Source organism: Notolepis coatsorum, assembly GCF_963971535.1.
Source record: "Notolepis coatsorum genome assembly, chromosome: 14".
Classification (NCBI taxonomy): domain Eukaryota; kingdom Metazoa; phylum Chordata; class Actinopteri; order Aulopiformes; family Paralepididae; genus Notolepis; species Notolepis coatsorum.
In genome coordinates, this window is record NC_140178.1 from 105,769,488 (window position 1) to 105,841,576 (window position 72,089).

Sequence of the window (72,089 nt, forward strand, 5' to 3'; positions counted from 1 at the left end):
TACCCTCCCTCCCCCACCATGCCCACACCTGTACCCCCCCCCCTCCCCCACCATGCCCATACCTGTACCCCTCCCTCCCCCACCATGCACACCTGTACCCCCCCCCCCCCCCCCCCTCCCCCATGCTGCATAATTTCTCTTATAAGCCAGAATGTCAACGGGAGCTAAAAACAATAGTATAGCAGTGTGGGAATCAACTAATAATTTTTTTTTCAAACGTAATTATAAGATATACGGTAAGATATTCCTTTATTGATCTCTTTAGGGGAAATTCTGGCATCATAGCAGTATGGGGGGAGGGGGAGGTACAGGTATGGGCAGGGTAATAGAAGAAAGACAGTGTAAACAATATAATTAACTCTGAATATAATAATGAGGAAAAAGAAACAGGATACACAACAAGGTGCATGAGATGAGGTTCTGTACACTAACTGGATGATATATACGGCATGTGTTGTAGTCCCTGCAGGTTGGTCTTAGTGGTCAGACTGTGACATTCCTAATAGTTCTCAGGTTGTGCAGCTGTTAGTTCTCTATGTAGAACATGGTAAGTGGGGTTGTGTAAACATTTATAGTTAAAGACAGTAGAGCTAGAGTACCAGCGCTGGTGATTGAGGACCATAATAAGAGGGTCACCTTCCACTTTCATCCCGTGACTGTCCTGCAGTGCCCTCTACTGGTGTATGAAGCACACTACTTGGCAATGAAGCGGCAGATGTGTATGGCGACAATGATATTATTCAACATACTGAATACACACTGTAACTGAATAGGGAAGCAAGATTTAATTTTCTTTACGGTAAGCTTACGAGAACCGAACAGAAATTTGATAGGAGGAAACCATGCAATCTGTCAGACAAAAGATTGTTTAAATAAAGCTGATATAAACCTCATCAACTTGTTCCTCTATTATTATAGAAAACACCTAACAGGGAACTGGTGGTGGTAACTCTTGTGGTTATTGTTGTGCTACAGGGTGTCGTGTCACTGAGTATAAATGACCACATGGAAAAACGACTGCTTCTAAATATTATCTAGCGATACCTCTCTGACTAAACACCTAAATATACAGGTGCAGCTCAATAAATTAGAATAGCGTGGGAAAAGTCCTGCGTTGATGCAGTAATTTATGCAAAAGGAGCCCCAACTAAGAACTGAGTGAAAATTCTGAGATACTGAATTTGGGGTTTTCATGAGTTATGAGCCATAATTATCTAAATTAAAACAAATAAAGGCTTGAACTGTGTCTTTGTGTGTAATGAATCTATAATCGAGAGTTTCGCTTTTTAAATTTAATTACTGAAATAAATGAACTTTTCCACAATATTCTAATTTATTGAGCTGCACCTATATATATTTAATAGTTCTGTCTGTCTGACTAAACACCTATATATGTAGAGAGTTCTACCTGTCTGACTAAACACCTATATATGTAGAGAGTTCTACCTGTCTGACTAAACACCTAAATATTAGAGATATCCGATATTATTACATGGCGTTTTCACATTCGCCGAAATGCTTGCTTGTGATTGGTCAATAGCCCCCCGACAGCGGTCATTTTCAGACAATAATGACCGCTGGCTTATAGCTTATCCGCAACAGTAAGTTACTTCCGGGGTAGGCCTGATTGGCCCCGACAGGCACGTGACGCGCAACTTTCTCTGCCGGCAGAGCTTGCGGAATTACGTAACCGTCCAAATACGCCATGACTTTCATTTGGTGCTTCAGCTCACCTGGCAGAGCAGCGGTCCTGCGATCCTGCGGTCCGTTGTTGGTGAGTTCGAATCCCATCAAATCTTTTTTTTTTAACGTGATTTTTTTTTTAACGTGTATTCTTTCGCCTGTTAAGGTTAGGCATGGTTAAGGTCAGTGTTGCGTTGTTATTATGGACTGAGCCGGCACGCAGGATAATGACGGCCCCGCGCGCATGCGCATATGTTCCCTCGCGCACAATAATACACTTTGTTTGTATAGCCTTTCATACAGAAACTGCAGCTCAAAGTGCTTCACAACAGAATTAAGACAGGCATAAAATGAGCACATAAAGTGCAGACATATAAAATCAGTTTTTCACATTAGGATCTAACATCCCAACAGGCAACCTTGTTTATGGTTTGATTCAGTTTTAATATAAATAATAAAAATAAAGAGAAGATTAATTAATTATCTACTCAGTCCCAAAGTTTGTGATGTAGATATGGAATGTCCCGGGTTGCTGCTGTTTGCAGAGTGTGTTGTTGTCCGGGGGTGAGTGGTGGTGGGTGGGGGGTTGAATCAAAACAGTTGTCAATTCGGAATTGACGGCTGTTTTGATTTGGCCCTTCGTTCGCCGTCGTTCACCTTTGGACGGCGGTGCACTCTGTGGGCAGCGGCAACTTGGGATGTTCCATATTTACATCACAAAGAGTCCTGCGTGGTTGAAGACACCAGCCTATAGCGGCTATTGTTATGATAATGCGAGGTAGCGCCGGGGCCCGGGAGGCAGGTAAACACAACGAGCCGAGTCGAGCAGCGCGTTCTCGCGAGCGCGTGCATGTGCGTGCACGCGCTTCTGCTCAAATCTTTAATACTCAGTGAGGTAGCACACCGTGCTACCCCGTCCCATGAACAACGCATGCCTGGTTAAGGTTAAGGTTAAGGTTAGGCATTGTTTCGGAGTTGGTTAAGGTTAGAACGGTTAAGTTTAGGCGCTGTTAAGGAGCTGGTTAAGGTTAGAGTTTGTCTTAGAGAATGGCAATATTCTTTCTATGGTTAAGGTTAGGCATGGTTAAGGTTAAGGTTAAGGTTAGGCATTGTTTCGGAGTTGGTTAAGGTTAGAACGGTTAAGTTTAGGCGCTGTTAAGGAGCTGGTTAAGGTTAGAGTTTGTGTTAGAGAATGGCAATAGACAGCCTATTTCCGCGCGACAGCTCTCAGCAGCCTCGTTGCGCGTCCTGAGTTTGCCGCGTCACGTGCCTGTCGGGGCCAATCAGGCCTACCCCGGAAGTCACTTACTGTTGCGGAACAGTTACAGGCTGACCGCTGTGGGACAATAATGACCGCTGTGCGCAGCTGTTCGCAATCAAGCCCACTGACACACACTGTTTCAGTGCAATTAGACACTGCCGGTGTTCTGCTGCCGGCGATGACAGGGGGCGGAGCCAGAACGCAGCCAGAACCAGTGTTGCGTTGCGAGTCGATGTAAAATGAATGAGGTATATTGTTAGTAAGTTAGCCATGTAATAAGCGGGATAATGTATAGCTATACTCGATAACACATAAGGCAAAATAATTGACCTTCACTGACGTTTAAAACACCTGTGTCGGTCAATTATTTTGCGACAATGACCTCGTACATTATCCCTTACTTATCAGCCGATATTGGCATTAAAATGCCGGAAATTATCGGTTTAAAAAAAAAAATATATTAACATTTATTTAACCTTTATTTACACAGGCAAGCAAGTAAGAACACAATTTTTTAAATGTATTGTCAAAAGTATGCATAATGTTGTGTTAATTCCACGACAAGAGATATGTAATGTTAATTACTGGGGGACCCTGCATATATCGGTATCGGTTGATATCGGTATCGGAAATTAAGAGTTGGACAATATCGGTATATCGGATATCGGTAAAAAAGCCAATATCGAACATCCCTAACCTAAATATATATGTATAGAGTGCTACCTGTCTCACTAAACACCTAAATATATATGTATAGAGTTCTACCTGTCTCACTAAACACCTAAATATATATGTAGCCTAGAGTTCTACCTCAAGTTTCAAGTTTCTTTATTAGTTGTCATACAGAAGTACAGAATACTTTTATACAAAATGCTTCTTTCTGTTACGCTCCAGAGACTGTGCTAGACAAAAATAGATAAGTCTAAAATAAAATAAGTATAGCAAGTAAAAAATAGAAGTCACGTACGTGGACACAAGTGTTCAGTATGTACATATGTACAATGTTCAATGCAGAATAGAAGTAACTGAGTTACCATACAATATACTATACAATATACTGATATACAATATACTATATAGTGCAAAGCAGAAATGGGATGAGGTACAATTTAGGTACAATTTACAGTAAGGTGTAATGAGGTATGGGTTGTAGTGCAAATTCTTTACCAATAAATATAAAGTGTGTTTAGGTGTTCTAAAGTGTGTAAAGTGGGTGCTGCAGTGAGTTGTTTGTTTAAAGTGAGTGTGTGCGTGTGGATGTGTGTGCTGTGAGTGCATTTGATGGTTGTTACATAGTGTTATTGTTCGTTGAGCAGCCTGATGGCCTGGGGATAGAAGCTTCTTCTGAGTCTCTCTGTGCTTGCCATGAGACTTCGGTATCGCTTGCCTGACCGCAGCAGTTCAAAGAGGCAGTTGTTTTTGGTGGCTGTCTGACTAAACACCTAAATGTAGAGTTCTACCCGTCTGACTAAACACCCAAATATATATGTAGAGTTCTACCTGTCTCACTAAACACCTAAATGTAGAGTTCTACCCGTCTGACTAAACACCTAAATATATATGTAGAGTTCTACCTGTCTCACTAAACACCTAAATGTAGAGTTCTACCTGTCTGACTAAACACCTAAATATATATGTAGAGTTCTACCTGTCTCACTAAACACCTAAATGTAGAGTTCTACCTGTCTGACTAAACACCTAAATATATATGTAGAGTTCTACCTGTCTCACTAAACACCTAAATGTAGAGTTCTACCCGTCTGACTAAACACCCTCCACAGTGTTATTGTAATGTGAGTTATTCAATAATGGTCATATCCACCTTTTATTTATTTAATTAACCTTTATTTAACCAGGCAGGTTAACAATAGAACAATGAATGATATGGGGGAGAGAAAGAGAGAAGGGGGGGAAGAAAGAGGGGGGAGAGATAGAGAGTGAGTGACAGAGAGACACAGAGACAGATAGTGAGAGAGAGACAGAAAGAGAGATAGTGTGAGAGAGAAAGAGAGCTGGGTTTCCCCTTTCCAGCCACGGTCAGCAAACCGAGTGTATTGTTTCAAGCTGTGAGGAGGAAGTGACCTATGATCACCGTCGTCTCTGGTTCCTCTTTATGTCCAGTTTAAACTCACAGCTTGTTTCACACACACCACACTCATCCCTTCCAAGGCGTGGACGGAGCCCGGGAGGAGGACTCTTTCAAACGCTCAGGTGAAGTACCACTTTCACCAGGGTTGCAGGGAGCCTAGATAAGATTTAGGAGTCGAGGCGTACGGTCTGGCTAATCCTGCTGTACCTTTACAGGTGTCCAATCTCACACCGGATCAGAGTTCAGGGGGTTGAACAGTTGAATGATATCACAGCGGCTACCGGCCGTCGGAAGCGTTAACGTTTTAAGAAAGAGAATTATAAGAAAACATTCAAATAAACCTATACACCCGAAAGAGATGAATAGGCGATTGGTACAGTAAGTGGAAATACAGTAGTTCAACAACTGAATTTGGCATGGTGCTACCGTGCCACCCATGACATTAACATGAATGACGAACTTAAAGAGGTGTTTTCTTCCAGATCTGCTGCACGGTGTGATGTGTGTGTGCGTGCGTGTTCCTGTGCTGCTCTCTGCCTCTAGACTTGGTCACAGCTCCTCAGTGGTGTGTAGAGAGACAGTCTCTGCCTCTAGACTTGGTCACAGCTCCTCAGTGGTGTGTAGAGAGACAGTCTCTGCCTCTAGACTTGGTCACAGCTCCTCAGTGGTGTGTAGAGAGACAGTCTCTGCCTCTAGACTTGGTCACAGCTCCTCAGTGGTGTGTAGAGAGACAGTCTCTGCCTCTAGACTTGGTCACAGCTCCTCAGTGGTATAGAGACACCTGAGTAGTTTGGAACAAGTACAGGGTCTTGGACGGACGCATCAAGAGCTTTCATCCTGCTGACTGAATGAGCAGTGATTTTGACCATGTTTTTTTGTCTACCAAGATGTCTGTGATGGAATGCTAATGTACTGCATGGATATACTTCACTAAACAATATTTCCATATGGATATACTTCACTAAACAATATTTCCATTTTCAGGAACAGTATATTCATTTTATGACTAAAAGAAAAATGTTTAGTTTTTATTTTACTCCACAACCGTCTCCTAACAAGTAACTGCAGACCAGTTACTCTATAGAAGAAAGGTTTTGGATGGGGGAAAAAACCATTGCAAGTACATAAAACTGTAAGACCTTTTTTGTGACTTAACTTGTAATTGAACCTTTTTGTAATAAAGTTGATTGAAAAACGTAGAAGTATCGACTGACATTTTTTTCCCTACAACTCCAGTTCAACATCGACTGAAGAAAAGACATCAACATCACTGGAAGAGACAAAACAAAGGTTTTACTTTTATTGACAAAAACAAAACGCAACAGACCCCAACACAACATGTTGAAACAACAAGCCCTCCGTCACCAGCAAGGACAGGTCAGAAGGCCCGGATTCATAGTCGTCATAGCAACAGTATCAGATGACCTTGGCTTGTGCCAAGCGGAACCCGTGTCTTAGCGGCCTTCAACTAGCATCCCACGGGGAATCCGGTGACTACAGTGTACTGTAAGCCGTAATAAACGAGGGGGGGGGCATACAGGTGTACAGTTCTGCCGAAAAGGAACGCGAGACAATCTGAATAAATTAACACCGGCACAACGCGCTCCTCCAAAAATATTTTTGTGTATTGGCATAGAAGTCATCATTTCCCTGAGCATAAAGCTCAAACAGCATAGAAATACACTGTTCACTTGGCTTGAGCAGCACGCAAGCAACGCGTGAATTCATACACAGACAGCACGACGTGTAGTTATATTCAGTATGCACTCAGCACCAGGTCACCTCAAGTCATTTTAAAAGAAGCATATTATACTGTACTAGTAATAATCTGCTTTTGTTTCATCAGTCAATGGCCACAGAGAAGCAATACATTACAATCAAGAAGATTACAGGACAAGCCAAGTAATTTTCTCGGATGCAGATTTTCTTCTTTTTTTTTAACCAGCAAGACTCTCTTGTAATACCACATATTACTACATCCATCTAGAGAGCATCTTCATAACTTCACATACACTTTTGAAGATCATGGCAAATGGTGCAAATCATACAAAGATTTGGTGCATAAACAAACAAAAAACAACAGATAAGGGAGACGATAGACGGGTGCTGCTCACCAGGCTTTAAGTTGGGTTGGTAAATGATAGAAATGATAGAATATAAATGAAAAGTAGTCAGGTTCCAAACTGTAAAGTATGGTATTAATTGCTGGTGTTGGGAGACCTAATAATATAGTCATTATAAAGTCTCTTTCAATTCACACAAAAAAGTTCAGTTTTATAACGGATCAGTCATTGGAGACGGGAAGACTTTAACCCTTTCACTGCCACACTACCAAATGGTTAACCCTTTCACTGCGACAATACGGAAGGTTAACCATTTAGTATCACACTGTGTGATTGTAAAGGGTTAACCTTCTGTAGTGTGGTAGTGAAAGGGTTAAAGACTGCAATATGACGTACAGTATCTTTCACTTGTAGGTCAGGTTGCGTGTGTAAAAAGACAGGAATGTCCCCCGTTTGAAAGAATTCACTTGTGTTCTTTTTCCCGTTGCCTCTGGACAGTTCAGTCAGGATTCATCCATTCAATCTGTTTTCATCTGGAAAGATCATCGAGAGCATTGGGCAACACGATACAAAAACAATATAGAAACAAGAAAAGTCCACTGTTAATTAATGCTTGTATATCTAATCTTGTGTTGTCATGTTTGTTTATGTGTTTGTTTAAAAAATAATAAAAAAAATAAAATACAAAAAAAGAAACAGAAAAGTCTATCGATTAAACAATTTGTAATGAATTAAAATGACTTGAGGTGAAATGGTTTGCAGAGGTCGCACTGCAGGAGATCAGATCTGTATCTGATTTAGGGCCGCGTATGAAAGTGGCCCAAATCAGAATTTAAAAGATGCCACACCAGAAACAGAAAGAAATTATCAGCATCACGTAATAACGTGAAATGTTTATACAAGATGTTTTTCACATTATAACAATATATTTTCACATTACGACATACAAACTTATCACATTATAACAAGAAACGTTTCTTGTTATACCAATATACTATTTATCACCTTATAACGTGAAACGTTTTAACGTGATAACTTATTGTTTAACATAAAATGTTTCACGTTATAAGGTGATAAAATCGTCTGTGATTTACCATACCTTGCTACCTGTCTATCTTTTTTATGCCTGTATTTTTTACTGTTGTGAAGCACTTTGAACTGCAACCTCTGTATGAAAAGTGCTATACAAATAGTTATTATTATTACCTTATAACAAGAAAAGTTTCTTGTTATAATGTGATAAGTTTGTATGTCGTAATAACGTGAAAATATATTGTTATAACGTGAAAAACATCTTGTTATAACAATAAACGTTTTGTAAATAAATCTTTTTTTCTGTTTCTGGTGTGGCAGCAATACGCTTCCGTAGATTTGTGCTGTTCAGTTATAAAAAGAGAAAAATCAGATCCGACTGACGTGAAGATTTGGTACACTATGGCCTGCAGTGTGAACTTAGCCATAAACATCTCATGGTTTCACAAATCAGGAACGTTTGTAGCTTTAGGAGAGAGTGGTGCGTGTTCACAAAACATTGACTGAACCGTCCTGGAGCACAAGGAGAAATGGGTGACATGCCCCTTTAATGGAGTAACTAAATGCCTCAAATAATATATTATTACTCTGCATTACATGTTAGAAAATAACAACATTAGCTTGTTAAAATTAACCACTCATCACTCGCTTCACTTTTCCATTCTAGATAACTTTTTCACCGTCAATCCTGTGTCATAATTCCCACAATAAAAGGAAACAGTTTTACAGTGTGGTACGGTAAGGTAGACATGTTTGTACCAGGATGTGTTTTACAGTGTGGTACGGTAGACATGTTTGTACCAGGATGTGTTTTACAGTGTGGTAAGGTAGAAGTGTTTGTACCAGGATGTGTGTTTTACAGTGTGGTACGGTAGACATGTTTGTACCAGGATGTGTTTTACAGTGTGGTAAGGTAGAAGTGTTTGTACCAGGATGTGTGTTTTACAGTGTGGTAAGGTAGACATGTTTGTACCAGGATGTGTTTTACAGTGTGGTACGGTAGACATGTTTGTACCAGGATGTGTTTTACAGTGTGGTACGGTAGACATGTTTGTACCAGGATGTGTTTTACAGTGTGGTAAGGTAGAAGTGTTTGTACCAGGATGTGTTTTACAGTGTGGTAAGGTAGACATGTTTGTACCAGGATGTGTTTTACAGTGTGGTAAGGTAGACATGTTTGTACCAGGATGTGTTTTACAGTGTGGTAAGGTAGACATGTTTGTACCAGGATGTGTTTTACAGTGTGGTAAGGTAGAAGTGTTTGTACCAGGATGTGTTTTACAGTGTGGTAAGGTAGACATGTTTGTACCAGGATGTGTTTTACAGTGTGGTAAGGTAGACATGTTTGTACCAGGATATGTTTTACAGTGTGGTAAGGTAGACATGTTTGTACCAGGATATGTTTTACAGTGTGGTAAGGTAGACATGTTTGTACCAGGATGTGTTTTACAGTGTGGTAAGGTAGAAGTGTTTGTACCAGGATGTGTTTTACAGTGTGGTAAGGTAGAAGTGTTTGTACCAGGATGTGTGTTTTACAGTGTGGTACGGTAGACATGTTTGTACCAGGATGTGTTTTACAGTGTGGTAAGGTAGACATGTTTGTACCAGGATGTGTTTTACAGTGTGGTAAGGTAGACATGTTTGTACCAGGATGTGTTTTACAGTGTGGTAAGGTAGAAGTGTTTGTACCAGGATGTGTTTTACAGTGTGGTAAGGTAGAAGTGTTTGTACCAGGATGTGTGTTTTACAGTGTGGTAAGGTAGACATGTTTGTACCAGGATGTGTTTTACAGTGTGGTAAGGTAGACATGTTTGTACCAGGATGTGTTTTACAGTGTGGTAAGGTAGAAGTGTTTGTACCAGGATGTGTTTTACAGTGTGGTAAGGTAGAAGTGTTTGTACCAGGATGTGTGTTTTACAGTGTGGTAAGGTAGACATGTTTGTACCAGGATGTGTTTTACAGTGTGGTAAGGTAGAAGTGTTTGTACCAGGATGTGTGTGATCCTGAGGTGGACATCACGGAACACAGTGTGCGTACAGCACAGAGAGAACATCATTCATACATACAGGGTTCCCACAGACGTCGCAAAATGAAATTCAAGGACTTTCAAGTACTTTTCAAAGCACTATTTTTCATTTAAAAAGGGCATTTAAACGGATACAATTCACTTTTAAATGCGTTTTTTTGGGGAGGGGGGGGGGGGTCTGATTTAATATTTATGGCTTAAAACCTATTTCCGACAATTAGTTACACTTTCAATAAAAAAAACTATAATTCTTGATTCAGAAATGTTTTATCATGGAAGAACAAAACGTTCAATGCGAATGGTTGATTTGAGTTCCAATGACTTTTTAAGCACCTTGTTTTAAAAAAAAATTGGCTGTTTTCAAGGAATTCCAAATCAAGCAATTTAAGCACTTCAAGGACCTTGTGCGAACCCTGTTCATATCACCATAATCCATATACCAACATTTGATCGCTTATGCAAAATCACAAGATAAATAATCCAATTTCCGTTCCATCGCATCGAACTGCATGATGATGCAAAAAAGTGTGACATCAAACCAAAACTTGCTTTTTTTCAACATCACATCCCCTCAAATATTGAAGATCTCCTTTTTGACAGAAATGTGGGTTAATATGCAGCCGTTATAGTATGCATGTAGATGACAGATTTGTATCACGATATGATCCCATATACGATAAATGATCATTAACATCAACCCTAGGAGGACGGGAATACAGAGAAGTACGTTAGTTAAGTTACCGTAGTCGACTTTATTATCCCACACTGGGGGAAAGGACTTACAAAACATACAACTTACATTACATACATGAACTTAAAAAAAAACAGACCCCTCTCTCTCCCCTATGTGTCTGTCTCTCTCGCCGTTTGTCTCTCTCTCTCTCTCTCTCTCTCTCTCTAGTCGTCCACGGTGATGTTACGGAAGAGGTATGCCATGGACTCTCCGTTGTGGATGCGCCGGATGGCCTCGGCCAGGATCATGCTGACGTCCACCGTCTTGATCTTGGGACACTGCAGCTTCTGGACCTCGTGAGGGACAGTGTTGGTCACCACCACCTGGGGGCACGGGGGGGAGAGAGAGACGGGTTCAGGTGCCGAGTCCTTTAATCCTCCAGATGAAGAAGGGATAGGTGTGATTTTTGGAAGCCTAGCCCACGGTGCTATAGATAAAGAAGGTATTTACACACAAATTTGACTGCGTGTGTGTTGGGGACGCATCTCTCCTCTCTCTCTCTCCCTCGTCGAAGCATTTACACACAAACTTGACTGCGTGTGTGTCAGGGACGCATCTCTCCTCACTCTCTCTCTCTCTCTCTCTCTCCCTCTCTCTCGTATGTATCACGCTGTGTGGGTGACTGTCAAATCGCTTATGGGCGGAGCCCATCCTGAGGCTGAAAAATTATGCTTTTGAGTACTTCATTAGAAATATAAAACAATAATTTTTTTTGAAAAGAAACCTTACAGATGTCTTCCATAGACTCACAGGAATTGTGTAAAGTTGCCCAAGGAATAGCAATGCATGTCCCCTTTAAAAGTAGTTTTTTTTTCTTCAAATGTATCCAAGAGTAAAGACCCTAACCATGTCACAACAGCAGTCATAGTGTATATTTTCCGCAAAACGTTTGTTTACCAATAGGTTAAAGTGTTATTAGTGAGATTTTAGTTCATGGAATGTCTTAATAATTTTGCGAATATCCGCCATTTTGAATTAGCTGCGCGTCGCCAGTTGTAATCATATGAGGAGGTCATCCAGAGCTCTCAATGAGCGTTGACATTTCGAAAAACTACCTTTCCCAGCCGATTCCAGCTTCCTGCAAGCAAATGACTTCTGTATGAATTTTTTTCTTTTCTTATTTCTCTGGATTCTCTATCACAAAACCGAACGTTATTGGCATAGATTGGAGCACAGTTAGTTTACCTTCTGTGAACATTTAGCAACAATCCCTGTTGCAATCAGATCCAAAATGGCCATTATAAGAATGGAACTGTACATACAGTAGATTTCATTCACGGTTCTTCAGTGCACGCCTGGAGATACTAAATCCAAATTTAACTCTGCCATTTAAAAGAGGAGATTTGGCCCGATCCATAGATGTGCAAGTTGGCTATAATAAGGTAATTTATAGGCCTGGTATTCTATATTCTATAATAATATTTCAAATAGCATGTGTCCGGATGGCAGAATTCAGTACTGTATCTACAAAACATTATGTTTAATCATCTTCCCTTTATTCATTTGCTTAGATTTTAGATTTTGTACACGTGATCTCAAGAAGATGCTGAACAAGCTCAGTGGCAGTTTTTCATGTCTGGTTATTTTTAGCATGGTGTCATTCACCGTCAAAGATGCAAAGAAAAATCATAATTTATATTCTCCTTTGTTTCATCACAATTTACTCAAGCCTGGTAACAGACACAATATTTCTGACACTGGAAATACATTCCATGAGATCCATAGATGTCCCTAGATACCAAGAACATGCAAATGGACCTTGTAGAAGTGGAGCAATCTTCCATCTACTTAGGTATGTATTTTAGGCGGATTTTCAGAAAATAGGGCTAGGGCAGGTTAAAGATGTGATGAAATATGTTATGTTTCTGAATCAAACTAAATATTAAAGATGTGATGAAATAGGTTATGTTTCTGAATCAAACTAAATATTAAAGACCTGATGAAATATGTTATGTTTCTGAATCAAACCAAATATGAAAGATGTGATGAAATATGTTATGTTTCTGAATCAAACTAAATATTAAAGACCTGATGAAATATGTTATGTTTCTGAATCAAACTTTCTTTACAAGACGGAAAGAAATTCAGGAAGGAATTTAAACTATTGCCGTTTGGCTGTGAACTAGTCACTGGTACCTTACCTCGTCAATGGCAGACTCTTCTATGAGGCGTGGGGCGTCGCCAGACAGCAGGCCGTGGGTGGCCATGATATAGATCTTATAGGCTCCTCTCTCCTTCAAGATCTCCGCAGCAGCGACAAAGTCCTGCACGTCGTCGATGATGTCGTCCTGAGAGGAGAAACGGAGAAACTGTCCCATCAGGTGGTTTAAACGTAATAGCCCTGGAGCTCTAGAAGCGACTAGAACTGATTTCTGGTCAGTTGACACTACTGCCAAGTTACATCGCTCTATTGAACTCCTGTTGTAATAATAAAAAAAAAATACGTTGAGCCAATATTGTTTGGAACTTCCAGATGGTGAAGAGTGTTGTTTGTCTATATTTTGATAATGGCCAATGATAACAGTTGTGATTGGAGGATCAAGAAAAGAGGGAAGGTTTGAGATAGGTCAAGAGCAAACATAGCAACAAAACCGATAGGTAGTCAAAGCTGTTGCCATAGTTCTGGAGATGTCCAAAGCTACACACCTTTTGGCAAGCCATCTTTGACACCTTCTCAAAAATATTTGGAAAGATAGTAGAGCCATCTCCATATATTGCAATATTCGGAGTGGCCCCAACAGACATCCACTTTAGATGGTGGGAATCTAGAATGCTGGCCTTCTGTTCACTCCTTACCAGAAGACTAATACTGTTCAAATGGAAAAACCCAAGTTCACCTGTGTACGGCCACTGGATGAGGGAAGTCATGTATCATATTAAACTGGAGAAGATCAGGTATACTGTCAGAGGTTGTACCGAAAATGTCCACAATATTTGGGATCCTTTCCTGACTTTCTTTGAGGGTATGGAAGCGGATAATGTGACAGAGACGATTTGACTTGCCCTCCTCGTGTCTCGGCTTCTTATTATATTCTTCTATGTTCTTATTTTTCTCTTTCTCTATCTGCAGAATACAAGAGATGCATATATTCATTACTGTCTGGTGATTTAAAAGGAAAAACAATTATTAAGAAATGCTTCAAGATATTTAAGAATGATATTGTCTGGTATAGGGGTGGGGGGGGGGAGGGGAGGGAGGGAGGGCTTTATTTGACCTTTTCTTTGCTTTTGGCCCATGTGGGTTTGAATGTAAAAACTGAATCTTCAAATAAAAAAACCTTGATAAAAAAAATAATAAAAACCTGTTGCCATAGAGATAATTGTGACAAATAGTATACAATGGTATACAATGTTGAAATGGCATCGATATGTTTCTGAATCAATATTAACAACCTGTTGAAATAGTATTGATATTTCTGAATCAAACTAAATATTAAAGATGTAATGAAATATGTGATGTTTCTGAATCAAACTAAATATTAAAGATGTAATGAAATATGTGATGTTTTTGAATCAAACTAAATATTAAAGACCTGTTGAAATAGTATTGATATGTTTCTGAATCAAATAAAATATTAACAACCTGTTAAAATAGTATTGATGTTTCTGAATCAAACTAAATATTAAAGATGTAATGAAATATGTGATGTTTCTGAATCAAACTAAATATTAAAGATGTAATGAAATATGTTATGTTTCTGAATCAAACTAAATATTTACCTCTTAAATCATTGACCGCCGGGGATTAGCCGGGCCCCGCTCTATAGCACTGCCACGCTTTAAAAGATAGGAGTGGATCACCTTGTTTGTAGAGCTATAACTATATTCTATATTATAGCTATGGATACAATACTATGGCCCATTTGACATCACCTAGCTATCGTTCAATATGTGAAAAATAATAAATGTTTCCATCCATACGTTCCCGTGTTATACCGTGGTGAATATAAGTATGGTTTTAGAGCGGTCTAGGGTAATTCCCGAAATGCTGAGTTATAGCCGTATACATCAATTCCACTATAGACATTGCCATTTCTTGCCTGTAGACACTATTATTATCATAGGTATTATGTTCCATCATGAATTTGAATTTAATTTGATTGTCAGTAACGGCATTCGTATTTAAGCATTACATCACGCGCAGGAGTGGTTTGTGACCAATAAACCATGCCTAGGGGTGGTTGTTAGGCCCGAGGCGCAGCCGAGGGTCGTTAGACCCCCCTAGGCATGGTTTATTGGTCACAAATCACGACTGCAAGTGGTGTAAAGCTTTTATACAACTGCCAGATTCATCCAACCTTATTTCTATACAATAAACACACATTAATCGAAGATTTATTGAAAAAACCATCCGCCAGAAAAAGTAGTTCCCACAACTACAAAAAAGACAAGTTGCCTCCATGTGGAAGCAGCTTGAAGTGCATCCAACCAAACTAACACATCCAACTGTGTATTATTGGAATGATTGAGAGAAGTTGCCTCATGTGGAAGCAGCTTGAAGTGCATCCAACCAACTAACACATCCAACTGTGTATTATTGGAATGATTGATTGAAAATTTTATTACCAGATGCAGAATGGGTACAATACAGTACGGCTCAATACACACAATTGTTAAGGGAATGCAGACCTACTTTCCATAGAACTTCATTCTTAGATGCTTCTATATAAAGTAGGTAAAACAAATTAAAAGGTTTTCTTTGCCCTATAGGAAAAAAAACGTTTTCTTCGCCCTATTTTTTTATTTATTTCTTTTAGCCTAAACTTAACCAGTTGGAAACCAGGGATACAGTAATAAAATTAGCAATCAACCAATCAATCAATTCAATAGACCATGCTCACTTAAAACAGCGCTGCTTCTCTCTCAGTCTGACTCCCCCGCTGTTGCAGACAGGAGTGTGTGTGTGTGTGTGTGTGCGTGTGTGTGCGTGTGTGTGTGTGTGTGTGTGTGTGTGTGTGTGTGTGTGTGTGTGTGTGTGTGTGTGTGTGTGTGTGTGTGTGTGTGTGTTTGTGGGTACGCCAGCGTCGGACAGTGTGAGAGTGAACGCTGCAGTCAGTGGGAAGGAAGTAGAAATTTAAATCAATCAATTAATCTATCAATCAATCCGCGATTTTTCTTTTGTTCTAGATTGACTCAAGACCCATCAATTACATCATCCAACATTGTTTAAAGGACTAACACATTCCCCTTGACAGAATCGCTTCATATTTAGTCGTTATGGGCTTATGGCGCTATCAACATTCTGGCGCTATCAACATTCTCCCGGAGTGAGCCGGCGGAGTGATTATGTGATTCGGTTGTGGGCGGGTCCTGAGCCCAGGACCGTGGATTGTTGCCAATAAAGACGTGTAAATGGCCAATCAGAATCGAGAAATTTGCATGCCGTTGTATAATGAACACTAAAACCGCTTATCAGCCCGATCGCTATAAAAGCATTGCAGGATCAAGCTCAAATGTACGTCAAATCGTGTGATTGGGAGTATTCCAAAAATAATATTCCAATTGTTTGATCGCCATCTGGTATATCCAATGTCCATTTGGTCCACGGCATAATCCACCACAACATATGGATCGGGGATATTTGACGCACTTCAATGGAACCGGGAGAACCGTTTGCCTTGGCCGACAAGGAAACATTTTACCCGAGACATTTGGCTGTCCCACAGGCCAAGATACAAGGTTACAAAGGGTGCTCGATACCGCCGTCTAGCGTGATGCGGCCGGTATTGCACTTTGGCATTCTCAGGATGATTTCCCATGTTAACCCCGAGTCCGTGTGCCTGTAATGAATAGAAATATCGAATAAAAGAAATAACAATCAAATAACATACGGTTAACGGTTGGTTCAACGGTCGTCGGCCAAACACGTATATAATCGTTGTTGGTGGCCATTGAGTTAAGTATACGTCCCTGCCTGCGCGCAAGTCACGGCACTTTGCGAGCGTCTAGCGACTCGGGCTGCATTTTCTAAGATCTATTTGTTGCCGTTCGAATGCCACCTCACTTGACCAAATCCGTGCCTCGGTTCTCAAGTTACATGGCGATATGTCAGGCGAGCGTCTTTTTACGCGCGGTGCGTCAGATGATCACCCTGGACTCCAGACACTCCAGAACTGCCAATCATCCACTGATGGCAAAAATGATTGGTCAGCGTTGTAGCCAACGAGTGTAGGTTTCCAACGATAACCCGCGTGGGGGAGAAAATACAGGAAGTAGGTGAAAGTTGACGAGCGAAAACGAGAAGTGAATCACACTTCAGAATGAACAGCGGTGGATGAGGAAATGGATTTGAGAGCTTTTTTTTTGTCGCCGGTTTTACTCTGACGTCTCTCAAGAGACGAGACGTGTACTACATAAGACTTCAGGCTATGGAACCGCTGTGTTTTCCAGTTTATACCTCTATGCTGGAATATTGGAATATGGAATCTTGCAACTACTACAGAAAAATATGAGTACATAAGTTCAAGTTCAACTCAAGTTCAGACCTCTGTTACTCCATTTCATAAGCACTAAAAGTGATTTTCCTTTTTTGCATTAGTAACTTCAGAAAACTGTTATCTTTCAAAGGAGACCAGGCTCATGCATGTGCTATAAGTATAAACCTAAGCTTTGCAAAAGAAGTATGCAGTCCTCAAGTTCAAGTAAACACAAATTACACTTTTCTGGGTGCCTGTTAAGAGGTTAAAGACCTGTTGAAATAGTATTGATATGTTTCTGGATCAAATAAAATATTAACAACCTGTTGAAATAGTATTGATATGTTTCTGAATCAAACTAAATAAAATAGCATTGATATGTTTCTGAATCAAACAGGGTGCTCTGATGTTCAGAGGGACTTAATGTGAACATTAACCAAAGTAAAAAGGAACACCCCACCAAAAGAATAAAGCAGATTTATTACGCCTATAATCTCATACTCATACATCTCTCAAAACTACGAACTGTCTTTTTCCCAAAACTACAAACAGTATTTTTTTCCAAAACTACGAACTGTCTTTCGCCCCCCAAAACTACAAACTGTCTTTCGCCCCCCAAAACTACAAACTGTCTTTCGCCCCCCAAAACTACAAACTGTCTTTTTTCAAAACTACAAACCATCTTTTCCCCCAAAAAACTACGGACTGTCTTTTTCCCCCCAGAACTGCGAATTGTCTTCTTTTCCCAAAACTACGAACTGTCTTTTTTCCCCAAAACTACAAACTGTCTTTTGCTTTTTCCAAAACTATGAACTGTCTTTTTTCCCCCAAAACGATGAGTATTCTTTTAACAGAATTTAGTGCAAAACAATGTTAGCCTGATGTTTAACACCAATATTAAAGTGTATATGATGACGGAAGGCGGGTCTTAGAAAAATACTGCCAACATGAAAAGTGGGACAATTTACCATCTCAAGCTCCGCCCTCTTTTCTTGATCCTCCGATCACCGAGGGACGCAACAGTTGCGTTTGGAGGATCAAGAAAAGAGGGCGGGGTTTGGAATAGTCAAATTTAAAAAAAGTTAAATCGATAGGAGCGGTGACTTACGACAATGATGGCGATCCTTCCCCCCACGTCTCCTACTACAGTGATAGGAGGCTTCTCCTTGGCCATCATCACTGCAAAGGAATAGAGGACAGGTCACGGCAAATGCACACGTGAACTGATCAGAAGAAGGTGCAGAAGAAGATTGGGTAAGATGGGTGAAAAACAAGATCAGGTTTCCTTTTGTTTTTGTGCAAATCTGCAGCTCGAATTGTAAAACCAAAAGTTCACAAAAGATTCTCTAAACTGCCAATCAAATGGACGTGAGAGAAATCGTTTAGAGAAATTGGATCATTAGGCAAACTGTTTTTGTGAGTTTGATCGATTTTCCCCCCATTCTACCCCAACGATGTTAAAACATTCTACCCCAAGGATGTTGAAACATTCTACCCCAAGAATGTGAAGATTCTACCCCAAGAATGTGAAAATTCTACCCCAAGAATGTGAAAATTCTACCCCAAGAATGTGAAAATTCTACCCCAAGAATGTGAACATTCTACCCCAAGGATGTTGAAACATTCTACCCCAAGGATGTTGAAACATTCTACCCCAAGGATATTAAAGTGAGATGCTGAACTCCTTACAGCACATGCCATGCAAAATCAAGACAATGTTTTGCCCAACATACCCAATCAAAGGCCAGTGTATAATTGCTTTCACAAGACAATGTCTTGTGAAATGGCAGACATAATAGCAGTAGTATGCATTCGGTATGAACCATTATGCACCAGCCAATCTTGGGACACAAACCAAGAGAACAGTAGAGCCTGATGAGGGTTTATTTTTTTCAACACACACTTGCTAATGCTAATTGGTTGGTCTTTCAATTGAACATTAGTGATTTCAGTGACTACCTTTACATGAGCACAATACTCTTTTAGTTATTGCCCCTTAACCTCTTAACAGGCGGGCAGAAAAGTGGCAATTTTTTTTACTTGAACTTGAGGACTGCATATTTTTTTTGCAAAGCTTATCTTTATACTTTATGCTTATAGCACATGAATAAGCCGATTCCATAGCCTGAAGTCTTATGTAGTACAGGTCCCAATTTTATACAAATCCGTTCAGAAATGGGTCTTTGGGAGAGATCCGGGTAAACAGTGTGCCAAAAAAAGCTGTCCAGAATTCCATTTCCTCAAACACGGCCATTCATTCAAAGTCTGATTGACTTCTGGTTTTCGCTCGTCAACTTTCACCTAGATCCCTTATTCGCACCCACCCCACATGGGGTATCATTGGAAAGCTACACTCATTGACTACAACGCTGACCAATGATTTTCGCAATCACCGGATGATTGACAGTTGTGGAGCCTCGGGAGTCCGGGGTGGTCATCTGACGCTATCACGTAAAAAGTTGCACGCCTGACATATCGTCATGTAACTCGAGAACCGAGGCACGGATTTGGTCGAGTGAGGTGGCTTTCGAACGGCAACAAATAGAGCTTTAATTCTGTCATTTATATGTTCGGCGAAAAAGCCCTGAGCCTCTAAACGCTAGCAAAGTGCCGTGACTTTCGTCTGTTCCGCCGGTGGGCACGCCAGGTCGTATACGACCCAGTGCACGTTAAGAGGTTAATACAATTAAGCTGTTTCCATAGTGGAGGGGGGAAATATTATTGCATTAATATTCCCCTTTTCTCATGTGAAGTATCCCCTCTGGCCTACAAGGAATGTCAATAGTCTTCTGCCTGCATACACCAGTCATGGCACACTGGAGTGAGAGGGTTACAATCATCTGACTGTGAAACAGTAAGTGTAAATTGAACGGTGACTAATATCTGTTTTTCAAGTTTGACAAACATTGTTACTTAAATGTACCCGTCCTGTTGTACAGAACTTGTAAGTCGCTTTGGATGAAAGTGTCAGCTAAATTACTAAATGTAAATGATTGACCCATCTCAAGCTCCGCCCTCTTTTCTTGAGCCTTGAAGCGTCATTTGAATAAGGTCCTGCATTTTAAATCGCAATAATCTCAGTATAATTATAATTTAAGTATTAACACTTTCTCTGCCACGCTTATATCCATCAACGTTTGATCACTGCCACCACTCTAAGCCTATGGAGATGTTTACCTTCTTTGCAGGGCTATAACTTTTTAAATTGTATTGCTAAATTGACATTACTATGGCCCATTCAACATCGATTATCTATCGTTCAGGATGTAGGAAAGTTTTACTTTTTCATTCACACATTCATACATATGTTTTTATCGTTTTCTGCAGTAAATCCTAGAACGTGAAATAGGCATAAATGCTATACATTATCAAATGCCATTTGTTGCCGATACACGCTATATTAAAAATTTCAACTGTACATGGTCCTAAACGTTATGACTGATCATGTGCGGGTGAACTGAGGGGGGGGGGGGGGGGGGGTCGTTTAGAATTCCGTGATCGTCGTTAAATGATTTATGTAGTATGGGTGATATATAGATCAGAGCAGTTTGCATCGATAATAATAAACAAAAACGCAGAAACTCACGGCAGCCTACTCTTACCGTTGGGCGATGATACTGGAGCAAACAGATCCCAGTTATGTGATGGGGATCGAGGCGATCCATTTTTCCGGTTTGTATAATACTAATACACGGCCAAATCATGTGGATTATTGAGTTATGGCAACGATCCATATCCACGGTGTGTGTCTTGAGTCCCGCAACGATATATACGAGTGGCCGGACTGATTTGGGAGACGCACCGAGCTCCAACGGGCATATCCGGTTTGGCAACTCGCCGATCATCCACCAGGTGGCAGTATTGAAGCGTTGCAGAGTTGTGCTGAGTTACACAACATCAGCCAAGGCTCCGTGAGTGAAATATGAATACCATGGCGAAAATATGAAATATGATCAGCATAACGTCGTACGCCGTGATCTGGCAGAATTCGCATGAACTTGAAACCCGTTGTATGACGTTATTGGCGGAGAAAGTGTTAAGGTTGTGCATGTAAACGTAGTCACTGAAGAGGGGGTTTTAAACAATCAGCCAGGTGGGGGCGCTGATTGGGAGGGAGGCGGCTACAGAGCAGCAGAACAGAGGAGGAGCATGCCTTGCTGAATACCTTGATAAACACCAGGGTTTCTACATGTCACACGCCAACATTATGGGAAACGTGCTTACAGTCAGTGGTGGAAGAAGTACACAGTTCCTTTACTTAAGAAAAAGTTAAAATACCCAGATCAATTTGTACTCTGGTAAAAGTAAAGGTCCTCCATTCAAATTATAAAAAAAGTAGAGAAGTATTTGCTATCTACAGTAAAAGTATGCACTCTACATGATGTTTGTGTATTCTAGTGCTTGGGAGCATTCAATACTTGAACTATTGACCTCTAAAGTGGTATGTGGTCCAGTTATGCTGCTCTGATGATATCCTCTTGAAGTTGACATGCTTCAAATGTGAAAGTATATATTATTCTTCATACATTTTTGCCATGTTTTCTATGCAGAATCTTTTTTTAAGTAAGAAGTAACTAGTAACTGATGGGTTCAGATAATGTAGTGGAGTAAAAAGTACAATATTTCCTTTGAAATGTAGTGGAGTAAAAGTATAAAGTTCCCAAAAATGAAAATACTCACGTAAAGTACAAGTAGCTCGAAATTAAATTAATGCTTGTATATCTAATTTTATGTTGTTATGTTTATGTTTATGTGTATGTTTAAAAAATAATAAAAAAAATAAAATGTAAAAAAAGTAGCTCGAAATTGTACTTAAGTACAGTACTTTCCACCACTACTTACAGTCTTCTCCAGAGTCAAAATACTTAAGTTACTTTCCACCACTACTTACCGTCTTCTCCAGAGTCAGACAAGAAGATGGACACCAATCTCCTCTCTGTGCGTTCAGTAGAAAGCTATCCGGCTGCGAGCTAGCCTAGCTTAGCAGAAACAGCTAGGCTAGTGGTCCTTATCCGCTTGCATTAATTTGTGCTAAGCTAGGCTAGCCTGCAGCCGGATAGCTTTCTACTAAACGCACAAAGAGGAAACTGGTGGGGCGCCCGAGTGGCGCACCACATACAGCACTACGGTGCAACACGGCCGACCCGGGTTCGACTCCTGGACCCAGTGATCTTTGCCGAATGTCTTCCCCGGTCTATCTCCCATTCCTCCTCTCTCTCTCTCTCTCTACCGGACTGCCCGGTAGCAAAGAAAAATCAATAAAAACCTACAAAAACATAACTTGTCCGAAAGGACAAGTAACATTAAAAAGAGGAAACTGGTATCTATCTTCTTGTCTCTCTCTGGAGTAGACGGTAAGCGCATTTCCCATAATGTTGGTGTGTTACTTTAAACCGATAGTATATGACCTATATGGCCAACGACAGCCAAAGCAATGTTGTAGCTAGCGGCATACACACTTCTCATTGCTTGTTTTGATGTCACCATAAGACAGCCGGGATAATTAAAGTACATTACATTTTTTTCTTGAAATTCTCCCAATAAGCAAATAAATTCTCCCAACACCGTTTACCTGAGACAAAAGCTGACGAGCCTAAAAGATATCACTGGAGGATTTTCAACCATCGGTTTGCATTACCGGTACTTACCCAGAAACTCAAGCCCAGTGATATACTACAGTAGCCATTATGGTTATTGAAATAACTAACTTATCGTGTCAATAAGCAAAGCACAGCCTTATCGGTGAGCGAAATCAGCACAAGTGCATAATGCGAAGGAATACTGCTCTAAGACAAGCGTGACTTCTGTACTAGAAGGCTGTGAGCATTCAGTTTGTTTACCAACCAGTGAAGTATCAAGTATCGGCCTGCTCGAGCGTCTTTCCTCTACCTATCATTAGGTTTCAAGAAAACATGCTGAATTGTCATCATAACATGCGTTTATGTGGAGACCGAATGTTAATTGGGAGTTCTTGAGAACAGGAGCATGATGTGTTGATTGGCAAGATGAGTCCGGATCAGAAATAAAAAGATGCATCATGTTTTGACACATGATTTGTGGTTTCTCCAAAAAGCAACTAACAAGAGGGGTTTTCGACCATCTTGTAGCGCCATCTGGAGTCTTTGCAAGTACAGTAATACTTTTCTACGACTCTACTCAAGTACAAACGTTACCATGTTGATGGAATAATGGCAGAACGTTGATGTGTTCTGTGTATCTACTGTAGTTTGTTTTTAATAACACGGATGCAATAGTTTTGGGTTCCAACGAACCCAGTTTGGTATATTTCTCCTCTGCCGCCTCCAGACTGCACTTAAGATACATCAAAAACCCTCAATGACTACATGCATGCGTTTAGGAACCATTTGAAAAGGAATAATTTTGTGGTCAGAGGCAGATTATTAAGGTTATGTTCATACTTGGTAGCTCTATGCCCGGGAACGGCGCTTGTTGTTTGCCTGCTATTACCAACAAATAAACACCACGTTAACATAGACACAAATAAACACCACGTTAACATAGACACAAATAAACACCACGTTAACATCGACACAAATAGACTTCACATGACAAACACAGGACAACAAGACTTGGAAAATCCTCTTTATCCCCAATGAAGGGAATCTTCTTTTTTGTAATCTTTTTATTCTTCTCATGTTCACCAGGCTTAGATCACTATTATGGTTAATTACAATTTTTATTATAATGGTTTATTATAGTTTGAGAAATGTGAGTCTGCTGGATCCTTTGATTTGAACTAAAAGAACATTTTCCAAGTCAAAAAGGTAACAACGCAGGTAACAATGAAAATATAAGAACAAATAATACGGGGGGGGGGGGAGCAAACATTTTAGATTTTTTTTTTAAATAATTTATACTGTGGAGTCAATTAGCCAATGACACAAGTATCCGATCATGTTCCTTCAGAATCAATGCTCAAAAACAGCCTGGTCAGGGAATGGACTCTGGGTCCATGTGTTAAGATACACAAGTCACGTTAGTATTCCACTCAAAATATATATTTTTTTTACAGCTCAATATCTTTTAAAGATGCAGATCAAAGAGTTAAATCTATGTCTACTTTACTTTTCCGTCAGCCAGTAGTAGCAGCTTGTCAAGGCTAAGGTTACAGCGTTAGTAGAGGCCGCGTATCTGTGAGTTAACAAGGTGCAGCAGACACGCAAAATCACCAGATTCACCTGATCGGTTTGTTGTCGTTTCATTTGGCGTTTTAGAAGAGAAGACAAGACTCGTCAGCACCAGCAGGTTAAACATCAGGCCTACATGACGTGGACTTACACCACTCATCTTTCCAAGGGTTACAATTATTCAAATTATTTAATTAAAAAGGATTCTCGCTGAATGTCATCGTGTTAAACTACTATCGGTGGGCAACTATTTTAATAAATAGGCATACCTAATCCAAGGGGACAATATACAGGGTTCCCACAGACATTGCAAAATGAAATTCAAGGACTTTCAAGTACTTTTCCAAGGGGCATTTTAAAGGGGCATTTAAAAGGATCCAATTTACTTTTAAATGCGGTTTTTATTTTTATTGGAAAAAATCTGATAAAATATTTATGGCTTTCCGACAATTAGTTACAATTAAGATAAAAAAAAATGCAATTTCTTAATTCAGAACAATATGATCATGGATGAACAAAAACCTTCAATGCGAATGGTTGATTTGAATTCCAAGAACTTTTTAAGCACCTTGTTTAAAAAATGGGCTGAGGAATTCCAGGCCTCAGCTTTTTTTTGTCAAAAATCAAGCACTTTAAGCACTTCAAGGACCTTGTGCGAACCCTGAATATAGTATCAGCGTAAGTATAATTGACAGGAGGGTCGACTACTAAAAACGTAAGAACGCTACACAAGCTTACAGGGCAGCTCCAGGCCTGGGTGGCCCGAGGTGTTGCGCACGCAGGGCGGGGAGTGTCTTCCGTCGGCCATGTCGGACTCCGAACACTGGGCCTCCCCGTGCATCACGGCCAGGCCCAGGCGCAGCCGCTCGGCGTAGGACTGGGCTCTGCGGGGACAGACAGCGAGAACAACACAGTACAGAAATGTGGACGTCCCTCGTCCCGGCAACCTCAGTTTTTTTCCCAAGGGGGAATAATAGTGGTGATGTCTGTGTTTTTTTTGTTTTTGTGGAGAGGTTACCTCTTAGCTGCCGACGGGGACTTTGCCACAATGATGGCATTTCTGTAATCTGGGATCTGATGGGGGACACAGGGGGAGTTGATTTCAGTAGCTATAGAAATAGCATTTTTCATACAAGAATTGCAGCCCAAAGTGCTTCACCGCAGCAAAATAGAGACATAGGCATAACATTTACATAAAATGTACAGAATAAAAGTAATGCATAAAGTGCAGACGTAGAAAGAATAGACAGAATAAAGCAGTGCAATAAAAGAGCTTTCATTTACAATAATACACAGTGTGGGTGTAATAAGTCTGAGTGGCAGAGTGCATTAAAAGGCTAAGGTGAAGAGGTACGTCTTTAGCTCATGTCCAGAGGCAGGGTGTTCCATAGCTTTGTTGCATAATTAGTAGGGGTGTAACAATGCATCGATCCTAAGGTGACGATTCAACTGCATCGATTTGAAAATCAATTAGAATTATATTTTTATAAAAGATATGTATATATAAAACATTTATAGGTCGATTTCTTTATTGACCTATAGTCCATTCATGCCGAGTGAATCAGTTCCCCCAGCCACATTTGTGTATTCAACATTTTTGGGGGAATTAACTGATCGAAAATGTATCTAATCGTGGTCAAATGAAGAGATTTCATGATGCATTGAATCGTTGCCTGAAGAATCGTAATCGAATCGAAGTGGGGTCAAATATTTACACCCCTAATAATTAGCAACGGCTGCATCCACGGTTTTCTTTTGACTGTTGTACTGCAGTAGCATCAGATACTTCTGACTGTTGTAGTGTAGTAGTAGGTATCAGATACTCAATTGTTCGTTTGTGTGTCTGTCTATTATTATGTGTGTTAACAGTTTACACATGTGTTTCCCCAGAGCTATACGACTGTATTCATTACATACAGGACCCCAGTGTGGGGGAAATATGGAGCTTGTCTCCTCCCTCTGTCTCCCATCTTCTCAGAGAGGATGTGTCTTTATCCCCTCTCTTCCCCCAAATCTACAGTTTATGATGTCCCCCCCCCCTCCTGACTATAAAGGAGCCCCTCTCTCTGATTCGCTCTCTTACTTCCTGGTGTCCTAGCTAGTAGCCTGGAGGAGAGCCTTCCAGCCATACTCTCTATAACTATTTTGTATTGATACTATCCTCCGAGTTGATCAATCGTATTAACCGGATCCATTCGACAGAGTAATATTACATGTTCCCCACACCAGGAAGACTAGACTAGATGGGAATCCTAATAAAACAAACAGACAAACACAGCGTTCAGAAGCAGCTTCACCTCTTCCTGGATGTACTGCAGCAGGAAGGGGGAGGCCCGCAGGTTGTCCACTGGAAAACTGAAGAAGCCTTGGATCTCCTTCTGATGCAGGTCCATGGTGATGATGTGTGTTAAACCTTGGGAGTAGAAGAAGAAGATGATGATTACTTTATTGTCAATGTAAAAAAAAAATTATTTATCCTAGTTACACATACACAGTTTTCATATCCCTCCTAGTTACACACAGTCCTCATATCCCTCCTAGTTACACACAGTCCTCATCCGTCCTAGTTACACACAGTCCTCATATCCCTCCTAGTTACACAGTCCTCATATCCCTCCTAGTTACACAGACAGTCCTCATATCCCTCCTAGTTACACACAGTCCTCATCCGTCCTAGTTACACACAGTCCTCATATCCCTCCTAGTTACACAGTCCTCATATCCCTCCTAGTTACACATACAGTCCTCATATCCCTCCTAGTTACACGTACACAGTCATCATATCCCTCCTAGTTACACACAGTCCTCATATCCCTCCTAGTTACACATAGTCCTCATATCCCTCCTAGTTACACACAGTCCTCATATCCCTCCTAGTTACAGTCCTCATATCCCTCCTAGTTACACATACAGTCCTCATATCCCTCCTAGTTACACATACATAGTCCTCATATCCCTCCTAGTTACACACAGTCCTCATATCCCTCCTAGTTACAGTCCTCATATCCCTCCTAGTTACACACAGTCCTCATATCTCTCCTAGTTACACAGTCCTCATATCCCTCCTAGTTACACACAATCCTCATATCCCTCCTAGTTACACATACACAGTCCTCATATCCCTCTTAGTTACACACAGTCCTCATATCTCTCCTAGTTACACAGTCCTCATATCCCTCCTAGTTACACACAATCCTCATATCCCTCCTAGTTACACATACATAGTCTTCATATCCCTCCTAGTTACACACAGTCCTCATATCCCTCCTAGTTACACACAGTCCTCATCCGTCCTAGTTACACACAGTCCTCATATCCCTCCTAGTTACACAGTCCTCATATCCCTCCTAGTTACACAGTCCTCATATCCCTCCTAGTTACACACAGTCCTCATCCGTCCTAGTTACACACAGTCCTCATATCCCTCCTAGTTACACAGTCCTCATATCCCTCCTAGTTACACATACAGTCCTCATATCCCTCCTAGTTACACGTACACAGTCATCATATCCCTCCTAGTTACACACAGTCCTCATATCCCTCCTAGTTACACATAGTCCTCATATCCCTCCTAGTTACACACAGTCCTCATATCCCTCCTAGTTACAGTCCTCATATCCCTCCTAGTTACACATACAGTCCTCATATCCCTCCTAGTTACACATACACAGTCCTCATATCCCTCTTAGTTACACATACATAGTCCTCATATCCCTCCTAGTTACACACAGTCCTCATATCCCTCCTAGTTACAGTCCTCATATCCCTCCTAGTTACACACAGTCCTCATATCTCTCCTAGTTACACAGTCCTCATATCCCTCCTAGTTACACACAATCCTCATATCCCTCCTAGTTACACATACACAGTCCTCATATCCCTCTTAGTTACACACAGTCCTCATATCTCTCCTAGTTACACAGTCCTCATATCCCTCCTAGTTACACACAATCCTCATATCCCTCCTAGTTACACATACATAGTCCTCATATCCCTCCTAGTTACACACAGTCATCATATCCCTCCTAGTTACACAGTCCTCATATCCCTCCTAGTTACACAGTCCTCATATCCCTCCTAGTTACACAGTCCTCATATCCCTCCTAGTTACACACAGTCCTCATATCCCTCCTAGTTACACAGTCCTCATATCCTTCCTAGTTACACACAGTCCTCATATCCCTCCTAGTTACACACAGTCCTCATATCCCTCCTAGTTACACGTACACAGTCCTCATATCCCTCCTAGTTACACGTACACAGTCCTCATATCCCTCCTAGTTACACACAGTCCTCATATCCCTCCTAGTTACACACAGTCCTCATATCCCTCCTAGTTACACGTACACAGTCCGCATATCTCTCCTAGTTACACAGTCCTCATATCCCTCCTAGTTACACACAGTCATCATATCCCTCCTAGTTACATACAGTCCTCATATCCCTCCTAGTTACACAGTCCTCATATCCCTCCTAGTTACACAGTCCTCATATCCCTCCTAGTTACATACAGTCCTCATATCCCTCCTAGTTACACACAGTCCTCATATCCCTCCTAGTTACACAGTCCTCATATCCCTCCTAGTTACACAGACAGTCCTCATATCCCTCCTAGTTACACACAGTCCTCATATCCCTCCTAGTTACACACAGTCCTCATATCCCTCCTAGTTACATACAGTCCTCATATCCCTCCTAGTTACACACAGTCCTCATATCCCTCCTAGTTACACAGTCCTCATATCCCTCCTAGTTACACAGACAGTCCTCATATCCCTCCTAGTTACACACAGTCCTCATATCCCTCCTAGTTACACACAGTCCTCATATCCCTCCTAGTTACACATACAATCCTCATATCCCTCCTAGTTACACATACACAGTCCTCATATCCCTCTTAGTTACACATACATAGTCCTCATATCCCTCCTAGTTACACAGTCCTCATATCCCTCCTAGTTACACACAGTCCTCATATCTCTCCTAGTTACACAGTCCTCATATCCCTCCTAGTTACACACAATCCTCATATCCCTCCTAGTTACACATACAGTCCTCATATCCCTCTTAGTTACACATACATAGTCCTCATATCCCTCCTAGTTACACACAGTCCTCATATCCCTCCTAGTTACACAGTCCTCATATCCCTCCTAGTTACACAGTCCTCATATCCCTCCTAGTTACACAGTCCTCATATCCCTCCTAGTTACACAGTCCTCATATCCCTCCTAGTTACACACAGTCATCATATTACTCCTAGTTACACACAGTCCTCATATCCCTCCTAGTTACACAGTCCTCATATCCCTCCTAGTTACACAGTCCTCATATCCCTCCTAGTTACACACAGTCATCATATTACTCCTAGTTACACACAGTCCTCATATCTCTCCTAGTTACACAGTCCGCATATCCCTCCTAGTTACACACAATCCTCATATCCCTCCTAGTTACACATACAGTCCTCATATCCCTCTTAGTTACACATACATAGTCCTCATATCCCTCCTAGTTACACACAGTCCTCATATCCCTCCTAGTTACACAGTCCTCATATCCCTCCTAGTTACACAGTCCTCATATCCCTCCTAGTTACACAGTCCTCATATCCCTCCTAGTTACACACAGTCATCATATCCCTCCTAGTTACAGTCCTCATATCCCTCCTAGTTACATGTACACAGTCATGATATCCCTCCTAGTTACACACAGTCCTCATATCCCTCCTAGTTACACACAGTCCTCATATCCCTCCTAGTTACACACAGTCCTCATATCCCTCCTAGTTACACACAGTCCTCATATCCCTCCTAGTTACACATACAGTCCTCATATCCCTCCTAGTTACACACAGTCCTCATATCTCTCCTAGTTACACACAGTCCTCATATCCCTCCTAGTTACACACAGTCCTCATATCTCTCCTAGTTACACACAGTCCTCATATCTCTCCTAGTTACACACAGTCCTCATATCCCTCCTAGTTACACACAGTCCTCATATCTCTCCTAGTTACACACAGTCATCATATTACTCCTAGTTACACACAGTCCTCATATCCCTCCTAGTTACACAGTCCTCATATCCCTCCTAGTTACACACAGTCCTCATATCTCTCCTAGTTACACAGTCCTCATATCCCTCCTAGTTACACACAATCCTCATATCCCTCCTAGTTACACATACAGTCCTCATATCCCTCTTAGTTACACATACATAGTCCTCATATCCCTCCTAGTTACACACAGTCCTCATATCCCTCCTAGTTACACAGTCCTCATATCCCTCCTAGTTACACAGTCCTCATATCCCTCCTAGTTACACACAGTCATCATATCCCTCCTAGTTACACAGTCCTCATATCCCTCCTAGTTACACGTACAGTCATCATATCCCTCCTAGTTACACACAGTCCTCATATCCCTCCTAGTTACACAGTCCTCATATCCCTCCTAGTTACACACAGTCCTCATATCCCTCCTAGTTACACACAGTCCTCATATCCCTCCTAGTTACACATACACAGTCCTCATATCCCTCCTAGTTACACACAGTCCTCATATCTCTCCTAGGCCTAACAAAATTAATAATTGGTTTCAGGTTGGTTGTCAGTTTGGCCATGGGTAGGTAGGGAATTTATTTTATTTAATTTTTTATTTTATTCTTTCCCACGGCGACTATGGATAGGGAATTTCTTTATTTAATTAAAATGTTCACAACAACATGGATGCATGTACTCTGCCAGCATGTTTAATATCCATAATACTAAATGTTTGACAAAGATTTCTATGAAACTTTATTCTTAAAAAAAAAAAAAAAAAAAAAAAAAAAAAAAATTTATACTTTTTTTTTTTTTAAACTCATAAAATATATTGGGTCGCACCTAAATCGGCAGGGTCGGTCGGCAACCTGAAACCAACTATTAATTTTGTTAGGCCCTAGTTACACACAGTCCTCATATCCCTCCTAGTTACACACAGTCCTCATATCTCTCCTAGTTACACACAGTCCTCATATCTCTCCTAGTTACACACAGTCCTCATATCCCTCCTAGTTACACACAGTCCTCATATCTCTCCTAGTTACACACAGTCCTCATATCCCTCCTAGTTACACACAGTCCTCATATCCCTCCTAGTTACACATACATAGTCCTCATATCCCTCCTAGTTACACACAGTCCTCATATCCCTCCTAGTTACATACAGTCATCATATCCCTCCTAGTTACATACAGTCCTCATATACCTCCTAGTTACATATACAGTCATCATATCCCTCCTAGTTACACACAGTCCTCATATCCCTCCTAGTTACACACAGTCCTCATATCCCTCCTAGTTACACACAGTCCTCATATCCCTCCTAGTTACACAGTCCTCATATCCCTCCTAGTTAGATTGATTGATTGATTGATTGAAAACTTTATTAACAGATTGCAGAATGGGTACAATACAGTACAGCTCAATACACACAATTGTTAAGGGGATGCAGACCAGAGAAAGACTTTCGTCTTGTTTACATCAGGGTCCCCCATTTTCAATTCATCAGGACATATATGACATACATGACATACAGATAGTCAGTACTGCTACATCTATACATTTATGACATACCAGATTTGCAAATACAGTACTGTTTGTGATACAGAAGGAGTCAAGAAAAGGGAGTATATACATTTGACGTAGAAACTGTACATTGGAGGAGGTTGGGTGGGGGGGGGTTGGGTACATTGGGATATTGACAACCATACTGGGTAATTTACATTGGAGGTGGTTGGGGGGGGGGGGCACACTGTATAAACAAGTAAAACTGTACATTGAGGGGGGGGGGGGGAGACACTGTACAAACAAACAAAATTGTACATTGGACTATTGACAAAACCAGGGTTGGGTTAGGATATTTACAGGGGCCAGTGTTGAATTGCAGTCTCCCGTAGGTGTCCCTTGAGAGAGGTTTTGAAAGTGGGTAGTGATCCACATTCCTTTACAGCTTTGGGTAGGGCGTTCCACATTGATGTGGCATAATTGCGAAACGTGTTTAGTCCCTTATTTGAGCCGAATCTGGGTTTGACATGATTTGTGGAGCTCCCTCTGGTGTTGTGATCGTGGTATTCACTGACCTTTGGGAAGTATTTTGACATGTACATGGGTACCTTGGTCGTGTAGTGTATCTTGTAGACCAGGCCCATTGCAAGTTGCTGTACTCTGTCGTCTACTCTAAGCCATCCTAGGTTGTCAAAGTGGGCAGGGGTGAGGTGGGTTCTAGGAGTAAGGTCAAGCAGTAGTCTGACCAGTTTGTTTTGAGATGTTTGTAATTTTGTTTTTAGCGCCTTTGAGGTGCTTTGGTACCATGAGGTGCAAGCATAGTCGTAGTACCCCTGAATGAGTGCTCCTGCCAGAGTCTTCAGGGTATTCTTGTTTACCAGAGAGGAGATCCGGTACAAGAATCGAGTTCGTTAGTTGACTTTTTTTATTACATTGGATGCCATTTTGTCACAGGAGAGATTAGCCTCTAGGATGGAACCCAGGTAGGTAATTTCATCTTTCCTTGTGACAATATTGTCACCCACTGTAACTGAGAAGCCGTCGGTCTTGCTGAGTTTGTTATTTGAACCGAAGAGAATGGACTCTGTTTTGCCCATGTGTAATGATAGTTTGTTATCAGCGAGCCATATGCAGATTCTGCCTAGTTCCGAGCTGAGGGTTTTTTCAACCTGTAACTTGTTCTTGTCAAAGACCAGCAGGGCTGAGTCGTCCGCAAACAGGAACAAGTTGCAGTCACAAGCTGACGACATGTCATTTGCATAAATTAGGAACAGTAGCGGTCCTAGTATGCTTCCTTGTGGAACACCACAGCTCACTGTGAGGGGGGGGGATAGGGTACCGTTTACCTCCACCATCTGTTCTCTCCCCTCCAGGTAGGATTGCATCCAGCTCACTGATAGACTATCAAAACCAATTGCTTTTAGCTTGTCAATCAGAATGGAGTGATTGACCGTGTCAAAGGCCTTTTGTAGGTCCAGCATGACCATGCCGCAGTATTTGCCTGCGTCCACCTCTTGTTTGATGTGGTCATTCAAATAGAGAAGGCATGTGTCAGTGGAGTGGGATGTTCTGAAGCCAGATTGGAATTCGTAGATTAGATTTTTTTCCGCTAGGTACTTTTCGACCTGTTCGTAGACTATTTTTTCCATGACTTTCGAGATGGAGGTGAGAATAGAAACAGGGCGGTAGTTGCCTGGGTCTAATTTGCTGCCCTTTTTGTGCAGAGAGGACACAGTCCTCATATCCCTCCTAGTTACACACAGTCCTCATATCCCTCCTAGTTACACAGTCCTCATATCCCTCCTAGTTACACAGTCCTCATATCCCTCCTAGTTAGACACAGTCCTCATATCCCTCCTAGTTACACAGTCCTCATATCCCTCCTAGTTACACACAGTCCTCATATCCCTCCTAGTTACACACAGTCCTCATATCCCTCCTAGTTAGACACAGTCCTCATATCCCTCCTAGTTACACACAGTCCTCATATCCCTCCTAGTTAGACACAGTCCTCATATCCCTCCTAGTTACACACAGTCCTCATATCCCTCCTAGTTAGACACAGTCCTCATATCCCTCCTAGTTACACACAGTCCTCATATCCCTCCTAGTTACACACAGTCCTCATATCCCTCCTAGTTACACACAGTCCTCATATCCCTCCTAGTTACACACAGTCCTCATATCCCTCCTAGTTACACACAGTCCTCATATCCCTCCTAGTTACACACAGTCCTCATATCCCTCCTAGTTACACACAGTCCTCATATCCCTCCTAGTTACACACAGTCCTCATATCCCTCCTAGTTACACACAGTCCCCATTGCCTTGTCATCATTATACATTATGTGTATTCCTTCAGACAGAGCGACTTACAGCCAGAGCAACAGGAAGAGTTTAAAGCTCAATTTCTAGTATCACCAACCGGCCAAGTGGCCAAACATTAACAGCACTGAGAGCAAGTGGTCAACGCTCGGGTCAGTAGCCTGAGAGTAAGAGGCTTCAGATACAGCTAGTCGTGTGTTTTTCCGTACCTGCTTTAGCTAACATTGAAGCTAGTAGCTTGCAGACTATGGAGCCCCTCTTCCTCATCTTGCACTGCTTGCTGTAGGGGAAGTAGGGAATGACCCCGATGATGTTCTTTGCACAGGAGGTCTTGAGGGCGTAAGCCATGACCAGCAGCTCCATGATGGCCGTGTTGACATCTCTAAGAAAGATAAAATAGTAACACAGGATTATGTCAGGATTATGTCATCTTTATAGATCAGGTACAACAATGTGTAGTCATAAATAGCTTATTGTGGAACGTTAACCCGTTCACTACCACACCACAGTAGGTTAACCCCTTCACTACCACACTACAGACGGTGGCAGTGAAAGGGTTAACCTTCTGTATTGTCGCGGTGAAAGGGTTAACCATTTGGTAGTGTGGTAGTGAAAGGGTTAATGCCAAGTATAATTTATTTTCAGCCTCAGATGTATCATTTGTTTTGATTATAAGTGTTTTAGGTCCGCCTCTCAGAGCACAGCCAGAGGGGGCGTGGCCTTCTGTTCACAGCCAGAGGCTGAGGGGGCGTGGCCTCTCAGAGCACAGCCAGAGGGGGCGTGGCCTCTCAGAGCACAGCCAGAGGGGGCGTGGCCTCTCAGAGCACAGCCAGAGGCTGAGGGGGCGTGGCCTCTCAGAGCACAGCCAGAGGCTGAGGGGGCGTGGCCTTCTGTTCACTCTGAGCACAGCCAGAGGCTGAGGGGGCGTGGCCTCTCAGAGAACAGCTAGAGGCTGAGGGGGCGTGGCCTCTCGGAGCACAGCCAGAGGCTGAGGGGGCGTGGCCTCTCAGAGCACAGTAAGAGGCTGAGGGGGCGTGGCCTTCTGTTCACAGCCAGAGGGGGTGTGGCCTTCTGTTCACAGCCAGAGGCTGAGGGGGCGTGACCTTCTGTTCACAGCCAGAGGCTGAGGGGGCGTGGCCTTCTGTTCACAGCCAGATGCTGAGGGGGCGTGGCCTTCTGTTCACTCTGAGCACAGCCAGAGGCTGAGGGGGCGTGGCCTTCTGTTCACAGCCAGAGGCTGAGGGGGCGTGGCCTTCTGTTCACTCCGAGCACAGCCAGAGGCTGAGGGGGCGTGGCCTTCTGTTCACAGCCAGAGGCTGAGGGGGCGTGGCCTTCTGTTCACTCCGAGCACAGCCAGAGGCTGAGGGGGCGTGGCCTTCTGTTCACAGCCAGACCCTGAGGGGGCATGGCCTTCTGTTCACAGCCAAACCCTGAGGGGGCGTGGCCTTCTGTTCACAGCCAGACCCTGAGGGGGCGTGGCCTGCTGTTCACTCTGAGCACAGCCAGAGGCAGTCGTGTGGCAGCGAAAGGGTTAACCTTCTGTAGTGCGTTTGTGAAAGGGTTAACCCTTTGTCATGTTGCAGTGAAAGGGTTAACCGTCTCTAGTGTGGTAGTGAAAGGGTTAACCTTCTGTAGTGTGGTTGTGAAAGGGTTAACCCTTTGTCGTGTGGCAGTGAAAGGGTTAACCTTCTGTAGTGTGGTTGTGAAAGGGTTAACGCTTTGTCGTGCGACAGTGAAAGGGTTAAACGGGTGCAGTGTTGGGTTATTAGTGGTGACGAGGGTCACGGAGTCAAGTACCAGAAAGGTGTTTGTCCCAAGCAGTGGAATACACTCTTCTGAGGTCATGTTTCATTCATTAGAGTGATCCATTCACGGAGGGCCTGTCGTTCTGTGGTGGGCAGACGCAGAGCTTTACAACCGCCTTTTGCAATGTAATAAAATGTCAAACATTTAAGACGTTGTTGCTTGCAGCTGTTGCAGCTGTCCGTCCACTCAGCCGTCTGCAGCCGGCACACAACGCTGAGCGGCACTGAAGACAGAGACCACATCATGACTCAGTCCAGTCCAGGATCCATGTTAAGGTCTTATTGTGTGTTTTATCCATAGGTATAAAGTACTTGAGTAATTGTACTTCGTTACACTTAAGTACTGTTTTTGGGGATTTGTACTTTACTCAAGTATTATTAGGTTTGGATACGTGTACTTTTACTCAATTACAATTCAGAGGAAAAAAACAATACTTTTTACATTTAAAATGCAGACCTACAAATCTTGCAGGTCCAACCATTTTAATTAGTGCATTTGTTTCTCTGGCCGAACCAACGTTAACGTTATTAATCCTGCGGCCGCAATTTATTTAAAAACAGCCAATCAAATCCCCATCAATGGAAAATGAACCCGCCCATACCCCTGCTGATTGGTCCTTGTGCAAGACTAGAAAGTGGGGATCTTTGATTAAACACCTGCTATCAGAAGAATAGACAGTCAGAGTGACGAGCTACAGAAGATGGCCACAAACGATAGTACAAGTGATGAAGAGGACGAAACGGAACATTTCATTGGCCCGGAATAAATAAAAGTTTTTACATCTAAAAAGTAGAAACTTTTTTACTTTTACTCAAGTGTGTTTTTAGCCAGATACTCTGACTTTTTCTCGAGTAAGATTTTGAGACGGTACCCATACTTTCACTTAAGTATCATTTCTGGGTACTTTTTACACCGCTGGTTTTATCTTCATGACTCAGTCCAGGATCCATGTTAAAGTCTTATTCTGTGTTTTATCTTCATGACTCAGTCCAGGATCCATGTTAAAGTCTTATTCTGTGTTTTATCTTCATGACTCAGTCCAGGATCCATGTTAAAGTCTTATTCTGTGTTTTATCTTCATGACTCAGTCCAGGATCCATGTTAAAGTCTTATTCTGTGTTTTATCTTCATGACTCAGTCCAGGATCCATGTTAAAGTCTTATTCTGTGTTTTATCTTCATGACTCAGTCCAGGATCCATGTTAAAGTCTTATTCTGTGTTTTATCTTCATGACTCAGTCCAGGATCCATGTTAAAGTCTTATTCTGTGTTTTATCTTCATGACTCAGTACAGGATCCATGTTAACACAATGGAGGCCAAACCCGAGATAAGTCGGGTTAACTCGCCGACGCTTGAGCGCCAAACCCGATAAAAGTCGGGTTTTCATCGTTATTTCTTTTATTCGATATTTCCATTAATATCCATCCAGGGAGCCTGCTGTTATCATTGGGAATGGGTCCCGAGATCGCAAAAGTCCAATAACGCCGCCTGGTGGGCGCCTGTATTGCACATCCTTTGAAACTCTCTGTATTCGGGTGTGCGTTGATGAAATAGGTCCGGGCGGACTTTTCCTAGTCGGGCATGACGAGCGCTTATAACGCATGGATTTATAAGAATCAAACACTCCCGATTCATGTTCTTTGGTGGATTATGTTATGGACACGATCGACATCTATACTTGGAATGGCGATCAGATAATTGTAATATTCGTTTTGCGGTACATCCTAGTCACGGTAAGGGCTATATCGTATCAATCTTGCGTTGATCCAATAATTCCTTAATTACGATCGGAGGGTATGTGTGTAATGTACTGTGTAACGTATTCCGTTGGTGACGATCAAAGCATAAGAAATTATGAAACATAATACCGATAATATAGAGTTGATTTCGAAATAGTAGCATATATAGGGGGGGAACGGCACGGTTTTTAGTGAAATTCGCGTATATTGCTGCATAGCGTTGTTTTCTGGGATTAGACAGGATTACTCTAAAACTATACTCATATTCACCACGGTATAAAACAGGAATGTATGGATGAAAGAAACATTTATTTTTCACAAATTGAACAATACATACTCAATGTCAAATGGGCAATATTATTATATCCATAGCTATAATATATAATATAGTTTTAGCCCTGCAAACACCGCCACGTATTCCTATACTTTAAAGCGCTGGCCTTTCAACAGTAACAGTAAACTTTCTTTTTGCCTGGATAGTCTGATTCACACCTACCCTGTTTTATGTTGTGTATTTTTCTATTTATTATTATTTATTTTAATCTTAATTGTTATATATATATTTATATTTGTCATATTTGCATTGCTTTATTTTTTACCATGTTTTACTGTGTTTTATTATACTGCCATTTATATGTACAGCACTTTGGTGAAACTAGTTGTTTTAAATGTGCTTTAGAAATACTTACTTACTTAATTACTGTAACGATGCCTTGTGTTTTCTTTTATTATTTTCTTTTTTTAGATTTTGATCTGAATGTTTCTTACATTGCATTGGTTGTTGTATTCATTTTCTTTATTTTTTATATTTACCTCCTTTCATGTAGCACTTTGAGATTGTCACAAATATAAAGTGTTACAAATTCTATTTATCATTATTATTATTACTGTGATATGCATTAGATTCTGCATGTAGGGTTTGGTGATAATTCAATGTTATTGTTCTGGATCTGATGGACAAAATGTTGTCATCCAAGTGAAATGATTAACAAAAATGTCTCTCAGAATAAGATCAACATTTGAGGGGGGGGTTCGGTTTGATGTCACACTGATTAACTGCGATTAACAGCATTAGGAATATTCTATCCTGTGATTTTGCATACGTGAACGGATATCATGACGTGCTATTATTGATATAGAAACAATTTCAAATGATTGTGGTGATTTGTCGCCGCCCTAGTGTTGTGTATTAGATGCTGCAGGCCTGCTTCACGCACCTTGGTATGGTCTGGATGATGAAGATAGTTTGGCCACGGACAGACTCTTTCACGTCCACTCTAGTCTCTGTCAGAGAGAGGAGAGAGAAACAGTTAAGCAGAAACTGCATATTGTATCATCAGGGTATCTGCCGGTTTCAACTAGGGCTGCAACGAGGAGTCGATGTCATCAATAGGGAGGTGTAGGGGTTACATCATTGGTGTTTCCCATGTGGTCCACCCTCCTTGAAATGGCAATGTATATCCAATGGACACATTTCTAAATCGTCTCGTTTAAAACAAATAAAGCATGAACATTTGCATGGTGTACCTTTCTGTGCATATTCATCCACAATCTATGAAAATAAACATGAAAATATTTGCAATTAATTGTAAAGAAAAATCGCCGAATTTTATTTCAACCAAAAACGCTTAAACAATAATGTTAGTGATAGAAGGGAGCTCATTTTGTGCAAAAATGGAAAGCTTTCCAATGTTCATCATGAGGCAGAATTGTAATAGCCGATAATCCATTTTCCCAATGATAAATCCCTATAACGGGTGGACCTCGCGGGCGGTCCAAAGTGACGTCAGACTACACCTCCCTATACCTACACGTCGGCAGTATTGCCCGACACTCAGGTCAACTTTTGTCCAGCTGCACATTAGGTCTCACCCTGGCTTTCGGCGGGAGCGGCACTACCCTCAGCCAAGCATCGTTCAGGTTTGAACATGAAACCAGCTTAAGAACACAGGACTGGAACGGGACTTGATCCCTCGCGGGCCAGAGGGTTAGAACTGGAACGGGACTTGACCCCTCGCAGGCCAGAGGGTTAGAACTAGGGATGCACCGATCCGATATTGGTATCGGTATCGGCCGCCGATATCAGTAAAATAGCTGGATCGGGTATCGGTAAAAATATATATATATATCGGATTTTTTTTTTCTTTTTTTAATACGAAATAAAATAAGAAATAACCATTCAGTACATTTATATCTATGTGTTAATTTGTTAGATTTAGTTTCACTAAGTTAGGAAAGTAATGTTTTAAGTCAAGCCTGATGTTGCCTTGCACAAAATAATGATCCCAGTCTCCACACAGTGACAGTTTATTAACACTTTCAGTGGCACGGACGACATAGCTCGTTTTATTAGCCCCCCCACGGAGTGCCGATGACGACAAATATCGTTTTATTGTTTTATTAGAGATCTGAAATCATATTTCATCAACCGAGTCTCCCGTTGGTACAGCAGCCCCTACAGGAGCTCAGAATGGAAAAAAGCGCCCCCTATCGTCTATCCCTGTGTAACTGCAGGTCAGTCGCTTAGATATGTAGAGGGGGAGCCAGCTGGTTCCTTGTGCTGGTAAGAAGTCTGATCAACATGGAATTCGCGGGACGGGAATCAGCCTGGAATATATATTTACAGCAGCCAATACTCAATCAATAAGCGTGATCGATATTTGGAATGGCGATCAGGAATTGGAATGATCTTTTTGGAGAACATCTGATCTGAGGTAAGGAATCTATTTTACCAGTCTTGGGATAATCAGAGTTGTATTCGCTGAGATCTCAGCGTTTGCCCTATGTGTGATGTGTCTCTGTGTGCGCGATCGCTGATGAGGAAATAAGATACTAGATTTTTCAGATCGCCTCTATAGCGTGCATACGTACACATATACTATCGATAATCTAGCGTTTATTTGAAAACGATTCATAAATAGGCCAAAAAATGACACGTTTTTGTGTATTCTAGAATATTCCAGTAAATGTCTTTTATCATGGAATCTTTATATTTTCCTTGAAAATGAGGGCTTTTCAAAATGCTATAAAACGACAATGAACCGATAAGAAAACAATCCGCTTCAACAATGTTGACTGGAAAACGAGTCATTGATAAGCGACGGGCAGATTAGACACATAGCCATAATTTAAAACATAGATTAGGCGTTTTTAATGCTAACAATGAAGTGGGTCGCGGCATTCAAGGAGGTTCCGGGGCACCGAGCTCCGGCACGGAAAGTGTTAATTGAATGGATGAAGTTTATTTTCTGTCTTTGTTTACAACAAATCAAAAACACACTTGTGATCCTTTACAATTCTTAAAAACAAAATATATTTTAATATAAAAAAAATTAAAATAATTCCGATATATTTTTCTTTTTTTACAGATACCCGAAAAAAAAACGTTTGATTAAAATATTTTTTTTTAAACTTTTTTGGAGAAAATAATTTGGACAATGGGTATCGGTATTGGCCGATACCCAAACCCAGGTATCGGTATCGGGACTGAAAAAGTCGGATCGGTGCATCCCTAGTTAGACTTGACCCCTCACGGCCAGAGGGTCACGGTCTCCGACCCGCTCCTAAACTGGATTTGTATTTAGACTCTCAAGCGCTTTAGCAATACATTTGTATCAACCATGACGGTCTGACCGCAGCATTGACCTCTTCAGTTCCACCACAACAGCCACATAAATGGTAAATGGATTGCATTTATAAAGCACTTCACAATGTACAGCTCACATTCACCCACTCACTCACCCACCCACTGACGGCAGAGGCGACCAAAATAAATAAAAGCCACATTCCACGCCTATAGTTCGGGAACATTTTGGGTTTAAGCTGAATGAGAGAGGAAGAGCCCATTATCCTGAACGAGCCGGTTTAATAATGGACTGCATTTATATAGAAGCTTTTATCCAAAGCGCTCGACAACTTACACCTCACATTCACACACAGACGACCAAACCGGGAACCTTCTGATTACCAGACGAGCGCTCTACCTCCTGAGCCACTGTCACCCCCATAATGTCGACTTTATTTTAGAAACAGTGCCATGGAAAACGTGGCCAATACAACTAACCTACAAGCTCATCTAAAACATAACCATCACATCCAGTGTTCCCAGCTGGAAACAGAAAGCGCAGTGGGAGATGGGAGAGGAGAAAGATCACGCAGTGATCCATGATTTACTGAAGCACAGGGTGTTTTGCGGCCAGATGATGATGTCATAATCGGTGTGGGAACACACGAGGGTGGGCTGGTGTTGACGCCGACTCACCTAGGAGGGCGATCAGCTTCTTGGGGGAGCAAGCTTGTCTCTTTGCTCCCTCACTTTTTGATCATATCATATGATATAAATATCCCCCCCAATATATAAATCTTATCGAACCATAACTACGTAATTTCAATCAAATTAATAATACGCAATGACACTTAATAGCACGTTTTTAAGTTTCCAAAGATTGTGTGACCCCCCACTTTAATGGTTTGATCCAGTGCCCACGGGCCACGGTTCGTCGGCATGACGTATACGACATGTTGGGGGAGGCGGCTTTTTCGAAAGCCCTTGAAAAATTCAGGCTGGATATTGGATAACATTGTGACTCGTGAGGATTATTCTTCTGCGTTTACATCAAAATGGAGCAAATCATCACGTAAGTCGAACACTGTGACTGTATACTAAATGCGCAAACAGATTGAAACTGAATATTTCTCGTATGGTGAGCCTCGGCGCTGCACCGAGTGAATCCAGAGATACAGGATGGTGCGCAGGCGCTGTGATCACCCAACGGCGGAAATAATGCCGCTTTGAGCAGTTTATAAAAAAATATTAAAAATATTTATTAGCAACGCCGAGCTTTCAAACCATCCCGTATCTCTGTGCGAACCCCTCGTGCAACTGTGAGCACCTTTGTAATGTCTCTGTGATACTTGTATAACGAACGGTTCGGCCAGAACCAGTCCTTCATGGTAAATCTAGGTTGGTTTCCCATTGAGGAGCAAGTGACTGTGGATTCACTCGGTGCAGCACAGTCACGAAAGGGGACCCTGATGTAAACAAGACAAACGTCTTTCTCTGGTCTGCATCCCCTTAACAATTGTGTGTATTGAGCCGTACTGTATTGTACCCATTCTGCAATCTGTTAAATAAAGTTTTCATTCATTCAGCCGCCGCGCTCACTGGGGCTATTGATAGCGTCAATTAGTTGTTGTTGTTGTTGGTGCTGCGGATGTGAACGGGGCTGGAGGGGCTTTGGGAGGATGGGAAAGTTATTATTATTATAATAGTAATTGGCTATCATACGTGCCTAGCTAGCGTTAGCTAAAAGAGCCCTCGCAGTGAAGTTATTATTATTATAGCTATCATACTGCAATATAAACTGAGTTTTATAGTGAAAAGAGCAGCTTTATTTTGGTCAAGATTGAAGGCTCTATATTGCAGGAAATTGCACATACAGGTGTTCATTAAATGTAAAAAAATCTGCCTTGCAAAAAAAAAGAAAAAAAAATGTAAAAAAAAAAAAAAAGAAAAAAAAAACTTGCACCCCCACTTTCAACTATAACTAGGCGGCCATGATGGTATGGTTTATTTCTTAATCCCCGAGGGGAAACATGATTTGCCACCAGAGCGAATACACATATACAAACATGAAAGACACAGTTACATGATATAATACACTACAGGATACACAACACAATAGGAGAGCCTCTTAACACAGTGCTATCGGTGTTCGTTAAAATGTTTTACCGCAGCAGGTACAAAGGACCTTCTCAATCGCTCAGTAGAGCATTGAGGCATCAGCAATCGGTTACTAAATGAGCTTCGCAGAGCATCGAAAACACTAAACAATGGGTGGCCTACAAAAGATAAAATGGTGTTCAGTTTAGTCCTGGTTCGCTTGACTATGGTGATCTCCAGGGAATCAGGAGGAAGGCCAATCACTGAGCCAGCCTTTTTGATGATTTTATTTATACGTTTTTATCCGAAACAGTGATGCTGCCCCCCCCCCCCCCCCAGCAGAGAACAGCATTGAACAGGACACTAGCCAGGATACCTTGGTAAAATACATAGACAAGTGACCTGCTGATGTCAAAAAAGTTTTCTCAGATGAAAGAGCCGAGACTGGGCTTTTTTTAAACACAGAATCTGTGTTCTGCTTCCAGTCCAGCTTACCGTCCAGGTGAACGCCAAGGTATTTATAGGACTGGACTATTTCAACCTCCTGCCCCCTAATGATGACAGGAGAGACATTCACCTTCTTCCTCCTGAAGTTGATGACCAACTCCTTGGTTTTTTCTATGTTTAATTCCAAGAAGTTGGCATCGCACCAGTGGACAAATGAGTCAATCTCCTTTTTATAGGCTTGGTCATCGCCAGACCGATCAGCGTTGTGTCGTCAGAGTTTTTTTGCATATGGCACATGGCCTCGCTGTGTCTGCAGTCCGCAGTATAGAGCACAAAGAGGAAGGGAGCCAAGACTGTTCCCTGGGGGGCTCCAGTTTTTGTCCAGATGACATCTGATACTATGTCATCCAGCCTGACGAACAGCCAGTCTTGAGACCTAGCGATAAGGATAACATCCAGCCTGACGAACAGCGAGTCTTGAGACCTAGCGATAAGGATAACATCCAGCCTGATGAACAGCCAGCCTTGAGACCTAGAGATAAGGATAACATCCAGCCTGACGAACATCCAGCCTGGAGACCTAGCGATAAGGATAACATCCAGCCTGACGAACAGCCAGCCTTGAGACCTAGCGATAAGGATAAGCGCTCAATGAGGAAACCCACTCCCACTGCCAAGAGAAAGTCTAACATGTCCAACTAACAGCAAAACATTAGTTTTAGTATTTTGTATGCATCTGAAATGCAGGTGGTATCGTCATAGGTGATGTCTGTCTATGTAAGATGTTTTCATGTAAATATCTGTATCTGTATGTGTATCTGTATTGTATTGTCCCAGTAACGGCAAAGAACATGATGGAAATAAGTCCTGGACTTTATCACGGTATCCTCGACACTGAATGCAAGCTACTAGGGGGTGGAACGGTACGCATTCGAATAGGGCTGGGCGATATAACGATAACGATAAATATCGCGATATATTTTAATAATCGATATCGAATATCGAAATAAAAAAAAACTCGAAAAATCGTTTTTTTTTTTTTTTACTTTTTTTTTTTTTTACCTGCAACAGGGCAGTTTTAAAACCAGAGACAGTGGACAGGCTTGTCTTTCTTGCCTGCAACTTAAAGTAATGGCTTTGCTTGTCCAAATGACAATACTGACCAAATTCAGATTTCTTTTTCTCTTGTCCATTTATTTTGTTTGCTTTCTAATTTAAAATACATTTTGAAACTGTCTGTACACAGTAGGCTATGTGTGCTAGCAGAACTAGACTCCAGTCACGAGTCACAGTGCACATGTGCGGTGGTTTGTCCACCAAAAAAGCACCAAAAGATCGAAAACTAGCAGAGCCAGAACTGTTCAACTCCTCTGGAGCCACAGCCAGCAGAGAAGCCGGTTTACTTTAGCTTTTAAACCAGCTGCAGCCTGAGAACTGGAGTGTGAGGGGATGTAACACTAAAGATGGCGGCAATGACAAAGAATTGCTGCAAAATAAACATACATCTGTTGTTAAAAAAAAAAAAAAAAAAAAAAAAAATGTTTTTTTTTTTATACTTATAACAATTCGATAATTATCGATATCGAGAAATAAAATAAAATTATCATATCGTTATCGCGATATGATTTTTTTCCATATCGCCCAGCTCTACATTCGAACCGTGTACCGAACGATACACACATGCCCCGAACCGCGGAGGTCGTACCGAACGGTACGCATTCGGGGCATGCGTGTATTGTTCGGTTATACAACGTTACGTTAGCTACGAGCTAACTAACTTTAGCCGCGAGCTAACTAATGTTTGCCCCAAGCTAACCGTGGAAACACTCACAGAGAAGTGACTCCACGACACCAGTTCGATTAGTGGGGAAGGGGGGTATATTGACGAGTTAATACTTTGACAAATGTTGCCTATATTTTTCAGTCAGTTCTGTCTTTGTGTGCCAAACATTATTAAAGGTAAACCTTTTTTTTTACCAAATAAATGAGAAGCATGTTTAAATGAGCAATGCCTCCCCTCTTGCTGTACCAAAATCTCTCCTAGCTCTAACCGTCACTGTCAAAATAATGTGCCTGATGTCAAATGGCCTCATTCTTTCAGTTTTTGCATGACTACGTCCTTGAGAATAACTGAAAAGTTGGATTATTTTTAGGCTATATATCTTATGTTGATGTATGGTATTTTTGGTGCGTTACATTTTTTTTTTAAATAAAAAACACTGTATACCGAACCGAACCGAAAACCGTAAACCTAAAATCGTGATACGAACCGAACCGTCGATTTTGTGAACCGTTCCACCCCTACAAGCTACCTATGACTAAAACTAAACGTGCCTATAAATATGTACTGCGGAATGACACACCACGACTGTGTTACAGTACGCTGCCCATAATGGCCCCCAAACAGCATTGCCAACTTCCAACAAACCCACTAACAGACTGTGATGCACGATTGGTTTATTTATAGAGAATACGTCCTCTAGGGCGGCTACGTGGCGTAGTGGGCAAGGCGCTCGCCACGAATGCGGAGACGCTGGGATCGCCTGTTCGATCCCAGCGCTCCACATTGCTTTCAGTTTAGCTGGTCGTCCGTACTAATACACATTGGCCGTATTAGGGGGTGGGAAACTGATGGGTGGGGATCGGGCGTTGTGGACAGCGACTCCTACAGGTCGGTTGGTGCGCCTGCGCAGTAGAATCAGGAAGTGTCGGGGGCAGCATGAGCCTCCCACGCGTTACTCCTCGCCACTGAGAGATCGAGCTGCGCAGGTGAAAAGATGCGACTGCTGTTACCTCAAGTACCGGAGGGGACTTGTGCTATGTATGACTTAGTCCACATTGCAGCCGGCTTGTGGGAGGCAAGAAACAGCGTTCGTGACAGGGGAGGGTTGAATTGGATGATACGAAAATTGGGATGGGAGAAAAATATAGAAAATGGGAGAAAAAGTGGATCAAAAAAAAAAAGAGAACTGTATTTACATTTAGTCATTTAGCTGACGCTTTTATCCAAAGCGACTTACAAGTTCTGTACGACAGAGATGACCTATCAGCTGAGTAACAATATTCATCAAAGTGTTGCGTGTTACAGTGTAGGTTAGTTTATTAGGGCAAGTGCATGACAGTAAGGTTAGTTAGGGTTAATTATTTTTTTTTTTTTTCAGTCGACGGCGAAAGATTGGACGGGATTCGGCTGTCCTAACTGGGGTGGGTAGTTCATTCCACCATTGTGGGGCAAGGACTGAGAATAGGCGGCTTCTCTTTGATGAGCCTCCCGGAGCTCGGATAGGAGTAAGTCTGAGGCGGCCAGAAGATGCAGAGCGTAGGGGTCTTGAGGGTGTATTCATTTCTGGACACTGCAACAGCGTCATGCAGACGCTACACGCAACGTTAACTTTAACGTTAACGAAACAAAAAGTTGTATCTCTAGTGCCGGAAAGGTTACTCCAATAATTCACCTGGAAACATGTGTGTGAGGGGCTAAAGTCACTCCATGTCAAGAGCTTGTAATAGTAATTTATTATATGTTACATCATGCATAGCTCCGTTATAAATAGATATTTCTCTGTACAAAGCTTTAACTAGTTTAACTAGTCAAGACACTAGGCGACAGTCTGACGGTGTTCTTAAAACAATGGCCAAGGCCCAGGACAGCTTGACTTAGATATGAGGCGTCCAAGAAAAATCACATCTTGTTATTTTCTTGTTAATCTTTACTCCAGTATTGTCAGATATTGTGCCCATCTTTCATAGGCGGCGTGTGAACCGGACATTAGGGTAGGCTATAACGCGCAGAGTGCAAATGTTTTCCTTTTTTGTCAATACACCCACTAGGCGAGCCCCACTCATTTAATATATAGTGCAAATAAGTGTTCAAATGAAGGCATCCAATAATAGATTAACCATTGTCTTACATTAATGCAGCAAAATGCGACGTTTCGTCTTGGAATCAATGATCTTTTCTGCTTTAACTTTGTCTGTGAGATCACTTTCAATGTGAAGCAGACTGGCGCATTGTTGTTCTTAGTCAGTTTTGGATGTGATGTGCCTCATTGCTGAGAAAGACCGTTCACAACTTGAATCACAAGTTGCAGTGCTGACAGCAATGAAGGGAAAGTTTTTCCTAATTTAGATCTCATCATGCTTTGAAAACAATGTACATACAGTAGCTCTAAAAAGTTTCCACGATTTGATGAACTCGGACTCTCATCATGTCCTCTTGACTTAGAGCAAGCCCTTGTTTGCCAAGATAAAGCAACATACAGCCTCAGGTGATCCGTGTAGCTATGCCCAGGGGCAGCCCGGTGCAGCTTCTAAATTACTTTGTTTATATGCCTTGGAAAAAGACCGTATATCCATTTTGCTTTTTGAAATTTGACTCAAAATAGTGTGCTGGTGTTCGCTACAAAGCGATCGGCGGGCGGAGATTCGAAACGCAGATGTTTGCTTTACTCAGCCTGCGGGATCAGGATGATCATGTGAATGATGTGATTGGCTACATTATTTAACCTGAGCCTATGCGTGATTGGTTACTGCCTGTACCTGGAATGTTAAACACCGCCACCTAGCCGACTGACACCTTCGTCAATGACACCTCGGCCAGCGGGCTGCAGCACAAGACACACACAATAGCCAGCGCACATATAATATATACATTTCAAAATTCCCAGCATAATATTTTGGGTAGGCAAAGCCCAGCCTGGCCTTACATACCCGTCGCCTATGCCATCTTTGTTTTACTTTTCTCATCTTTGTTCATCTGTCTTTTTTTTTTTGATCCACTTTTTCTCCCATTTTTCTATATTTTTCTCCCATCCCAATTTCGTATCATCCAATTCAACCCTCCCCTGTCACGAACGCTGTTTCTTGCCTCCCACAAGCCGGCTGCAGTGAGGACTAAGTCATACATAGCACAAGTCCCCTCCGGTACTTGAGGTAACAGCAGTCGCATCTTTTCACCTGCGCAGCTCGACCTCTCAGTGTCGAGGAGTAACGCGTGGGAGGCTCACGCTGCCCCCGACACTTCCTGATTCTACTGCGCAGGCGCACCAACCGACTTGTAGGAGTCGCTTGTTCACAACGTTCGATCCCCACCCTTCAGTTTTTCCCTCCCCGTAATACGGCCAATGTGTATTACTGCGGACGACCAGCCAAACTGAAAAACAATGTGGAGAGCTGGATTCGAACACGCGAATCCTAGCGTCTCCACACTGGTGGCGAGTGCCTTAGACCACTACACCACCTAGCCGCCCTTTGTTCATCTGTCTTTACCTTTTTTGTCATATCTGTTATTAATTTGTCATCTTACATTTACATTTAGTCATTTAGCTGACGCTTTTATCCAAAGCGACTTACAAGTTCTGTACGAGAAGTCATCAGGAAGGGCACAAATCTATCAGCTGAGTAACAATGTTCATCAAAGTGTTGAGTGATACAGTGTAGGTTAGTTTATTAGGACAAGTGCATGACAATAAGGTTAGTTAGGGTTACATATTTAATTTTTTTTCCAGATAATTGTTGAAGAAGTGTGTCTTTAGTCGATGGCGAAATCGGCGTCATGTCAAACTATGTATTTATTGTAAGTCTGACCAGAGCTCTCCCTCCCTTCTCTGATCAGACGCTTGTGTACACTTGTCTCCGATTGTAAACTGAGGATTTTTTCTGTGATCACAGAAATAAACCTATATGTTAATTTTTTTTTACAACTCGACTCATCATCTGAACTTCTACAGCTCAGTCTCTGCTCATTTAAAATATTCCACGACAAGCTCTAAACCTTTTTTCCAGCCCTTGATTTCTTGACCGGGTTTGAGATCTTTTGTCAGAGTTGATTATGATGTATGCCGACTGCATGGGCAACATATAACCATCAACCAGGCCATATCACCTTGACTACAGCTGTAGACTATTCTTCGCCTACAGCCGTCACAATGTGAAATCACAGTGGATCCACAACTACATCAAATGTACAGTTAGTCATTCCAGTCACTTCAGGACAAAACCCGTTTCTTCTCCCTCGTAGATTGACCTGGAAATTATCCAATAAATTTTCCATACTGTTGTACATTTCCCAGAGCTGCTTAGAAGCCCTGTAGCTAAGACTTTAAGACGTTGCATATTCTTAAGAATTAAAAGTTCCTCGCACAAGGGTGTACTTGTATTATTATGCTATATTTTATTATCATCATAATCATTGGCATAAAAAGGTCTTAAAATGACAATAATATCGTTTATTGCAATTATTTCTGGGACAATATATCGTCCCAACAACAGTAGCTATGGTGGCAGGCCTATTGGCTCTTAATCTCATATAGACTCTAATGACATCAAGACATTTCCAGTGAGAGTTTCTGGGTTCATCCTTACCTCTGTTCGATTCCTGAAAGACCACAGACTTTCCCAACTCAACTCCCAGCCGCCTGTGGGAAGAAGAAGTAACAAACAGACTCAGTTGCTACCTCAATGAAAAGGTGGTGATTTCACTAGAAAACCACTGACGACCTGCTTATGGTTCAATGATTCGGTCAGCTGCAGCCATGCTAGTACATTTGGTCACACAATGAGCCACTGATCCCTGTGGTCATGGAATGTCAGTATTTTGGCTCCTGGCATTCGACTTCAATGTCACTTGATAAGGGTCACACAACAAGGGCCTGATAAAGTCTCTCTCTCTCTCTCTCACACACACACACACACACAGACACACACACACACAATACCGCTACTAGGAACTCTCATCTAAACTATATTCAACTGAAGTTGATCCACTGATCTCGTAAAAAAAAATTACGTTAGCCAGATTGGTGAACACCACCACCAGCGTTGCTGGTTTAGTAGGAATGTGGCAGCAATGCACCTGACCTATTGATTGATTGATTGATTGAATATTGTATTAAGAGATTGCAGAAGGGGTACAATACAGTACGGCTCAATACACACAATTGTTAAGGGGATGCAGACCAGAGAAAGACTTTCGTCTTGTTTACATCAGGGTCCCCCATTTTCAATTCATCATAACATATATATGACATACATATAGACAGTACTGCTACACATTTATGACATACCAGATATACAAATATACAGTTAGTCACGTTACTAAATGTCTACTGTACTTCCCCCACTAATAATAACAACACTGGTGGCGAGCAACACATGACATGCAGCTCGTTTAACTAACATTCACCAGCTAGCTTAGCAGAGTTTGGTTACATCATGCAAAATTATAGCAACAACAATGACAACAACAACAACAACATACTCCGTTATCTTCTTGGCTAATTCTGTGCAGGCTATGGAGGAGTTCGCAGAGAAGACACGGTAGCCACTTTTAGCGACGTTCATGCTGGCTGTCTTCTTGGTGGTGGTCGAGCCTCGGGGGGGAAGAAGAGCCTGATGACAGACAGCAACAAGCAAACCGTTAACAACTGACTGACAACACTGTTCGCTAACGTTGACCCCCGCGGCGGCTAACACACACGTAGCAAGTTCTTCATACGAAGGCTCAATTGTAACATTAGCAGCTGCAAAATATGAAACAGTATTACAATTATATTTTTAAATGCTGTGAGCCGCAATAAAAATGTCCGTCTTTATATACAAAACCTTTGTGCCAGTGAGTCTGCGACAGTCAGGCAGCTTTACAGCCACAGTGTGTGTGTGTGGCTACGGTACGGAGGCCCCGCGGTTTCAATTCGTTTCACGAGGGTGAGTGTGGATCTTTTTTTAATCAACATTGCAATGACTCTAAATGTCCACTAGATGTCCGCATTGTACCCTTTGTGTCACGACCAGAGCCGTTATCTTCAACGGCTCTGGTCAGCGTGATTACGAAACCAAGCCGCATTTCTCGGGGATTGATTGATTGAAAACTTTATTAACAGATTGCAGAATGGGTACAGACTACAGTACAGTACAGCTCAATACATACAATTGTTAAGGGGATGCAGACCAGAGAAAGACTTTCGTCTTGTTTACATCAGGGTCCCCCATTTTCAATTCATCATAACATATATGACATACATGACATACAGATAGACAGTACTGCTACATCTATACATTTATGACATACCAGCTTTGCAAATACAGTACTGTTTGTGATACAAAAAGAGTCCAGAAAAAAAGAGTATATACATTTGACGTAGAAACTGTACATAGGATTGGGTAGGTGGGGGGGGGGGGTGGGGGGGACTGTACATTGGAGGTGGTTGGGTGGGGGGGGGTGGGGGGGGGGGTTGGGTAGGAGTGGGGGGGGAGGTTGGGTAGGAGGGGTGGGTGGGGGACACTGTACAACTGTACAAACAAAACTGTACATTGGAATATTGACAAGACCATACTTGGTAATTTACTGTACATTGGAGGGGGTTGTGTTAGGACATTTACGGGGGCCAGTTTCGAATTGCAGTCTCCCGTAGGTGTTGTTTGAGAGTGTTTTTGAAAGTGGGTAGTGATTCACATTTCTTTACAGCTTTGATTGGCCGACGCCTGTTTCTACACTGGTTAAGCTTAGGCATGTAGTGCCGAGAGATGGGAGTCGGAGACGGTGGCTCGAGGCAGAGCGAATAGTCTTTATTGAGTACACCTACACGATACAGTACGTTACTAAAAAGCTAGAATGACTGCAGGAATGTTAGAGGTTCTAGAAGGTCCTACTATGACATCACCAACGTACCAGCATGTATGACATCATCACGAACGGTCCAGAATGATCGGGCAGACCTAAGGTTCTAGAATGTTCTGCCATGACATCATCACAAACGTTCCAGAATGTTCAGGCGGAACTAATGTTCTAGAATGTTCCTAACAATAGTTCCGTGGGTGAATTATGTACCATTAGGATCACTACACAAGCCCCCCCAGAATTCACCCATAGTCAAAATCCCCCCGGCGGGGTGGAACAACTGCCCGGCCTCTGCGCGTGCGGACAACCGGGGGCGCGAAGGGGGGAGCGGTGCAAGCGCTTGTGCCTTCCACGGCGCCCGGGGGCACGAACCGGCCGCGGTGAGTGCAGAAAGCCAGGGGCGAGGAGGGAGGGGCGGTGCACGCGCCCGCATCCTCCCCGACACCCGGGGGCACAGACGGCGACGAGGTCACCGGTGACTTAGTCGTAGGTGGGTCCCGGGGTAACGGCGGACGGCCTCGGCGGGGGTGGGGAGGGTCAGCTCCAAGGGCTGGGAAATGTCTACGTGGGCAGGTTTAATCTTGTCGTGGTTATATCCCACCTCAAAAGCGAGCCTTCGCCAGTCCTCAGGGACCTGTGGGCTAGGATGTCCGGTGGAGAGGTCACACAGCAGCGTCGGACCTCCAGGCGTAGACTGGAATCTGCCGTCCTGAGGGCCGGGATGTCGTGGTCGGAGGCCTGTTCCATGCCCCTGTTGACGTAGTTGAGGTCCGGCTGTACAGCTCCGATGACGACTCCGGAGAGGCAGTCCGCGACTACGTTGGGCTTCTCGGCGACGTGTGGCATATCCATGATCCATGGTGCACTCGGAATCGTACGTGAGCTGTTGTTGACCTTTGACTCAGAAAACGTGAGGGGCTTGTGGTCGGTGAAAGCCGTAAGAAGGCCGCCGTATGTCGCCTCCTCACGGACACATGCAAACGAAGCCTGTGTCTGTGCGTTTATTAGGCGGCCCTGTCTAATGTCCACGAGGAGCCCGTGTGCACCCAGGAAATCCGCCCCAAGTAGTGGGAACGAAATGTCGGCCGTGACGCAGTCCCACGTGAACCGCTGGCCCCCAAAACACAGTTCCACGGTCCTCGTACCGTAGGTGCGGATAGGCGTATTGTTGGCGGTCGTCAGGCGTGGACCTCTATTGTCGCCGGCGGTGTCCTCTATTGTTGCTGGCAGGACGCTCCTCTGAGCTCCGGTGTCGCAGAGGAATTTGCAACCGGAGAGTGTGTCTCTAATGAAAAGCAGCCGGTTCGACATACCTGCGCTCACCGCTGTCTTTATTGAGTACACCCAGGGCCGCCTGGGAGACATGCGAGGCCCTGTGCGAGATTTAAACGCGAGGCCCCCCCCTCACCGCTGCTACTGGGCGCAGGTGTCGGCGTTTATGCGTTATGACGAAAGTGCAAGGGGAACGGCATCTTGCCGCCCTCGCGCCGAAACGTGCGTGGTAAAAGCACAGGCCTGCGACAGCGGTGCTCCTGTTCTTCCTCGCCCCTCCCCCCTGCGGCATGTAACCGTGTGTCGAGGCTATTAGCCCTGGGGCTAAGTGTCGAGTGGCCAGGTAGAAGCGGTCCGCCTCTACTGCCAAAGCACGGGGATCAGTAATCGCTGTATTGGCAAGTGCTGTCTGCACATGTGGCGGCATGTGCCTGAGAAACAGTTCGATAAACAGGAAATCAGGCCATTCTGTACCTAGCAGGTATAACATCATCTCCATGTGCTCCGAAGGTTTGCTTTCCCCCAAGCCCTGTATAGCGAACAGGCGTCGGGCCCGCTCTGGTCGCGACAGCTCGAAAGCCTTAAGGAGGTGCGTCTTAAACGCCTCATACTTATTCCGGGCAGGTGGAGCTGTAATGAATCCTACCGTCCTCGTCGCTGTAGTGCTCCCGAGGCTCGAGACGACGTGGTAATATCTTGCGGCGGCGTCGTTAACCCCTCGTAGGGCGAACTGCGCCTCTGTTTGAGCGAACCACGCTGCCGCAGACTGCTCCCAAAACTCCGGCACTCGAAGAATAACGGCATTGTTTGCCATGTTCGGTTTGGTCTCTGAAACTTCAGCGAGACCAACGTTGGGGTCACCAGTGTAGTGCCGAGAGATGGGAGTCGGAGACGGTGGCTCGAGGCAGAGTGAATAGTCTTTATTGAGTACACCCAGGGCCGCCTGGGAGACATGCGAGGCCCTGTGCGAGATTTAAACGCGAGGCCCCCCCCCCCCCCCCCTAAAAGGTAATTTTTTATTTATTTTTTTTTCATACAGTCAACATATTCTTAAATAATAGCGCTTCCCGAGGCTGGGTATAATACAGTAGAGCTGCCGCGGTATTGATGTTTTCCTTACCGCACACATTTGCAAAATATTTCCTACCGCCGCGGTAATAACACACACACAAAAAAAAAAAAGTTTGAATGCATTTTTTTTGTAGTCTACTCTTTATAGCATATAGCCTGCCTCTAGTCTAAATGTCTATCTTTAGAGGATGACTTTGCAGCATGAATATTGTTTGGGATTCGGCATGCACGCATTCGTTATTAAAAGTGAAACACGGATTCGAAGTCTCCCCTACGGTGTCGCGAGCAGGGGTGGTAGCGGCGCGCCCGCCGGTTACCCCCCCGACCCTTTCTTCTTCTTATTATTGTAACGTTACTACTTATGATTACAAAGGCATTCGATTTGTGGTGTGGTAAATTCCCAAACATAAATATCTCATGATTAACTAATGTGTAGAAATACTTGGCCCTCAAAACAATAATTCATAGATTGTGTGTGTGTGTTTACATAGACGTGATTGCCATTGTAGGCACACAGGTCGATTTACATATGAAGTGAGTGGTCAAATGATTCCATCTATGACAGGAACCCAAGCCATCTGCCATGGCCTGGGAAGAGTTGGAGACAATGGGCTCTGTAAGATCAAAACAAAAGACAAAAGGTCACGTAAACATGTTATCTCGCTGGAGTTTCCTGTCACACACACACACACAGACAGACACACACACACACACACATAGACACACACACACACACACACACACATAGTCACACACACAGACACACACACACTCACACACTCACACACACATAGTCACACACACACACACACACTCACACACACACATTTTCAAATACACATACACACACACACACAGAGAGAAGATCACTATTGAAATCCTTAATTTAAGCTCCAAGTAAGTTAAAATATAATTAGGTTTGGTCATACTTAAATTAGGTAATTAGTTAATGTGCCTGTTCTGTTTTCATTTAGGTTCAATATGATTAATTGATTGTTCTATATGGTATTGATTTGTATTCTATTAAGCTAACAGAATGATTAGATATGTTCTGAAAGTCAGCAGACTTAGTGATAAAGAAATATATCTGTGTTTATGTAATCAATATATCTTGAGGTTCATCAAAGTATTAACAAGTCAAGTAATGTGTTTAAGTAAAAAATATAGGGAAAATATTCTCTGGGTAAAGGTGAAGGGGGCTTGGCCTATAAGCCAAACCCCTATTTTCAAATGCCAGCTTAGCAGGCTTGTGATTGGGGCAAATAATGTGATGATGTCATCAACTCCGAGACACTGGGCCTTGGCTATAAGAACCCAGGTGTAATGGGGGAGAAGAACTCTGAAACAACCAACCCACAGGACAGAACCTCTCCACCCATCCACAAGGCAAGGCAGCAGGCAACGAGGACAAAGGACTTTTTGGAGGGAAAACAGACTGCTTTGTTTTGTCAGCCAGACAAACAAAGACCATCAACAACTTATCAACTATCATTCTTTATACTGTAATATTAGTCTGGTTGTATCACTTACGGCATAGTGTTTGTGATTACAACTATAGCATTTTCTTATTGTAATTTGTATACACTCTTAAACTTTGATTAAACAACTGTTATACTACTTTCCTCCTAATTCCTTCTGCCTGTTCCGCTCAGTTTGAACAGAAGTGATTCCCAGAGCTTTAAAGGTATTGAATCACAACGCAGAGTACCAGCAACCCGGTTCTGAAGCAGAGCAGAACCGAAATAGCTTGGGAATCCACTTCATTTTGGTGCCGGACTTCAGTGAATCAGAGCGCTCGTGTTATCACCACAACAAAAGAATTTTTTTTTCTCTACACGCCGGTCGACGAGGAGAACAACTGATCGATCGATCGTCTTCAAGTAACTAGGAGGTTACTGAGAGGTGAGTGTGATAATGTTTGGGTGCTCTATTCGAACCACGGAGGGGGTTGCTAAGAATTTAACCTCATGTAAGCATGATGTAAGGGAAAATTAAATTGAATGTTCTGGCTGGGGAGGGCGGCTCTGTAAACACCGTGCGTAGTATTTTTTAAAGTAAAATTTTAGCACAATGAACGGGGCGCCGCTGCCAGTCGGAGCAAGTGAGGGAACAGGAACATGTCTTAGATTCGTGCTCAGGGTTAAACCAAGGTAAACACCGTGCGTTGTATGTCTTAGGAGTAGAGGCTAAAGCACGGCGTGCGTCGTATTTTCTAAAGTAGAGAGTTAGCACAAGTAGGTCTGGTTTAGCCTTGGGCACGGGCGGGCGTGTTGAAATTAGACGGCGTTAGGCTGTAGCGTATATACTAGTACTTAATGAAAGGTTTACCGGTCGCGCCGCTGTGCGGCGTTCGAGAGACGGTAATGTGCGTGAATGCTGATTTTGTAATTTGTATTTGTGTTAGGAAGCGTGTATGAATGTATAGTTGGCGAATGTTTATGGTTAGGAGTGATTGGTGGGATGTGTGAGAGTATAGTTATGTTATTATGTAATTTAAGTCACCGGTTGGCCGTGGGGAAGTTTAATGGTAACGCCGGTTTTCCGAGGCCCGTGGAACGCAGCAGCGGTTAGCTGTTGTATTAGCCTCTGGGGCACCGGAGGATACGGGGGGAAAAGTAGACTTAATTCAAATGTATAAGGTCGATCGATAGTGTCTTGGGATTACGGGGATATGTAAGGCACTTAAAAGTTTTCATATTCGTGGCGGACAAAATAGATATGTAATGTTTAAGGTGATTGGGATTATCTAGAACCCGACCCGGAAGTCGTTCTAAGCTCGCCGGAAATGACGACAGAGGGGTCAAACTAGTGTTTTGCTATTATGTTTTTATATTTATATTTAGATCACTACACTGGCGTTTTGAGGGAAATAGGATTCTGTTGTGGGGAATGTGGGGCTATATTAACATTGCGAGGAGACGGCCCGCGCGGCGGAATGGGTCGTTGGGGAGCGTTTTTATGGGATCATAGGAGAAGCTAAGCTAATGCTACCTAGCCGCGCTAACGGCTAAAGCGGTCGCCGGTTGTGACGTCATAAGGGTGCGCGGTCTGACGGCCTACGCGCGCTGGGTTGAAGCTAACGAAGCTAGTATGCTAAGCTAACTGTGCTGACGTCATGGCATGACGGGGCTCTCGGGATGTCTCGCGATGGGACGGCCATCTTGACGGGGCTCCGAGCGTCCATCTTGACGGGGCTCCGAGCGTCCATCTTGGAAGGGGCACCGAGCGTCCATCTTGGGAGGGGCGCCGGCGTCCATCTTGGGAGGGCACCAAGCGTCCATTGTTAAGGGGAGGGTGGAGTTTATTTAGGAATACAGTAGGGGGCAGAAGAGGACAGGATGAATATGTTTGGATTCTGCTCACAGAACGTTTTCATTGTACACTCTCTCTCCCCCTCTCTTCTCTTTCTCCCCCTCTCTCTCTTCCCCTCTCTCTCTCTCTCTCTCTTTCTCTCTCTCTCCCTTTCCGCCTCTCTCCCTCTCGCTTCCCCTCTCTCTCTTTCTCTTTCACCCCCCCCCTCTCTTTCTTTCCTTCTCTCACCCTCCTCCCTCCCTCTCCCTTTCACCTCCCCCCTCTCTCCCTCTCCCTCTCACCTCCCCCCCTCTTCCCCTCCTCTCCCTCTCTCTCTTTCTCTTTCACCCCCCCCCTCTCTTTCTTTCCTTCTCTCGCCCTCCTCTCTCCCTCTCACCTCTTTCCCTCTCCCTCCCTCTCTCTCTCTCTCTCTCTCTCTCTCTCTCCCTCTCACCTCCCCTCCCTCTCTCTCTCTTTCTCTTTCTCTCTCACCCTCCTCCCTCCCTCTCCCTTTCGCCTCCCCCCTCTCTCCCTCTCCCTCTCACCTCCCCCCCTCTTCCCCTCCTCTCCCTCTCTCTTTCTCTTTCACCCCCCCCCTCTCTTTCTTTTCTTCTCTTACCCTCCTCCCTCCCTCTCCCTCTCGCCTCCCCTCCCTCTCTCTCTCTTTCTCTTTCACCCCCCCCCTCTCTTTCTTTCCTTCTCTCACCCTCCTCCCTCCCTCCTCCCTCCCTCTCCCTTTCGCCTCTTTCCCTTTCACCTTCCCCCTCTCTCTCCCTCTCCCTCTCACCTCCCCCCCTCTTTCCCTCTCCCTCCCTCTCTCTCTCTCTCTCTCTTACCCCTCCCCCTCTCGCTCACTCCCCTCATTTCAACACCGCCTCTCTTCCATATGTTTCCCCCCCCCCCCCTCGGCCCCCCCGAAACGTTTCTCTTTCTCTCCTAGTTTAGGGCCTGTATATAGAGGTTTTTTTTATGGGTTTCAAACGCGGTGTAGTGCTAGGTATATTGTTTATTGCCGTTTACTGTAAGGTTTCAAAGGCGGTAGGTTGAGTTTGGGACTTATTATGCGTATGTTGTTGTTCCATATTCAGTTTTATTGTTATTTTTAGGGAATTTCTAGTGCTGGCAGTGGTATTGGCTGGCGTTGGCGCTACGCTTTGTTCGACAAGGCGCTCGTACTTCTTACCTTACATTTGGACGGGGGCTCCGTGTCAGTTCATGTTGGTGGGCCGTAAGTCGGAGCATAATTACTCTACTCGGCTGCGCCTGCAATGGGGGTGTGGGTAGACAGTTCGTCGTGGCTCACTGTCTGCCTCCACGCTTTGTGCGCTGTGTGCGACTCGTCGGTGCTCGCTGCCACACTGCGCACAGTTTTCATTTTACCAGGGGTACGGGGACTGCTAAACGTCGTGGCGAGGGTGGGCTCGCTGTCTGCCACCGCGCATTAACGGGGGTGCGCTATGCGTGCACTTGTCAAAGGCTCGCTGCCACACTACGCGCGTCGAATTGTATTATGTGTGGGTATTTGGGTGACTGGTTACGGTGGTGTCAGGGTTGCTGTATGTGTGTGGCAGTGGTTGTGAGTGGAATGATCTTTGAATATCCTTGAGTAGGGGGCCCGGGGTTTCGCGTTCCAGGTTCGAAACTGGGGGTGATGCCGTGGGCCACAGGACGAGTTGGCCAGTGGAATCTCATTGGTCGGCAGGATTTTCAATGTGGGGATGGTGTCGCCGCCTGTGGTTATGAACGGGTTGTGTGACACTGTTCTAAATGCACGGGGACTTCAGTGACATAAGGCACTGGAAATTGATTTCTGTTCCCGTGAGAAGCGCGTTATTTTAACACCTAAGGGGTTAGGTGTTACGGGGGAAATATAGTAACTGTGTGAGAGATTATGAATGGAAGATATGTATGTTACTGATATGTATAATGTAATATGAGCGAAATACATACTAGGCTTTCACGGACAGAAATAGATATAGTTACACATACACATAGTCATTTGCAAAACGATTAGAGTAAAAGTGAGATTATTCACCTAAATTACCATGTCCGATACAGATGTTTAGAAATGATAGGCTGTAAATAACGAATTTCTGATTGACCAACAGAAGGAAACAGCTGATGAAAAATAAGTTCCCCGGAGTGGTATTAAGGAGGATCTTGACAACAGGATTGAGAGTCTGGGTTTCCAATGGAGACAACTGGAAAAAGATTAAGGCTGTGTCATTGATAAATCAAAAACGAAAATTGCACAAATGCTCTCATGTGATCATAGTCTAGGAGATGCCCGACATTCCATGCTTAAAGACAAATGATGGATTGTGAATGGCAAATGTCACTGATAATTAAGTGTATTTTTTGCTTCTCTCTTCACAGCTGCTCCAGGATGGATGGCCAGCGCTGACAATTCCGAACCCCAACAGGGAAATCAAATAGACTGTTGACAGTCAGGGGGTATAGTATCACAAGACCGAGATTATCAATTCCTGTTTACACCAATATAGAAGTGTGAGTGAAATTAACTCAAGTTTGGTAAAAATAGTTTGAATACAGAGAAACTTGCTTTCCAAACGGTGACGTTACGAGTGATTGAAGGAAGGTGAGAATGGAAAATACACAGATAGGAGCAATCGGAGGGTTAGATGCACTGACCATAGAAAGGGTAGACAATCTGTCTATTTCAACGACTGGAGATGTCACAATAGAAGTGACGAAAAGATGGCCAAAGATATTCAGGCCATTACAGAACCTTGTAGTTAAAGGAGGCCGGTATAGAATGCGTACCCAAATCAAGATGGTGCCGATAACCTCTGCAGACATTACATTGACCGAATTGGACGTTGACTTGATTGACTGGAATTTGATCGACTCCCCTCTAGTGTCCAGTGAGACGGAGGGACTGGAAATAATGTCTTTTACTCCGCCACAGGGAGTCGTTGCAGCAAGCGACCCAGAGACAGCTGTATTACCCGAGTCAATCCACGCTGAAGTGTCCGTTGCAGATGACTGCCAGTTACAGACGTGCCTCCCTCTTGAACAACAGCTAGCCGAGGCTAGACGGGTAGTGGACTATCTCCAAGGCCTACTCCAGTCCACACAGCCCGGAGGGGAGACAGGTTCCAATCGCCTCTCTCCCTCTCCCTCTGGAGAACCGGATGGCCAGAGACGGGCCCAGTTGGGGCCACAAGGGGGTCCCGTGCCGGAACAACAACAAACCCCAATGAGACCACCCACGAGGTGGCAACCACGAGGAAAAGGTGTAGGCAGAGGCAGGAATCCGATTGGCTACCGTGTGCGGCAGGTGCACTGTTGGACGTGTGGGACCCTCGGACACATTTCTCGGGACTGTGCAGAGCGGGACCATCTATCCACAACAGGGCGTGTTTGTACAGAAACAGGTGGCGGGCCCCTCCCAACCACGGGCCCCTCTCAAGGAACTGTGACTGGACCAAATAGGTACGTGGCTTTCTCCTCCGAACAGGCTCCAGGGAACCATGGCGATGATGGCATACCACCAGGACATGTTCTGGGCCCGATGACCCCAGGGTCATCCGGTCACAGGCAACTGACCCACCGGGTCCCACAACCCGGGGGAGACCGCCAATGTTGTTGGATCTGTGGAGTGAACGGTCATTTTCAAAGGTCATGTCTGCAGAGGCCACCGGCAGAATAAAATATATGCAACTGACTAGGGTAGAGGTGGGATATATTGAATGATAAAATGTGCTCCTAATTAGATTAGAATAAAAATAAAAAATAAAAATAGATAGAGGTGTTAGGTGATTAGATTATGAATGAAAGTTACTAAAAACGGATGTATGGGTGACTGACAAATGCATGAACTAATCAGACTAACAAGAGGATCAAATTCAATATTAGACAGTGTGATGATGTGACACTGCGGCAGCTAGTGATCAGTAAATTATCCATGCTTGGTCAACATTCAGATTGATCAAGGGGTGGACTGCATGGTTAAGAAATTAAAAAGACTCATAGTTGTTTCTAGTATTTTATAGTATTGATAAGAAGCGTATTAACAGTTATGAGCAATAGGATAGATGTTTATTTACTTTTATTTTTACTTCTCTTTTCTAGTGTGTTACGAGCAATTCCTGACTTAGGCCGGGAGCGTACATTTTGTTTATTCATTTGATTTCCCTTTTTGTTTCTTAGTTAAAAATGAGCTCAGAAGAAAAAAGAAAAAGCTCACAGGTTTGGTTTATTTTTTCATTTATTGGTTTGGCAGCGTTTTCTTTGTGTTTTGTTTTCTGTTTTCTTTCTTTCTGTGTGTTTTTTCTTAGGGTACCTGGCAAGCTGGGAGTGATCTCGACACATCAGGACGGGGTAGTATATGTCTGTAAAATGGACTGGGAACAAAGTGAAGGAACATGAGCTAGTTATGGATTTTTGTTCTCCGCCCATTGAATACCCAGTTTTAGGGGAAGCATGATTCTCTGTACATTAATGAAGCTCAATAGATTTGGTCGCTATTGGCCAAATTAGTCTTGTGTAGGGTGTGAACATGTGCAATTGATAATTGGCTTGTGATGTGGAAGATGTGTGTTTAAGGCGGACTGTGATTTGTTGCCATACACACAGGTTACTGGGAGAATGGATGTGTCAGTACTGACTGTCCGGTCCGGGGTGCAGCTGTCCAAAACCAGAGGAAGACGGTAACGATGTTTGAATGTGTATTCCACATCGAGAGGTGGAGGAGTATACTGTTTTGACAGCATAATATAATGAGAGCCATGTGAATTTTTCAGAATTTTGAAGTTTTATGATCTAGAAGCCATGAAATATATAGATAAATGATTTGGAAAAGAAAGTTGTCAAAGCTCAGACCAGTAAAGAGAGTCTGAGGGATGGAAATTATGGATTCTCAATCAATTGTTGTGCTAGAAGTGACCTGCACTGTCCCCCGAAGGATATATATTCACTGCAGGATACGGATGGGAGATTAGGAAGACCGAGGACTCCATCGGTACTGTTGATGCAGGACACTGGCTAGTGTCTACCCAGCGGTTCCATGGGGAGCCACAACACTGCGGAGAACCAGGAGACGCCTACCTCTCGGGCCGGGAGAGTCTTGGCCAACGCAGTGACCGAGTCTTGAGGCTTCAGAGGGAAACGACAGACAACCAACGAGGAGACAGGCGGCTAGGCCTCAGCAACAACTCCGGCTGTCAACAGAAGCAAGGCCTCAACTATTGACCAGGAGGTCAACACGATGACAGCAATAGAAGATACAGCAGGGGGCTCTACCCCCTAATAGAGGTCAACACGAGTCAAGATGATCTTGACAGAAGATGGAGTGTGATGGGAAAGGCAATTTGCTTTCTAAATTCCACCTCCAAAAATGGGAGCAGTTGCACCCAGCAGTCGTGATATTGCACCAGCTCTGAGCAATAAAGAGGAGGCAGGGTCAAATCTAGAAAACATGGACCCCCCTCCTCAAATGCTCCAAGTCAGAATTTGACAACTCACAGTTGAAACCAATGGAAATTGATCTTGGTACGAGAACAAGTTGTTAAAAACTGTGCACATGATATATTTTATCCTAATATGATATAAAATGTCTTAAGTGTTATCTAGATAGTAGTGTGTAGAGATTGATATCTATGTTTGACATATTAAGGATAGGTAAACTATCCAAGTGGGGAACTGTGGTAAATTCCCAAACATAAATATCTCATGATTAACTAATGTGTAGAAATACTTGGCCCTCAAAACAATAATTCATAGATTGTGTGTGTGTGTTTACATAGACGTGATTGCCATTGTAGGCACACAGGTCGATTTACATATGAAGTGAGTGGTCAAATGATTCCATCTATGACAGGAACCCAAGCCATCTGCCATGGCCTGGGAAGAGTTGGAGACAATGGGCTCTGTAAGATCAAAACAAAAGACAAAAGGTCACGTAAACATGTTATCTCGCTGGAGTTTCCTGTCACACACACACACACAGACAGACACACACACACACACACACATAGACACACACACACACACACACACACACATAGTCACACACACAGACACACACACACTCACACACTCACACACACATAGTCACACACACACACACACACTCACACACACACATTTTCAAATACACATACACACACACACACACAGAGAAGATCACTATTGAAATCCTTAATTTAAGCTCCAAGTAAGTTAAAATATAATTAGGTTTGGTCATACTTAAATTAGGTAATTAGTTAGTGCCTGTTCTGTTTTCATTTAGGTTCAATATGATTAATTGATTGTTCTATATGGTATTGATTTGTATTCTATTAAGCTAACAGAATGATTAGATATGTTCTGAAAGTCAGCAGACTTAGTGATAAAGAAATATATCTGTGTTTATGTAATCAATATATCTTGAGGTTCATCAAAGTATTAACAAGTCAAGTAATGTGTTTAAGTAAAAAATATAGGGAAAATATTCTCTGGGTAAAGGTGAAGGGGGCTTGGCCTATAAGCCAAACCCCTATTTTCAAATGCCAGCTTAGCAGGCTTGTGATTGGGGCAAATAATGTGATGATGTCATCAACTCCGAGACACTGGGCCTTGGCTATAAGAACCCAGGTGTAATGGGGGAGAAGGACTCTGAAACAACCAACCCACAAGGACAAGACCTCACCTACCACCCATCAACACCAAGGAGGCCAAGGCAGCAGGAGAACAAAGGACTTTTTGGAGGGAAAACAGACTGCTTTGTTTTGTCAGCCAGACAAACAAAGACCATCAACAACTTATCAACTATCATTCTTTATACTGTAATATTAGTCTGGTTGTATCACTTACGGCATAGTGTTTGTGATTACAACTATAGCATTTTCTTATTGTAATTTGTATACACTCTTAAACTTTGATTAAACAACTGTTATACTACTTTCCTCCTAATTCCTTCTGCCTGCAGTGCCCTGCACCGCTCAGTTTGAACAGAAGTGATTCCCAGAGCTTTAAGGTATTGAATCACAACGCAGAGTACTAGCCAACCCGGTTACTGATCAGAGCAGAACAGGACAGCTTGGGAATCCACTTCAGTGGCATTAACGTTAGTATAGTTACACGTTCGTATTTACCAGACCATAGCAAGGCAAGCGTTACTCAATTAATATCTAAGTTCCTTTCTTTGCTCAGAGCGTGCCGAGTTGTACCCATTCTGCGGTCTGTTAATAAAGTTTTCAATCCGACAAGTGTATAGAACGAAGGGCTTTTATTATAACATTTCGTTGCAGTAAAATCATTATGCCTCGTTCCCTGAGGAGCGACGGCGTCGGTAATCCACTCCGGTCTCCGGTGGGAGCTAACGTACTATTAGCCGTGTTGTGATGGGGGCTGAGATTCAGGAAGTAAAAGCGCTGCAAGATGCTCCAAGCATGTGACGCGTATCTCTTCTGACCAATCAGTGGTCTGCAGTGTTTCATGTGACTTTTCTGGTACCCAATAGGGTCGCTTGGAATCTCGACAGAGAAGTAGGGTATATCTGCAGAGCCGCAAGCCCAACGAGAGCGTAATAATAATAATAATAATAATATATTAAAAAACAGCGGTGATGCCGGTATTCAGCCCAACGCTGCGGTGGGCATGATGTAACAGCGATACCGCGGTAATACCGATACCGCGGCAGCTCTATAATACAGTCAACATATAGCAAGAGAGAGAGCGAGAGAGAGCTCCCGTTCTACAGTCAATATACAGTGTTATCGCTGCACAGACCCGGCAATGCCCCTGACCCTCCACCAGAGCAAGGCCAGAGAGAGAGAGACACATTGGAAAGAAACAACCCAAAACCAGAGCAAATTGAAATGCTATTTGGCCCTAAACAGAGAGTACACAGTGGCAGAATACCTGAGCACTGTGACTGACTCAATACTAAGAAGATCCTTTACTAGGTACAGACTCAGCGAGCACAGCCTAGCCATCGAGAAAGGCCGCCATAGGCAGACCTGGCTCCCAAGCGAAGACAGACCCACTGCACACAAGATGAGGTGGAAACCGAGCTCCACTTCTTAACAACCTGCCCACTATACCAAGACATACTTCCCACAAATTGCAAACACCCAAAGAGACTTTGAAAACATCGACAATAACACAAAACTCCCATACCTACTGGGAGAAATACAAGAATGTGAAATAAAGCCCATTTGAATTGAAGAGAGAGAGATAGATAGAGCATGTCTGTGTGTGTTAGAAAGAGAGAGATAGAGAGAGAGCATGTCTGTTTGTGTGTGTGTGTTAGAGAGAGAGCATGTACAGTATATGTGTGTTAGAAAGAGAGAGAAATATATAGAGAGAGAGCATGTCATTTTGTGTGTGTCGTAAATTAATTGAATCAAAAATGTACGGTACAGTAAGGTTAGGGTTTTAAGGAGACACATGGTCACAGCTTTAAAGAGGAAGGACGCTCAAGTCAAAGCAAACAGCAAGGAATGCATTTTGGTTAATGGTTAAGATGACTGTGTCCCCACACCCCCCCTGGCGAGGTCAGTAACGCCATAAAAACCTACCCCTCCGACACCAAGAAGGAGGGGTTGGTGTAATTTTAGGGTAAAAACAGACTAAACCATGGTTATTCTCCTCCGGTGACAGTTAAGTCTTCTGCCAGGAAGACAGTTCTGTATCGTTAGTGGCTTAGCTTGGCATCACACTGCACTATCTCGCGTACGTGCACGCGTACTGAATAAACCACAAATGTACCTCTAATACCAGTATTAGTCTGACCACACCCCTCATCAGCTTACCTTCATAAGCAGGTGTGTGGTCACCTGCTCTCCTCCTTCTCGCTTTCACCACAAGGAAGAAGTGCCTCGGTAGATCCCCACACTTGACACCATGATGGAAGAAATTGGATTAGGAACAGCTTGGGAAACAAGGATACGTTGACATCATATCTTTATTTTCTCTCTCACTATTTTCGAGAAAATACAGCGATATTGTCTTCGTACTGGAGTGTCTAGAAGATGATGATCATTCTAAAAACCCTCCACCGGTTTTCGTATTGGGAGCACGCCGCTGCATGCTTCTCAACTGCAGTTCCTTGCTGTGTTTGTTGGGGTGAAACCTGTCAGGCCACAGCTGAACTGTCGGACATGCCGCTGTTGTGAGAAGCGGTGCGTTCCAGGTTGGGTGAGTAGTGTTTGCTGGCGGGCTCCACTTGTCTGTTAGTGCTATGGGGGCTACTTGACAAAGTTTATGGAAACCGGCCCCAGGCTAGGGTCCTTTGTTTAGCCGCCTAGGCGACAGAAGGCCTTGGTCTGGAGACCATTATAGTTTTAACTAGTGGGCCGCGACCATTGACACTGGTGATCCCTGTGTGTTCTGGACGAGTGGATTCTCTCTGTCACCGTGTTAAGGCCCCATCTTTCATATCCAAATGAGAGTATTCCTTCACGAGGGGATATGTGCATGTAATGTGCGATAGCGGCAGATTCGTGTTCAAAGTCAGCTACACAGGCCAGTTGGTACTGTGCTGATTCCGCCGGATGTGGTAAAGTCACCGTTGTGAAGCGGTGTTGACATCTTGTTTTCTCTTTTCTCTTAAAAAGTGAGGAGAGGTTCAGAACGGCGGCCTGTCTGGGTGAGTGTTATGTCATTGTTTACATGTTCATAGCTTACGGTTAGCCAGTCAGCTGTTAACTGCTGCGTTAGCCTGCTGGATCGCTGCATGGCCTGCTTAAGGCCTACTATTAGCCAGTCAGCTGTTAGCTGCGGGGCTAGCATGTCGTGGTCGCTAGGTAACGTTAGCTTGCTGCTATGGCCATGGCTGGCGCGGGGTAGCTTAGCTTCTCGCGCGCCGCCGGGAGCTCGCTTCTGATCGCCGTTAGCTTGATGCTATTCTGTTGAACGTGCTTTGATTTTAACATGTTTTACACTCTTGACCGCGACGTCATCCTTGACAGGGGATGTTTCGTCGACCCTGCCCTGAGCCTGGACGGGGATTGCGTCAACAAAGAGGACTGTAGCGACTGGTTGGAGCGGCGACGCTGCCCGGATCGAACAACACAGGACGGCTGTGTTCTACGGTGTCTTGTGACTGCACTTCGCTGATCTGCGTTCCGGGTAGGAACGGGGTTGACCAGACCTCATAACACGTCTTCTGGTTTTACTTTGCTAAATGTATTGTGAATAACGGTGTTTTTTCCCAAAACGTGTGTTGTTGCAATGCATTTAGGATACGTTGCGGGTTATGTGTGAGCTGTTTTTGTCACTGGCAGTTAGCTTCTCCGTGCAGATCGTGATGTATTGATCTGGTTGTTGTGTGAGAAACATCATGGTGTTTATGTGTACCGTGTACTCACTACTAAGGCAACTAACCTATGAAGCTATGCTTGGTGACAAGTGAGTAAAAGAATGTTCTTTCTCAGACTGTAATGACAATGAACAGTGTGTTCACACATGAACAGGTTTTCCTGTTTTAACTGGCCGTATTGAGGGTAAAATAGGAGGATTGTGTTTTCCCCCCCGGTTCCCTGGGGACTTTATCACCTCCTATCAGACATGTTGTGCATTAATTGTGTCTTTTGTGTGGTAGGGATACGATGTAACTCTTAGCTTGATTGCTGAGGTTGTGCTAAATCTGCTGGAGAAACTTATTTCCTAAAGGGAAATTGGTTTGGTTGCTGTCATGTGTGCTTAGCAAGGCCTGTGGTCGATACTAATCAAGAATGATGTATTCTCTCATTGTGAAAAAAACGGCGTTCCTCTGTTGAGTGTTTTTGCCATTTTTTGTAGGTGATGATGGGTTGTGTGTGTCATGTGACCTACAACTGGGTTGTACTGGCCACAGAAGCACATGTGTATGTTGGACCGGGGTTCTTAGAGCCCTCTCTATTCTGTGTTTTTCCTTAGTAAAAATCAGATAGCAGGTTAGCTCATGCGCTGTGTGGAGCTGTGAAACGCTTCATAGAGCTGACTATGACTGTGTCATATTCTCTTTTTGTCGTTACGTCGTATCATGGGTGTGGGGTCGTAAAGGGGTGAACTGGTAACCTTTCCTCTCCCCATTGTTCTGTCGGTCAGGGGTACACCCCCTGTCCTTCAAGGTTCCCGTCACGTGGCGGTTCGGCACGTTACGGGGGGGGGGGGGGGGGGGGGAAGGGAGTTCCTGGTCCCACGGCCTGGTATATTGGGCGTGTGCACCGCAGGAATTCCCCCGCCATAGAGTACGTCACCGTGCGCGTCTCTGTTGGTAGGACTTCCGTGTGCTGTTCAGGTCCATGTGATGGATCTGTTTTCAGGGGGGGTGGTCAGGGCTCCTCCTCACCAAGCGCCTATTCAGGCCTTCTGTGAGTTCAGACTCCTTCTTCCATGTGAGGAAGCCTCCATCAGAGTACAGAGCCTTCCTCCTCAGATTGTCAAAGTGAGTGGACCCTCTAGAAGGGTCCTTTTCTATTGTATGTATATTCGATTCAATTCGTTTATTGAGTGTGTATGGGTTCAGTGCCTCTTCCCCGGAGGCCCTAAAACCAGTTTTTTACATGGCTCAAGGTGCAATATATTCTTTTCAATCTGTACAGCTCGCGTGGGAAGTCTCTCTGGGGATCCCCGTCTCTTTCCTATGGGAGGGTGGTGGGATGTAAAAATGTGAAAAATTTTTACCCCGGCTGTGTAGACTGGGATACATACTGTTGATGCTTCCTTCTTTCTATTCCAGAAGTGTTGGAGTTAGGGAGTGTCACACCCCTCTTGTCGTTCCCCTGGGCGCCTTGGGGATTCAATGACAGGTCTAAATAGCCTGTTCATTGATGGGGGTGTGTCCCGACGCACGTATAGTGCTAGCTCGCTGTAAACAGGCGATTGACTGGCACGCCTTGGTTGCTTGTGGTTGAAACAGCGTTTTTATAAAGCAACTGAGATGGGGGTTTTTCCTCTTCCGACGACCACATCCCATGACCTGGGTGGGTTGTCGACGGATTCTCGTTCATGTCTGGGGGATGATGACGGGATGGATCTGAACATATGTAGTGGGGTCTCACGCCCTTGGGGTGGGCCACCAGGCGCGGTTCGTCCGAACGTCTGGGTGGCGCCTTCTTTTCATGTTAAGATCAACACGCATATCTGCCCTTCTCCTGGAGTAGGCATGTCGGCGTGGTTAGGGCACGGGACTGGTTCTGGTCACGCTGGTCCAGATCAGTTGAACCCGTTGTCCGCCGGGGATGCAGATCTGCTGTTCTGGTACCCTGAGGGACTTGGGCTTTTTTCAGGGGGAAAAATGCCAGGTCGGTCTGGGTGTCACAGGGTTAAGCGCTATGGAGACCCTGGTTGGGTATGTTTTTACTCAGCACTGTCGTCATGGCTTACAGCCATGCCATTCTGTGCGCGCTCGATCTCGTCGGATCTCGGCCGCTACACAGGTTGGTCCTGGTTAGTACTTGGTTGGGAGACCGCCGGGGAATACCAGGTACGGTGTGCTTAGGGGCTGGTTCTCCATTATTTTTCGCTCCTCTCTCACGCATGGCGAAGAGGGGCCTGTGGGGGTGGTTTTTTGACCTCCTCTGGTGACCCTGTGCTTCCCGTACCGCCAGGCCCGGTCCGAAGTGATGTTTGCGACCCGTAGGCCTGGGTTAACCCTTTTTGGAAACTGAAACGCTTGTACTGCGGTATAGCCGGTGTATACCCGCAGGTGTGTTTTGGAGTTTTTTCTTGAGGGGTTATAGGAACAACCACCGCATTGGGTAACACCGAGGTGGTTGATTCCCTGGTGTGTTGGAGCAGTGTCAACTCCCGGATTCACCGTTTGAGGGTGCCCCTGCACGTTCATGACGTCTGCCAATCGTGTCAGCCTTCTCTGCCTCGACCCCTCTGGGTGGGGGTTGTTAAATGGAGGCTTGGTCATGCAACACCGCCAGCTTACGCTCCTTCCGCCGGGGCGGCTGTGTTCAGCTGTCCCCTCTGGCGCCTGTCTCGTCCGCAGTCTCCAGGCTAGGGTTAACAGCCTGTTGCCTGGTTTTTCCCCGGTGCGCTGCCTGCTTCCGTTGGTTAACCTTTTTTGTGTGCTTACGGCCATGCTGACTGCCTGTTCTGCAGGGTCAGTGTGCCAGGCGGTGTACTATTGGGGGGACGGGGCCCGCTCGGCTTACGGCCATACCGACCTGAACACGCCCGATCTCGTCCGATCTCGGAAGCTAAGCAGGTTCTGGCCTGGTTAGTACTTGGATGGGATTCCGCCTGGGAATACCAGGTGCAGTAACTGAGGGGCCTTTGTCCGAATACGCTGGCGATGTGGGGGGCGGGGCACTACGTGCCCACCTGGTGGGGTCTTGATGCTGGCATCATGGACTTCTCCGGGCCCCCATTCTAGGGAGTCCAGTCCTTTTGGTGGGTCTGGGTCTTCCTTCGTGCTCCGCTGCTACGGCCTTGCCACGGGGTTGGGTTTGCCCTTGACCCCGTGATTCTGGGGGCAGTAACGAGGTTGTTCCTCCGTTCGTTCCCGGGTGGCATGCGGGTTGTGCGTGTGTGTAGTCGTGGGGTCAAGCCACGGTCTGCTCACCCTGTGCGTTGAGTTGCTTGAGTGCCTCTTCGCACGGTCGGGTCCGTCGCCCTCCCGTGAGTCCCTAATAGGGGGGCTACCCGCCATTAGGGGGGGTCGGGGGGGCTCGGCCCTCCCTGTTCTGATGGTTGTGGGGGGGCTGTCAGCGGGGTGTATTTGTCAGCCAGTGGCTCCGCTTGGCCTCCCTTGTGCAGTGTGATGCCAAGCTAAGCCACTAACGATACAGAACGATAGGTTATGACTATAACCAAGTTCTGTTAGTTAGGGGCGATGCTTGGCATCAGACGGCCGCTGCAGCCCTTGTCCTCACCTTGTGGTGAAAGCTTGGGAAGGAGGAGAGCAGGTGACCACA

The 72,089-nt window shown here is 43.7% G+C and overlaps 1 protein-coding gene across 3 annotated transcripts; it reads right to left on the minus strand.

The window, feature by feature from the left end:
• Positions 1 to 10,340: 10,340 nt before the first annotated feature.
• Positions 10,341 to 51,653, minus strand: LOC311241025 (phosphoribosyl pyrophosphate synthase-associated protein 1). Of its 3 annotated transcripts, none has more exons than XM_084329688.1 (12): positions 51,582 to 51,653; positions 51,238 to 51,368; positions 50,343 to 50,395; positions 39,088 to 39,154; positions 34,535 to 34,707; positions 26,749 to 26,864; positions 25,470 to 25,525; positions 25,190 to 25,335; positions 23,723 to 23,761; positions 18,412 to 18,482; positions 13,029 to 13,175; positions 10,341 to 11,210 (listed from the first exon to the last, which is right to left on the minus strand). In XM_084329688.1, exons 2-12 carry the CDS (start codon positions 51,318 to 51,320, stop codon positions 11,052 to 11,054), a joined length of 1,110 nt encoding a protein of 369 aa, XP_084185814.1. In that variant the 5' UTR covers positions 51,321 to 51,368; positions 51,582 to 51,653; the 3' UTR covers positions 10,341 to 11,051. The 3 variants fall into 3 exon arrangements, with proteins under 3 accessions (XP_084185814.1, XP_084185813.1, XP_084185815.1); XM_084329687.1 differs by having other exon boundaries at positions 10,342 to 11,210; positions 23,723 to 23,764; XM_084329689.1 differs by lacking the exon at positions 23,723 to 23,761 and having other exon boundaries at positions 10,342 to 11,210.
• Positions 51,654 to 72,089: the final 20,436 nt, after the last annotated feature.

Bases quoted from the DNA above. Each gene is read 5' to 3' on its own strand.
- LOC311241025 (XM_084329687.1), bottom strand. From the start codon at position 51,320: ATGAACGTCGCTAAAAGTGGCTACCGTGTCTTCTCTGCGAACTCCTCC. The intron at 34,708-39,087 runs GTGCGTGAAGCA...TATCTTTCTTAG, and splicing joins ATCATCCAGACCATACCAAG to AGATGTCAACACGGCCATCA. The intron at 18,483-23,722 runs GTATGAACATAA...ATTCCTTTGCAG, and splicing joins CCCGGGCATAGAGCTACCAA to TGATGATGGCCAAGGAGAAG.